The 72,089-nt window shown below is 44.3% G+C and overlaps 3 protein-coding genes across 4 annotated transcripts; all 3 read left to right on the top strand.

Annotated features, from left to right (window-relative positions):
* The first annotated feature begins 38,789 nt into the window (after nucleotides 1–38,789).
* LOC127347241 (uncharacterized) lies at nucleotides 38,790–39,899 on the top strand. The gene has a single exon (XM_051373451.2). The coding sequence runs from the start codon at nucleotides 38,832–38,834 to the stop codon at nucleotides 39,768–39,770; it is 939 nt and encodes a 312-aa protein (XP_051229411.2). The 5' UTR covers nucleotides 38,790–38,831; the 3' UTR covers nucleotides 39,771–39,899.
* Nucleotides 39,900–43,623: 3,724 nt separating this feature from the next.
* LOC127294051 (cysteine-rich receptor-like protein kinase 6) lies at nucleotides 43,624–45,977 on the top strand. 2 transcript variants are annotated; one of them, XM_051323799.2, is made up of 7 exons: nucleotides 43,624–43,833; nucleotides 43,990–44,158; nucleotides 44,266–44,527; nucleotides 44,803–45,025; nucleotides 45,125–45,272; nucleotides 45,379–45,576; nucleotides 45,752–45,977. In XM_051323799.2, exons 2-6 carry the CDS (start codon nucleotides 44,030–44,032, stop codon nucleotides 45,562–45,564), a joined length of 948 nt encoding a protein of 315 aa, XP_051179759.1. In that variant the 5' UTR covers nucleotides 43,624–43,833; nucleotides 43,990–44,029; the 3' UTR covers nucleotides 45,565–45,576; nucleotides 45,752–45,977. The 2 variants fall into 2 exon arrangements, with proteins under 2 accessions (XP_051179759.1, XP_051179758.1); XM_051323798.2 differs by having other exon boundaries at nucleotides 43,625–43,833; nucleotides 44,028–44,158.
* Nucleotides 45,978–49,482: 3,505 nt separating this feature from the next.
* On the top strand, nucleotides 49,483–56,610 carry LOC127294049 (disease resistance protein Pik-2). Its single transcript, XM_051323795.2, has 3 exons — nucleotides 49,483–50,688; nucleotides 53,370–54,026; nucleotides 54,552–56,610. Exons 1-3 carry the CDS (start codon nucleotides 49,627–49,629, stop codon nucleotides 56,346–56,348), a joined length of 3,516 nt encoding a protein of 1,171 aa, XP_051179755.1. The 5' UTR covers nucleotides 49,483–49,626; the 3' UTR covers nucleotides 56,349–56,610.
* The last annotated feature ends 15,479 nt before the right edge of the window (nucleotides 56,611–72,089 follow it).

Genomic DNA, 72,089 nt, shown 5'->3' with positions numbered 1-72,089 from the left:
TGGAGGCATGCCACAAGATGCAGGTTTATCAGATTTCCTGAAGAACAAGCTACAGAAGCTAGCAAGGTAGAATTCTTAGGCAAACCACATATTTAGTTAATCACATCATCATTCCTTGAGTAGAACCCTAGAATAATCCATTCCAAAATAAGAATTGGGAGTAGAAGATAAAAATTAAGAATAAGTTGCTCATGGTGATGCCATGACCATGCTTTGGGGAAATAGAAGAATAAGCCATAAGATAAACCCTATATTTAAGGTAGTGTGAGAAACCATTCATCCTTATAACCAAAGTTAACTATAAAAAGAACCATAAACATTTTAGTTACTCCAAATGATAAATTAAGGATAATAAAAGAAGTATATTGGTAAAAGATAAAACCAATTCTCAGATCCTTAATAACTAAAGGAGCACATGAAATATTAAGCAAGTATCCATTTTTATCATGCATTGGGGAGAGTAAACCTAGCCAATGCAATATGGTATCATCTCATATCTACAACCTAGAATTATATCTCAACTCTAGTTTGTGTATCACTTAAGTGATTATAACTAAGAAACCTAAACCATATTTGAGATCCAACCCATGTGACATTAGGTAAATAACATTTGAACTCTAATGGTTCATTAATTAAATCCTATGCTTCAATTAAAACATAAGAGCCACCTAATGCTAAGTCCTATAATTAAACCATATGTGTAGTGATCAACCCATTATCTTTGTAACAAGATAAACCATGATGGAAACAATAACTACTTAGATACTTTCAAATATAATGATAGTATTAACCTTAATAAGGGGGGTTATGATAGAAACTATAAAACCCTAATACAATTGAGCTCACATAAAAAAATCATGTGCAATTGACCAATTCCTCCAATATGAAGCCAAGTCCTAATAAATAACTTCCTAAACATTTGGAATAAGAATCATCAACTATAATTATCCAACAGGGGGTTATATTACAAATGAGAAAGAAAACTAAAATGAATACCTAAATTCTTGTCTAATTAAAAATTGCAACACGGCTCACATATATTCATGTTTATTCAAAAACAACACTGTAATACAATGATCCTTGTATTAGACCTCATGAAAACCAAATTGTTAAAAACCTGCAAAACAGACAAGAATTCAGATTTGAATTAAAACCAGAATTGAAAATAAGAAATAAAAATAGAAAAAGAAAAGGAGAGGAAAAGGACTTACCTGGACCTTACCTGGCCGTGTAGCCCACCAAACAGCCCAGCAGCCCGGCCCAAAGACCCATCGCGGCCCAGCTACCGTTTCGCGTGGATAAAGACGAGGAGACGTCGTCGTCTTCGTCTTCGTCACTGGACGCGCGGGAGCTCGCCACCGCGACGCCAACGCCATGTCCCGCGGTCGCCGCCGCTGTTGCTGACCGCCAGCACACGCCGGAGCACCTATAAAAGGCGTAGAGAACCTCCAATTTCCCTCTCTTCGCCCAATTCCTTCCCAAACCGAAACCCTAACGCGCTCGGACCCCGACTATCGCCGTCGATTGGGGAAGCCCCAGGCCTCGCCGTGCCCACCGTTGGGACCGCCGTCCTCGACATGGTCACCGTGCGCGAGGAATCGAGCTGACGCGCCTCCCATCGACCACGCCAGGTCGTCTTCTCCGACGCCGGCATCGAGCAATCCCGGCAACTGCGACCTCCTCTCGCCTCGCCACCAAGCTTATCGTGCTCCTGGTGAGCTACTGAACCTCGAGGAGTACTTGGCTCGTTTGATTGCATGCCGTAGCACCGCCGCGTCGTTAGCCCGTGAGCACTGCCGCCGCCCCTCGCCGCCGTGCATGCTCCGGTGACCTATTTGGAGCGGCGCCACCACCATCGTGTTCGCCTCGTTGTCCTTTTTCCGACGCACATCCATACGGCCCCGCGGGAACCCTGTATCGCCGGCGACGTCCACCACTGGCCGCCGGCAGAGCACATGGTTGCCACATCGGCACCACCTGGCAGCTGACATGGCTAAGGCCCACCAGTCAGTGTCTATGTGTAGACTAGCCCGGGTGTGTTTAACCATTTCATTTCAAATTCAAATTCCATTAATATCTGAAACTTTGCAAATTTGTAGGAAATTCATATGAACTTAGAAAAATGAAAATAAGATATCAGAATTCTTATAAAAGAAAATCCTATCCAATAAAAATATAATATGAAATTTTTATTTTAAACAAAAATCTAATTACTTAAATACCTATTAATTAAGTCTTTTCTTTTAATTAAAAATTCAATTAAAATTCAAAAAATTAAGAAAAGTTCTGAAATAAATAAAAACCAGTAAACAAATAAAGAAAACCTGAAAACTAAATTTTCTTTATTTGTTATTTTGTTAAATCTTTATTAGAAGGATTTAAACCCTAATTAATAATCACCTTAATTATTAATTCATTAAAAATAATATAATGACAAATTCAATATTATTTTTAACTCCAAGTTACTAATAACTTCAACTTTAAAATGAAGTTATTAAACAAATAATTACATGATAAATAGCAAAACCTAATTCCGTATTAAATGATAGTACAACCCTATCATTTCATGTGACACCTAAAGCCCTAACTCCATCAGGAACCCTAGTTCCATTATTACATGTGAACCATAAATTGCCTCTAAGACTAAAACCTAGGTTAGAACATGTGATCATGGTACCTTATTTCAAAGCATAGAATCCTAATAGCCACTAAATACTTGTCTTGGCCACATAAAATGTAGAAGACCTATCACTAATAAGATGGGTATCCCATGTGTTCATCCTCATCAGACCTAGATGATCAAATGGGGTTAACCAGATGTAAACCCTAGCTCCAACCCTCAGAGACATAAACCTTATTTATCCCTATTTAGCATCACACCATTGTGATGAACCTTAATAGCCACTATACCTACTATTTTACATTACATAACCCTATTCCACTAAACCCTTCTAGTGTGAGATAATTATTAAACATCCTATTTAGGAAACCACCATTCCTTACTTAGTGAATCCAATAACAAAAACTAGACAACCTCAACCCTAATTGATATACTTCTTATTACTTAAGAAGTATGTTCTTCAAAAGTTATTCTTTTGAAGTAAATAAAGAATCATCATCAACCCTGCTTATAAGAACCTATAAACCCTAGCTAGCAATCACCAGCAAGATGAATCAACCTTGATAGCAACCATAGATAATTAATTTCTTAAGTTGCTCATGCTTAAGTAAAGCCAATCAAGCCTAGTTGCTGATGAATCCAACTATGTTGTGATCCATCTTATACTTACCGAAACTACACGGAACCCGAGAATAAATTATAGCAGATCACAAACCCAATTGTCATACTTGTTCTTTATTAAAGAACATATTCTTCAAAAGTTATTCTTTTGAAGAATATAACAAGTAATCATTAACCATGCCATATAGTATTAAAATTGCCAACTGCTCTTTACTTACTATCCTACTACTAATCTTTGGTGTGTATAACTCTTACTTTACATTATACCACTTGCTTATGATTCTAAAGCAACACAAACCTGAATAAGAACCTTGTTTGTGAATCACTCTAAAAGTGCAACCCACCCTGAACTAATCATTACCACTCACTAATCCTAAATCATCGGGGTTAGGTCACGCTTAGAGCGATTGCATCTCATACTTATGCACTATTGCATCCTTGCCAATCTTTTAAACATCGTCCTTACCGGACGATGATGCTATTTCAGAATTTGGAGTTATTACGTATCGAAGACCTTGCCTGCATAATCTTGCAGTCAAGAAAGGCAAGTTCATCACTTGCTCATGTCATTTGAGTATTTCTATCAAATTACTTGCAAAGTATTATGGTTATCGCTATTGCATAAAAATCAAAACCACTACTTTCATAACTATGAATATGACTATGTGGTGGGCAATGGAACCATGGATTGTGTTGATATGGTGGAGGTTCCATTGCACGGGTTTATATCCATCTAGGATTAAACAACAAATGTCGCCAGTGATTCTTGTGCCGTAATACCCGTGTTAACCATAAGATCTGGAGTGGGACGGAGTAGTCAAAAGTGTTTCCACCTCTCGTTCATCAACGGATGCTCATTACCGGGTGCTCATGATCTTGCGAGACTTGATGCAGGGGTGGGAACCCGTAGAAGTCCCAACGGTAATGAGGTCTATGATGGGTTGCATCTGCCGGCGTAGGAATGTATGGTAGAGCCCTGCATTGACATCGTGGTCGGAGTCCACCCTGAAATATATGGGAATAATGGGGCCGGCGTGGACCCAGGGTCGGAGTATGCAACAAAGGGTGGGTGTTCGAGGTAGCGGAGGAACATGATTGGCTAGACCTTATACCGGGCCTCACACCATAGGAAGTGTGGACGAGCTCGCGGCTCGGTTGGCACCAAGGTTAAGATCTCTTATGGGTAAAGCAACACACCTCTGCAGAGTGTAAAGAACCGTGACCTGTCACTCCCTGTTCCGGGATATGGAGCTGAACGCGGCCGGAAAGGAGCTCCATGAAGTTCTAGTAAACCGGTGAAGGCTGACGGACATAGTTCTTCTGAATAAAAGCAACCTTTTGAAGAAATGGTTATGAAAACTTGCATTGGTATTAGACTTTCTGGTCTAATGCCGTAGCTAGTGCATTAAACACCTCTTTCCTATAATGAACTTGTTGAGTACGCTCGTACTCATCCCACTCTTAAATCCCCTGCTTAGATATGGAGGCATCGAAGGAGGATCTACAGTGCAACTCAAAGGCCGAGGAGTCAACAACTACTTCACGAGACAGGACCCTGTCAGAGGAGTCAGATACCACACCCAACAAGGAGAAACCTAGTTTAGCCATAGAAGGGAACTAGTTTCCTAAACCTAGCTCCTATTTAGCTAGAGTCTATTCTTAGCCTCTGTAGTTAGTGAAATACTCTACAAATAGAGTTCGTGATAAGACTAGACTACGAGTCGTTCTTCTGGAGTTTATTTACAGTTTTACCTCATTGTAAAGTAGGAGGCTGTGATGATCTTATGTAACAGAGTCGATGTTGTTATTCTATAGACATACCTTGGACCCGCATATGTTTCTGTTGTACCACTCTGAGCGATATAATACCCGTGGAATGGTGTTTCATTGGTGTTATATCAGACTTGCATACTACACCATGCAGTGGTATGCCGGGTCACCAGCTTGGTATCAGAGCAAATGCTTTGACCTTAGGATTAAAACCCTTTAAAGGAGACCTATAGGATTGGTAGTGTCTATAGAAAGTTGTCCTAGATAAACCAAATACTTCTTATGACTTGAGATGGATATTCACTTGAGAATAATCCTGACACACTTGAGTCAACCTTTCCTACCTATCTTTCCTAAGTAAAGATAGTTAGCTAATCCAAAACATGTAGTACACAATTAAGTCCATAAACAATAGATGGGTAGATCACAGTTGGTATACAATACATGGTAGTCCAAAGAGAGGATACAACCATAAGGAAGATATCCTATTGGAAGATGTGTACCAACACTTGTTATGATTAAATAAGAGTTATCCAGACCTGTAATAGGAGTAATAACAAGTGATTAAAATCAGTATATCAGGAAGATATCCTATTAGAAGGTGTAAACCAATACAAGTAATGGGTAAGTAAATTATCCAAACTTGTGAATCAACTGATAGTAAGTGATAAAAACAAGTGATATGAGGTAGTATAGACCATGATGAGTCAATCATGGAAAATAAGGAAGAGTGATAGGAATATATATGTCTACTTACATGGTAGAGTTGCTAATCATATATGATTCACCTGAGAATCATTATGTGAGGGAATAGAACATCATAAACATTTAGGAGGAGAATAATAAGAATCCAGTTGTTCAACAAAAGTGCAGGAATTGTGTTCCAAAACCATGGGAAGTGTGCCAAGCACATCATGACCATAGGTTTATGGTAAAAACACTTGGAAGTATAGGAGCTATATTTCCATAGTTAGGTGTTTAGAGTAGCAATGTTAGAACTAGACATATCATGTGAGATAGTCCTCAATAAAATAAAAGTTAAGTAGTACTTCCAAACAAAACTAGGTTAACCTTAACTATCCTAGACCACTTTGTTTCAAGTTTATCTCATTACAAATGTGCAATTAAGGTAAATGTTGAGACAAATAGTAGAAATCCACATATCCGTGCTAAGTATCACGATATAAACCTATCTTATGTGGTGTTATATACTACACATCAGAGCCTGATGTTTAGAGATGTCTTACTCAACTAGTATATTCAGGCCTACGATGATGTGTATTATATGCACAAAGCTGAATCTTCTTGGATTTTATTGGATTTTCATTGATTGACTAGATCCATACATGAAGTTTGACTTTGGTATGCAAATGCATGTTGCAATATCAAGTCTTACTTGGTGCTATAGATCTAGAGGGTAATGGTAAACATGTGAGGAAGTGACGAATTCTGAAGATCTTAAAGACATGTGGAAGGTCCATCAGAAGAAAGGAGTAAAGTTGTGGGAAGCAACCACAATATTCAGAAGGAAGTACCAATCCAAAACTCATGCTTTACCTCAACAGAGGAGTACTTTAGTACATGAGAAGCATGAAGGTGAGAAATTTGGTGATTATGGTGAAGCTGAAGCAGATCCATAGTCAACATAGAAGAGGGAATGCATGGGAAATCACTTCGAATACTATAATCATAGTATCAGCTAGTGGTTTTCTTGCAACAATAAAACCTCGAAGAAAGAAAGATGACCTATGAACCCATAGAAGATATAAGAAGACCATAGTTGATATCAGAAGACCACAATTGGTACAGGATCAATATTGCGAGATAAAGTAGAAGATGTCTCGTCCAGTTGATCAGAACCTATAATAAGATCCAGTTTTAGATAACAAATAGCTACAATTGGTATCAAGTAGTCCACCATTGGATTATTTGTATCAAGAAATTGTGAACGAATAAAACTTTGTTAGCTAAATAACACTAACCTATAATCATTTAGTCGAAGGATTCACATTGGAAGTCCACAATTGAGTGGATATACCACAAAGTACTTTGTGAGACTCTTAGAAAAGTACAACCCATAAGCTAGACCCAGACCAATATTCTAACCATAAGTCCAATGGTTGGAAGAAAAGGAGTTGAAGATTATAAGAAAACTCTAAGGGGTAGAGTAAATATTGAGTTGGATGTACAATAACTCAATACTTTGAGCATAATAGAAGAAGAAGGTCTGAACTGAGAGGAAGTTTGATCTTATTTTCATAAGATTGATGAACAATACTTTCAGAAGGAAGTCAGACTGTAAGCCGAGGTTCATACCTCGAGGAAATAAGAAGTGGACTATAACTTGAGAAAGTGAGTAATATTTACTCGAAGTATGGAAGCTCAAGTCAGCTAATGTTAATGAAGTTGGACGAAGAAAATACCATAGACCAAATACAGCTCAAGAAGGCCAAAGACCGAAGGACATTGATTAAACCAAAACTAAAGTCTGTGTGAAAGATTCCTTTCATGGAACCTAAAGAATCCAAAATAGTTCTAAGTATCAACTATAAACCATGATTGGATGGACTATATAAGTCTAATCCAATATTAGAAAAATAAACCATCACGACCAATTCCATAGTTAGTACCTTATTAAGCACCATTACTGCAATTTTGGTAGTAAGGGAAAACAAAGACCTATTTACCAATTAGGAGTATGTTGTTAAATTAGTCTTTAGTTGAGACTAGCAGTATCAGAATAAGTCCCAATCATTGAATCTTCAATGATAAAGGAAACAAGCTTATAGAGTTGAAAGACTATTTAAAGTTAGAAGCCATGGTTCAGAGGCAGGTATTATTAGATTCCAGAGAAAAAATCATAGAACTCGGAGTAAGAAACTAATGTTTAGAGACAAACCCTAATGGATTCAGGAAGAATCTGGACAAGGGATATATTCAATTATATCCAAAGTGAGATCACCACGGAGTTTGAGAAAAGAAGTAGTCTGCACAAGTCGGATCCACACTCCAAAACGTAAGAGAGTTCAAACTTCGAGGACGAAGTTTAGTTTAAGGGGTAGAGACTGTAATATCCCAGGTACTGGGGTTACAAAAATAGAGGAAACAGATGTGTGCATTGCATTCATGCATAGAAAATCTGGGGAATTTTCGCGCTTTAAAGTAAAACAGCCACGATCGAAGTTTCACTTGACCTTGGTGGAATTGAAGTAGCTCATCAAGTCAAGCGCTATAAACCTCAATGTGACTTTGTTAAAACCTTGTTTTGGGTAGAGATGATTTGATCTAAAGGGTTAGATCAAATGGAACTAAAATCAACACAACAACACTTTACCCAATGATCAATTGCTTGATCTTATAAAAGATCATAACATGGTATTCCTTGCCATAACATAAGAACATCTATTCAATTGGAAATCAAGTAACAATAAATGGAGAACCCATTCTTCACTTATCTTTTCCATGTCTTAAACTAACCCATGTTCTTACCATGAACCTCATGGTAATTCTTGAACTAAATTCTTGAACTTAACACCAACAAAAGTTATCATTAAACCCTAGAGATGGGAGGGGTATATAATCATTAAAGAGATAAGAAGCACACTCTAAATTATTAACACTCAAAAGTTAAGCAACTACCTTGAGGTACAATTGAATACACTTTAAAACTAAATACCAAATATAGCAAAACACAAGGACCTAAGTGCATAAAAGCCACACCTTCTGATTTCAATCATAACTTATTAAAAATGTGGAATATCACAAAACTAAATTCGTTTACATTACGAATTATAGTTCAAACTATTTGAATAAAATAAACTATGAGTATTTTGAAACTCATATGATCATGCCTTGGTGAAATCACACATCACCATTCAAAGTTGGGGTATAATCCTTATCTTTGAAATTTTGATCCCAATAATAATATAAATACAATCACATATGATATAGTGACTCAACCACAAGCATGAAATCATTCACAAGATATTTAGTAACAAAAGCCACTTGGCTATCCAAAAATAAATCACATGAGAGGATAATCTCAATGCCACATAGGATGAAAATATCTACATAGCTTGAATCCTAAACTATGCCACCTCATGCTTAAAGGATTGCTATGGATGAGAGCATGACAACCAAGCACCTTGCTCATCAAATGAAAGCAAGAGTCATTGTCGTTGCCTAATCGACGGTACCTCGGAGGAGGGATCCTCACGAGGGGGAGAAGAAGTAGGGGCCATAGGGCGGAGTGCACACGAGACGGTGGTACGCGAGTTACCCAGCTTCGGAACACCTGCACGATGACAGGGCCTACTGCTGCTTGTCTGGAATTATCTGGGCGCTTTCGCGGTGTTACAATGAGTTGTGGTTGTGCCTCTAGGGCTCCCGGGATCCGGCTTATAAAGGCGCACGGATCTAGGGTTTACATGGAGAGTCCTAGCCGGATTACAGATAGCCTAGCTACGGTACAATATCTTGCCGTGCACGTCACGGATCCGCCTTCCATACACGTCGTACTGGATCCGGGTTCCTCATGGGCCTCCCTGGATCCGGGTCACTCCTAGGTCGGTACGGATCCGCCATCGATCCTGATCTGGACTTCTTCTGCATGATCAACGACAATCGGGCCGCCCGATGGGCCACATGCCTCATCACCGTCTGTGGGCCACCCGGGCTTGCCGGATCTAGGCACTGTCGATGGTACACCCATGAAGTATACCCACAACAGTAGCCCCCAGAGTTCTCCGAGTTTCCCCTATGGTTTCCGACTTGCTGGTCCATCATGATCTCCGGCAAACGTTGGTAACGCGGAGAAACTTGAAGAGCTCCAACTTTGCATTTTCTTCTTTTTCCAACTTATAGCCGGAAAATGCTCCCATCCCGAGGGACTTCATCCATCGACGTTCCAAAGAACATTTCCGGGTTACTCCCTGCTTGAACGAAAGCCAATCTTATCTTCACAGAATCACCCGGAATCTTAAAAGACTCTAACGGTTTCGGAAATCCTTCATCTTCAGATCATGCTTAACAACGGAAGTTCCGTATTTCCCGCGCACAACTTCCTCATTTCCCGCGCTAAAGTTTCGCAGATGCAAATCTTCAACCGGAATTTTCGGGAGTGCATGGTTAAGTTACCTCCACGTCGTTTTACCGCATTTGACCTAAACACGTGTCATCCATCCAACGGCGCGACCGTTCAGTTTCCACCGTTGGATCCGGATCCCGAATCTCCGAGCGCGGCCTATAAATACCCCGCGGCCCGGTAAAAATTCATTCTTTCACCCCCTCTCACCACATCGTCTTCCTCCTCGCGCCGCGCCGCCCGCCAGATCTTGATTCCGGCGAACTTCGCCCCGGTGAACTTCGAGTGCCGCCGAACCAAGGCTTCCCTCGCTCCAAGATTCTCACGTTTGAACGGGAAACTTGCTCCGCCGCCGATTCGTGGTCACGCGGGCCGATTTCCTTCAAGTTCGGCGACCTCATCTTCCGCCGGAGCTCCGTCGCACCACCGCGCCATTAGCGGTAAGTACGCCGGACTTGTAGAAGACAACCTAGTGTAGAAGATAGGCTTAGTGATCCGGGTACTCAGACACTTTGTATGGGTGCAGCCGGAAGCATGCCACTCGAATCGTCACTTTGCACTGGTAGCTCTTCGAGTAGCCCGGATCCCAACCAAATAGAACCCATATGCCCGGATCCTATATCATTCCTGCCACCGTATGTTTCCGACATCAGACTAGCTCAACCTTTTTCCGCATCTTCCAAAGACCGCTCCAAGCCGGATCCCTACCCTCCAAGAGCTCCAAGAAGAACTCGAGGGACAAGCTCGGATGGCGGCAAAGGTGCGAGGCGGAAAACAAGAGGGAGTCCATGGCCCGGATCGGTGAAGGAGAACGAGGTCAATGGTGGCCTTGCGCAACCACCGACGTGGAGCTTAGAGAGCTCCGTAACGAGGGAATGATCTCCACACACTGGAGTTTCGTTCGTGACTCCGACGCCCCCAAGCCAGAAGCCGGAGAAGTTGTCATGACCAAGGCTTGGGTGGAACGCGGACTTTCACTCCCTTGTTCGGAATTTTTTCTCTCCATCCTCAACACCTACGGGCTCCAGCCCCACAACATTTGCCCCAATTCATACCTTCTCTTGTCCAACTTCGTGACTCTCTGCGAAGGACATCTTGGGATCCGGCCAGATGTCAAGTTGTGGCAATTCTTTTCCGAGTGAAGAAAGAAACTAAGGACAAAGCAATGGTGAACTGCGGAAGCATGACGTTTATGCTCCGCCCTAATCGTATGTATCCTCCCCACGATTCACACGAGTCCGTCCGGTACTGGAACGCCGGATGGTTCTACGAGAAGAATGCTCCTGTTCCGGATGTCCACGAAGGCCTTCCCCAGTTCGTCAACGAACCTCCGGAAGAACTTGCAAGCTGGAGCTTCGTCCCTCCACTCGCCCTGACTCCAACCTTGGAGAAAGCTGCGCGGAGAATCTCCTGGCTAGTCCACGACGGACTTACCGGAGCCCAGCTTACACTTAGCTGGTTTTCCCGGAGAATCCAGCCCCTTCGCTACAACGCGCGGTTGATGTGCTCTTACACCGGGGCGGATGATCTTCTCCGGGTTACCCGCCATGATCTTCCGGCTGACTCTCTGAAAAGAAGACTCAAGACGCTGGTGAAGATTCCGAGGGGCCAACAGGTCCCGGAACTGTTCAAGGATATCTACACGAACGATCAGTGTCCTCCGGTAAGCTTCGTTCTTTCCGTTGCTTCAAACTTCACAAGGATAACTCTAACTTCTGTTCATTTTCCTTCCAGCTCAATACTTTGGCGGAGGACAACTTCCGCACCATCATTCGCGTCCCCGTTACCAGCGACACGGCGGAGGAGGCTCCGGAAGACGACGAGGAGGAAGAGGACCAGGCACCCCGCAAGGCGGCCCCTCGACCTACAAAGCGTCCCCGCGCCAAGGCTCCCGGCTCTGAAGCCGGAGCTAGCGGCGAGGCCTCCGCCAAGAAGCCAAAGACGACGAAACCACCTCCGCTTGACTCAAGGAAGGCGGAGCGTGCGCGTCTACGGATGCTCTCGACGGCTGGCCAGGGCACACGCCCCATCATTCCCGGTGCCCCGTGAGTTTCCGAGCATGATGCGATTTTTACTTAGCGAAATTATTTCTTGTCTAAACCCTTTCACTTGTTTGCAGGAATCCGAAAACCGCTGCCACGCGGACCACCAGCCAGGAGCCCATCACGAAGTACATGAAGAAATCTCCGGCTGTTGGTCCCTCTACTCGATTCCACCCGAGCGCTTCCCACCCAACTCCTCAACCGTCGCCTCCTCAGGCTGACCCATCTCCCCCGCCTGTCGCAAACACTCCACCGGAGATAATTCCGGTTAGCAGCGGGCACCTGGAGGAAGAAGATCCCAAGGCCAAAAGCCCTGCCCAAGAAGAGGCGGAAACACAAGGCCAAGGAGATGCGGAAGTCACTTCCGAGAAGGCTGGAGAGGGCGCTGGCGACATAGTCGTTTTCCGAAGAACTTCGGAGATCCGGCGGACACCACTTCCACCCCAAGGCGTATGCCACCAAGTTTTTTAACAAGCTGACTGAGGCGGAGAAGTGGGAACTTGAACAAGACCTGCTCAACGCCATGCTGAACAACGCACAGGGAAGCCGGATTCCAGGACATCGGAGATCCAGGACTTCAAGAAAAACATTGGCCGATTCTGCGATCAACTTATCTCGCAAGCAAAAGGTACTCCCAGTAGCCCCCAAGCATGTAGGCGGAAACTCAAAAAGTAGTTAGCGCTTAAATGCTTAGAGAAAAATTACTTCCGGGAAAGTTTTTTAGAATGGACCAGTAGCCACCAAGCATTATGGCGGAAAAGTTCCGGCAATGATGCTTTAAAAGAAACCACTGCTACAGCGGAATTTTTACTCCTGCCTTGTTTAAATTTTACAGAACAGCAGGCGCTGCACTACGAGCTGCACAAGAACATTGCCCTGCAGCGCCGCGTTACTACGAGTCGGGCGGAAAATATCCGGACTCGAAGGATGAGAATGCAGAACTGGCTAAACAAGCAGCGGACGCCCAAGGTTGGTTTCCGCCTTCTTCGTTATTAACCAAATTCCGACTTCAAATTTGCTGTTAACGTATATTATTATAGGCGCATCCTCCTCCCTTGCAACAGCTTCGACTGAACTTGAGAACCTGCGCTCCTCGTACCAAGAATTGGAGACGAAGCTAAAGGAGGCGGAACTTAAGAGGGAGCAGGCCGAAAAGCAGCTGGCGGAGAAAAACTCTGAGCATATCAGGGAGAAGGGCGAGCTGGAGCTGAAAAAGAATGCTGACAGCGAGACCATCAGGAGGCAGCAAAAGGAGCTCAACGGACTCCGGAAATTTATGGAGACAGCGGAGCAGCACTGGGACTTGCTCAATGAGAACATCTTGGGTATGATATTGGAACCTTGTCAAGATATTTGCTCCGATTCTTTTTTACTTTGCGCTCAAATTGCGTGCTTATATCCTGATTATCTTTTTATGTAGAACCGCTTGGGTACCCGGAACAGCGCCGGAATTTGTTCCCACGAGACGATCTTCTGCAACTCGCGGGTGATGACTGCAAGGATCTCATCTCCGCCTCCCGCAAAATATGCCATAATTTGAACATCAAAAGGAGCCGCACTTGTGACGTGCGCAAGCTTATTGGTAAGATGGACGTTCTGCCGGAGCTGGTGATTGATCTACAAGCATCTTCAGCCCGAGGCGCAGCTGCAATGGCCTTGACCATGTGCCTAGCACATACTCCGGGTCTTGATCTTGATGAAGTGACCACGGGCGTTCCTCCGGATGCGGACGTCGGCGAGCTCCTGGATGCAGTGAGCGGCTACGACACCCGCATCGCGCGCAGGATCCGGCACGAGGAATTCTACGACAAGGTCGTCCTCGCTGCTGACGAGTCCAAAGAACCGGAACATTTGAATGATCTCGACGCCCAGGCTCGACCAGCGGAATCCGGAGCCGAGTTTACCTGGACCAGCTCCAAGGATGCGCCCCAAGAAGAACCCAAGACCAGCACTGCTGCTTCCGAAGAAAAGGAAAGTGAAGAAGACGTATCTTCTCCGGCCGAAGGCGCCAAGGAACAAGATCCAGAGGGCAAAACTTCTCCGGCTAAGGGGGAGTGAGAACTTTTATTCCTGCGGGAAAAGCAATGCATCATTTTGGCCCCAGCGAGGGTTTTGTAATAAGACTTTAAATTCTTAAGTAGCTAGGAACGAAACAATTATGCATGGGGCGGAAACACTTATCCTGCTATCCGTTAAATATTATGTGCATGTTTCGTTTTATGTCGGAAAGCAAGTGCTGACTTCGTTATTTTCCGGCTTGCTCGCTTGACCTTCCACGAGCCGGAAAACCTTAGCCGGAAACGCTCGCCAGCGGCGACGAAGCCCCAATGGCAGTCCGTCCATAACCGTGGAAACAAGCCCCCAGGCATAGGTGCCGGAAATCGCTACTAGGAATCCACGAGTTCGCAGCAGATAACAACTTTATCAGAAAACTTAAGCTTACGTCCTAAAGGACGATTTTGAAAATCACAACTTTCATACACGCCTAGGCGGAAAAATCCAGCTGCGGTTTTAGTTGGAAAAAACATACACGATCTAAAATGAACAAGTAAAGGAGGTAAAAGACTCAAAAGAGTGAACCGTAAGCTTTATTTCATTGATCATGTATAACTATTACAGAGTTTAGAACTCGGAAAATATATGCTAAGTGTAGAAAGGACGTAGCTGTGCGATATTCCAAGGGCGATCTGTTTCATCGTAGATGTCATCCGGATCCTCACGCTTGCGTTTCCGGTGCCAATTAGCAGGTCTATCCCTTAACTCGCGGAAATCGACAAGGTAGTACGACCCGTTATGAAGCACTTTGCTAACGACGAAGGGTCCTTCCCATGGAGATTGCAGCTTATGGTCTTTCACTGTCGAAGGCGGAGGACCAGGTCTCCTGCCATGAAGGAGCGTTTCCGAACTCGACGACCTGTGATAACGTCGGAGCTTTGTCGATAGATGGCAGATCTACGATCTGCTAAGTTCCGAGCTTCCTCGATCAGGTCCACAGATAGCTGTCTTGCCTCGTCGGTGTTTCTTCATTGTAGGCGGAAACTCGCGGTGAATCGTGGATGATGTCGGAGGGAAGTACGGCTTCGGATCCGTATACCAGGAAAAAGGGGTAAACCCTGTTGATCTGTTAGGGGTAGTTCGTAAACTCCACGGAACAGCCTCCAACTCATCAGCCCAAGCTCCGGCTGCTCGTCGCAGCGGTCCTTCAAGGCGTGGTTTAATTCCTGATAATATTAGGCCGTTAGCCCTTTCAACCTGACCATTGGACCGTGGATGAGCCACGGATGCGAGGTCCGATCGTATCCCCATTGTCTCACAATAATCCCTCAATTCTCCTTGAGCAAAGTTCGTGCCATTATCTCGTGATTATGCTTTGTGCGGGATGCCGAATCTCATCACGAGGCTGCAGACGAATTTTAGTGCCGTAGCACCGTCGGCTTTTCTCACCGGCTTAGCCTCGATCCATTTCTTGAACTTGTCAACAGCGACCAGGAGGTACTCAAAACCGCCGTGAGATGATTTTTTTAACTTACCAACCATATCAAGCCCCTGCACCGCAAATGGCCAGGTGATAGGTATGGTCTTCAGCTCTTGGGCTGGAGCGTTTGGTTGAGTAGCGTAGTACCGACAACCTCGGCAGGTCTTGACTATTTTATCAGCGTCTTCTTTAGGCTGTAAGCCAATAGAAACCTAACCGAAAAGCTTTTGCAACGAGTGATCCGGGAGCGGCGTGATGCCCGCAGTCCCTCGCGTGGATCTCTCGAGGATTTCAATGCCATCTTGATTGGAGACGCATTTAAGAAATACCCTGCCGCACTTCGTTTGTAGAGCTGTCCATCAACTATTGTGTAGGTTCGTGCTCGCTCGACGATACGTCGTGCGAGGACCTCGTCCTCCGGCAACTTCTGATCGATGAGGTAGTCCAGGAAAGGCTGGGTCCAGGCCGGAATGATAGCCATCACTTCCCTAGCCGGAGACACTGCCACCTCTCGGGTTTTCCGGTTAGCGCCCTTAATCGAGGGTATCCGGAGATGCTCCAGGAAAATGCCGGGCGGAATTGGTTTCTGCCGGATCCGAGCTTGGATAGCATGTCGGCCGGTGTGTTATCGTCTCTCCTGACGTACTTGCCGTTGTATCCGAGGAAGCTCTTGGCAATCTCGTCAACTTCGTCTCGTAGGCCGCCATGACGGAATTTACGGCGTTCCGGGTTCCGGCTACTTGTTGTGCCACCAGGTCGGAATCTCCACGACATATGATGTGCTTGATCCCTATTTCCTTAGCGATGCGCAGACCGTGTAGTAGAGCCTCATATTCCGCCATGTTCTTGGTAGCTTCGAAGTGGATCTCGGAGAACATCTGCAATTCTTCTCCGGTAGGGGACTTCGGGGTGACTCCGGCTCCCGAGCCTTGATGCTGCTTGGATCCGTCGAAGTGCATGACCCATGTTTACGGTTCCGGCTCCGGACTTGCATCCGGAGCTTGTCCAATCTGCAACGAAATCTGCCGTAACACGAGATTTTACCGCAGTCCTTGGCTTGTAAGCGATGTCGAAGGCGGATAATTCGATGCCCCATTTAGCCGTACGTCCTGTTGCGTCGGCGTTGTTGAGAATTGTTGACAGCGGAGCCTTGCTCACGATCACATCGGATGCTCTTGGAAATAATGCCTCAACTTCCGGCTGCCTAGGAACACGCCATAAGCTAGCTTCGAAAGTGAGGATATCTCTGTTTTGATTCCGTCGCACCTCGCTGATGTAGTAGACAGGTCTCGGACGTCATATTCATGACCTTCTTCCTTTCGCTCCACCACGATGACGAGGCCGACGACTTTGTTGGTAGCTGCCAGGTAAAGGAGCATTGGCTCGACTGCTGGAGCTGCCAAGATAGGAGGGGAAGTAAGTATTTCCTTCAACCCTCGAAGAGCTGCATCAGCTGCGTCGTCCCAGACAAACTTGTCTGTTTTCTTCAGCAGCTTGTACAGAGGTAGTGCCTTCTCGCCAAGACGGCTGACAAACCTACTGATTGCTGCAACACAGCCAGTTAGTCGTTGCACATCTTTGAGACAAGTTGGCCTTTTGATGCACATGATTGCCTTGATCTTTTCCGGGTTAACCTCAATGCCTCTGTGAGAGACTATGAAGCCAAGGAGTTTTCCTGGCACGCCAAAGACGCACTTTAGCGGATTCAACATCATCTTGTACCTGCGGAGGTTGTCGAAGGTTTCTGTGAGATCGCTGATCAAGTCGGATCCTTTCCGGGTCATGACCGCGATGTCGTCAACGTAAGCGTGCACGTTCCGGCCAATTTGGTCCTTCAGGCACCGCTGCATCGTACGTTGATAAGTAGCACCTGCGTTTTTCAAACCAAAAGGCATAGTAACATAGCAGTAAGTACCAAAGGGGGTAATGAATGAAGTCGCCTTTTGGTCGGATTCCTTCATCCGGATCTGATGATACCCGGAATACGCATCAAGAAAACACAGAAGTTCCGCCCCCGCCGTCGAATCAATGACTTGGTCAATGCGCGGCAAGGGGAACGGATCCTTCGGGCAATGTTTGTTCAAGCCAGAGTAATCGATGCACATTCTTAGTATTTCAGTGTTCTTTTTGGGTACAAGGACGGGATTCGCGACCCAATCGGTATGGATAACTTCTATTACAAAACCTGCTTCTAGTAACTTTGCTAGTTCCATTCCTATGGCGCGGCGCTTCTTATCTCCAAAGCGTCGCATAGCTTGCTTCACTGGTTTGGCCCCGGATTTATGTTGAGGTAGTGCTCGGCGAGTTCCCTAGGTACTCCTGGACATGTCGAAGGTTGCCATGCGAAGATATCCATGTTAGCGCGGAGGAACTCGACGAGCGCGCTTTCCTATTTGGGGTCCATGTTGGCTCCGACTGAAACCTGCTTGGAAGAGTCACCTGGGATGAGGTCATGCTTCTTGGTTTCTGTCGAAGGCTTGAAGGAGGTTTTCTGCTCGGAGATTTGCTTCTTGGTGGTCTGCATGTCAGTCGGATCCACCGCGGCTCTATAGCCTTTCAGCTCTTCTCCGGATATCACAGACTCTGCGAAGGCGGCTTCGCCTAACTCGCACTCATGAGCCTTTTTGTAGTCTCCTGTTACGGTAATCATACCTTTAGGAGCCGGAAGCTTGAGCTTGTTGTAGATGTAGCACGCTCTTGCGTGGAACTTGTGGTAGGTGGGCCTGCCGAAGATGACGTGGTAGGAGCTCTTGAAGGGCACAACTTCAAACGTGATCTTCTCTTCGCGGAAATTATGAACATCGCCAAAAGCCACGGGAAGTGTGATGCTGCCGAGGGAGTTCGCCTTCTTACCCGGAACCACGCCATGAAACTCAGTGGTGCTGTGTTTGAGCTGTTCCTTGGTGAGGTTCATCCGCTCTAGAGTCTCCAGGTACATGATGTTCAGGCTAGCTCCACCATCCATGAGGCACTTGGAGAAGTCATACCCATCGATGCGGGGACTTACAACCAAGGCGTAGCATTCCTTCGGCACAATTGCGGGATGATCCTTCCGATCAAATGTGCACGGGATTTCCGACCACCGACGTCTTGCGGCACAGCCGGAACTATGGCGTTCAGGATCCGGGTAGCTGACTTGGAGGCGCGTACTGTTGGGGTTCCGAGGAAAGTGTGGTAGGCCCCCACGCTCTTTTTGTCGAATGGGTTGGATTTTCCTGCGGATCCTGCCTTGGGATCCGGCGAGTTATCATCCTCATCCATCGCCTCGGAACTATCATCCTCTTTGTCCTTATTCTTGCCCTTGCCACCTTTGCCGCGAGGGCGGTGCTTCCGGGCGCGCTTGTATCCGGCTTCCGGGTCGTTCTTTAGATCATTGACCCACTTGCGATTGCGGTTGGTATGGGTGGACTTCCACCGTAACCGGATCCGGATGGGCTAGGCGGGGCATGTCTCTGTACTCCTCATAGGTTTGCGGTGCGCGGGATCCGGCAGCAGTGACCTCGGAGGTATGCTGCTGACCCCTGCCGGCTCCGCCTCCGCGTCCGCGTCCTCTTCCGCCTCCTGGACCTCCGCGTTGAAACGCCATGGCGACCATCTCGGATCCGCCACTCTTCTGGTCATCAGGGTTCTTGCGCTTATGGCTGCTGCTGCCGCCGTTGTCACGGTTCTTCTTTTGTTGGTGCAGGGGGATTGCTGTGGCTGCGAGATCACCGCTGCGTCGTCGTCGGCGGCAGTGTGATCGCTAGCGATGGTGATCATGTCATCCAACGTCAGTTGATTTGCATTGACCATGCAGGTTAGCTTGTGTCGCAGCAATCCTCCTCGCTGCAAGCCCCCAATGAAGGCGTGCATTGCCGTGCGGTTGTCAACGTTCTCGCACTCGTTTCTGCATGCCAACCATCGGGTAAGGAAATTCCTTGATGTTTCGCCCTTCTTCTGGATGCAAGCCTGTAGGTCGCTTGTTGTGGCAGGTCTCTTGTAGGTGCCCCTGAAGTGTTTCTCAAAAGCGTTCTTCAGGTCGAACCAGCAAAAGATGGAGTTCTTCTCGAGGTCGCCGAGCGTATCCGGGCTGGACCTACAAGGTACAACTGGAGCATGCGGCAGGCGATGTTAGGGGTTCCTCCGGCGAAGGTTACAGCATTGTAGTAATCCTCAATCCAGGTATCCGGCCTTTCGGTGCCATCATAATGCTTCAGATTTCCGGGTAGCTTGAGGTTCATCCTTGGCTTTGGTTCCTCTCGAATCATCCTGCCAAAGCACTTCGGGCCAATGTAGTCGGTTCTGTACTCGTTAAGGCGGTCCCGCGCGTCGCGCGAGCCGTGGCGAGGAGACTTTGAGCGAGAGCGAGATCTCCGGCCATTGCCTCCGCCTCCACCTCCGCCGCCACCGCTAGGTGGTGGGGAGGGAGACCTGCGAGGTGGGCGGTCTGACTTCTTGCTTCCGCCATCTGAATCTCCTCGGCCTTCCTGGTGCTGACTCCGGCTCCTGTGGCTGCCTTCGCCTTGGCGCTGGCTGCCCTGGTCGTTCCGGCGAGGCTCCGGGTCACGGCTCCGACGAGGCTCTGGGTCCCGGCTCCGACGAGGTTCTGGATCGCGGTTCCGGCGAGGCTCTGGACCGCGGTCTTCATTCCGACTCCTCCTGGGCTCGGGCTCATGAACATTGTTCTGATTCCGGCGAGGTTCCGGCGAGCGCTCCCTGTTTCTGTTTCTTGGCGGCACGTTGTCGCGGATAACAAGCGCACCATGCCCTACGGGCCTGGTGTTTCCGGCTGGACTACGGCGGCGAGGGGGTCGCGGGTAACCGTTGGGTGGAGGTGAGGGGTTGCGGTATTTGTCTCTTCCGGAGTACATCGCGTCCTTTCCCTTCCTTGGATCCGACGGAGGCGTCTGTGACGGAACGGGGATCGGATTTGGGTGCTCCCTGGCCCTTCTTCTGCGCTCCGACGATCCGGTGTGCGATTCATCGTCCTTCTGCGCGGTAGATACACAGTTATCCGGATTGGATTCCAACCTGCGCGAAGTATCTGCCTTGTTCTGCTGCTGCATTGCTGAAGCGACAAGTGTGCGGAGATAGTTGATGTCAACTTCTTCGTCCTTCTTCTTCAGCAATTCCGCAGCTTTCTGCATGTTGTCCTTTGGAGTTTCCAGGTGGTGATCTCGGGCGTGTTGAAGGGTATTCTGCGAGGCGGAATTGCTTCTCTAACAATTCGATCGGCCTCCGCTCGCGCATAGGTCATCTTTACCTCCCACTCAGCCCTCATGCTCTTGACCTGCTCGAGTGTGGCAGCAATCTCGCGGTCCTGTCTCTCGAAGTTTTCCGTCCAGGCTGCATGATCTGCCCTTCCTATCCTTAACGCAGCTTCGGTATCGGCGAGCCTCTTGGCTGTGGCCAGCATTTCCTTTCTGGCGGTCTCTAGGGCCTCCAGATCTGCGGCGTCGCCCGGGGTTAAAGGTGTGTTAAGAACTGCTCGCGCGGCCACCTCCTCTGCTGACAAGATTTCCTCCGAGGGAGAATCCCTTTGGGGTCGCACTCGAGACATTGGAGATCCTTGATGGGATGGTTGGGGGTCAGATTGGCTGACTTGGTCTCCGGATCCAGTTTGTCCCAGCGCTGTTACCGTTGCGAGAACCTGTTTGGGCTGGGCGGAGTCGACTTCAGGCTGATCGCCGTATCCGTACTCCCTTATCTTGCGAACGAAGTCATCAGATTCCGTGGACGGGGTGTCGCCGGAAATTGGGCTCAGATTGCCCAAAATCGACTCTTCAACCGGAGCTTCGTTTTCTCCGACAAGCTGAGCCTGATCCGGATCTGCGCCGCTTTCCGGTGCCTCTACCTGCTCAGGACCAGCTCCTTCTTCTTGAGGGGCGGTTCCGGCGGTATGGGCCAAGAAGTGTACGAAGTGGCACCTCTGCTTTTCTAACACAGGAAACCCAGCGGATCTCGCATTGGTCTTCCACCTTTGTTTCCTGCTCGGGGGCGGATTGGGTGGGCTTTGAAATTTCCAGATCCGAGGCGGAATCTTCCTTGGGAAGCTCCTGCATCTCAGATCGGATCTTCGCGACAGCGTCCAGCTCTGCGGCGGTCGCGTCTGCGTTACTTACCAGTGGGTTTCCGTCGGAATCGACGGTTTCCCCGATGAAGATGTGAATGCCGCCAATTGGGACGATGGAGAGCTTGACGGGGTTTGTCCTAGCCGGAATCCAGCACTCATCCGGAGGGACGATCGGCAGATTTCCGGCGTAAAGGACGCGCCCCACAGCGATGGTGTCGTCGTAGCTTCCCATGGCGGAACCCTCCCGGTTCCGGCCTCCAGACGCCACAGGCCCCACGGTGGGCGCCAACTGTCGTTGCCTAATCGACGGTACCTCGGAGGAGGGATCCTCACGAGGGGGAGAAGAAGTAGGGGCCATAGGGCGGAGTGCACACGAGACGGTGGTACGCGAGTTACCCAGCTTCGGAACACCTGCACGATGACAGGGCCTACTGCTGCTTGTCTGGAATTATCTGGGCGCTTTCGCGGTGTTACAATGAGTTGTGGTTGTGCCTCTAGGGCTCCCGGGATCCGGCTTATAAAGGCGCACGGATCTAGGGTTTACATGGAGATTCCTAGCCGGATTACAGATAGCCTAGCTACGGTACAATATCTTGCCGTGCACGTCACGGATCCGCCTTCCATACACGTCGTACTGGATCCGGGTTCCTCATGGGCCTCCCTGGATCCGGGTCACTCCTAGGTCGGTACGGATCCGGCCATCGATCCTGGTCTGGACTTCTTCCTGCATGATCAACAGCAACTGGGCCGCCCGATGGGCCACATGCCTCATCACCGTCTGTGGGCCACCCGGGCTTGCCGGATCTAGGCACTGTCGATGGTACACCCATGAAGTATACCCACAACAGTCATCCACCCATGTGTCATGTTACTAGAGCATGCCCAAGCCTATAAAAGGAGCCTCACACTTCATCCATTTCATCATCTTGCACCTTGATGCAAGAATACCAACACATTGAGCCACTCCATAAAATAGTTAGGATCAAGATGAAGCAGCTAGGAGGTGGAGGCATGCCACAAGATGCAGGTTTATCAGATTTCCTGAAGAACAAGCTACAGAAGCTAGCAAGGTAGAATTCTTAGGCAAACCACATATTTAGTTAATCACATCATCATTCCTTGAGTAGAACCCTAGAATAATCCATTCCAAAATAAGAATTGGGAGTAGAAGATAAAAATTAAGAATAAGTTGCTCATGGTGATGCCATGACCATGCTTTGGGGAAATAGAAGAATAAGCCATAAGATAAACCCTATATTTAAGGTAGTGTGAGAAACCATTCATCCTTATAACCAAAGTTAACTATAAAAAGAACCATAAACATTTTAGTTACTCCAAATGATAAATTAAGGATAATAAAAGAAGTATATTGGTAAAAGATAAAACCAATTCTCAGATCCTTAATAACTAAAGGAGCACATGAAATATTAAGCAAGTATCCATTTTTATCATGCATTGGGGAGAGTAAACCTAGCCAATGCAATATGGTATCATCTCATATCTACAACCTAGAATTATATCTCAACTCTAGTTTGTGTATCACTTAAGTGATTATAACTAAGAAACCTAAACCATATTTGAGATCCAACCCATGTGACATTAGGTAAATAACATTTGAACTCTAATGGTTCATTAATTAAATCCTATGCTTCAATTAAAACATAAGAGCCACCTAATGCTAAGTCCTATAATTAAACCATATGTGTAGTGATCAACCCATTATCTTTGTAACAAGATAAACCATGATGGAAACAATAACTACTTAGATACTTTCAAATATAATGATAGTATTAACCTTAATAAGGGGGGTTATGATAGAAACTATAAAACCCTAATACAATTGAGCTCACATAAAAAAATCATGTGCAATTGACCAATTCCTCCAATATGAAGCCAAGTCCTAATAAATAACTTCCTAAACATTTGGAATAAGAATCATCAACTATAATTATCCAACAGGGGGTTATATTACAAATGAGAAAGAAAACTAAAATGAATACCTAAATTCTTGTCTAATTAAAAATTGCAACACGGCTCACATATATTCATGTTTATTCAAAAACAACACTGTAATACAATGATCCTTGTATTAGACCTCATGAAAACCAAATTGTTAAAAACCTGCAAAACAGACAAGAATTCAGATTTGAATTAAAACCAGAATTGAAAACAAGAAATAAAAACAGAAAAAGAAAAGGAGAGGAAAAAGACTTACCTGGACCTTACCTGGCCGTGTAGCCCACCAAACAGCCCAGCAGCCCCAGCCCAGCACAGCCCATCGCGGCCCAGCTACCGTTTCGCGTGGATAAAGACGAGGAGACGTCGTCGTCTTCATCTTCGTCACTGGACGCGCGGGAGCTCGCCACCGCGACGCCAACGCCACGTCCCGCGGTCGCCGCCGCTGTTGCTGACCGCCAGCACACGCCGGAGCACCTATAAAAGGCGTAGAGAACCTCCAATTTCCCTCTCTTCGCCCAATTCCTTCCCAAACCGAAACCCTAACGCGCTCGGACCCCGACTATCGCCGTCGATTGGGGAAGCCCCAGGCCTCGCCGTGCCCACCGTTGGGACCGCCGTCCTCGACATGGTCACCGTGCGCGAGGAATCGAGCTGACGCGCCTCCCATCGACCGCGCCAGGTCGTCTTCTCCGACGCCGGCATCGAGCAATCCCGGCAACTGCGACCTCCTCTCGCCTCGCCACCAAGCTCATCGTGCTCCTGGTGAGCTACTGAACCTCGAGGAGTACTTGGCTCGTTTGATTGCATGCCGTAGCACCGCCGCGTCGTTAGCCCGTGAGCACTGCCGCCGCCCCTCGCCGCCGTGCATGCTCCGGTGACCTATTTGGAGCGGCGCCACCACCATCGTGTTCGCCTCGTTGTCCTTTTTCCGACGCACATCCATACGGCCCCGCGGGAACCCTGTATCGCCGGCGACGTCCACCACTGGCCGCCGGCAGAGCACATGGTTGCCACATCGGCACCACCTGGCAGCTGACATGGCTAAGGCCCACCAGTCAGTGTCTATGTGTAGACTAGCCCGGGTGTGTTTAACCATTTCATTTCAAATTCAAATTCCATTAATATCTGAAACTTTGCAAATTTGTAGGAAATTCATATGAACTTAGAAAAATGAAAATAAGATATCAGAATTCTTATAAAAGAAAATCCTATCCAATAAAAATATAATATGAAATTTTTATTTTAAACAAAAATCTAATTACTTAAATACCTATTAATTAAGTCTTTTCTTTTAATTAAAAATTCAATTAAAATTCAAAAAATTAAGAAAAGTTCTGAAATAAATAAAAACCAGTAAACAAATAAAGAAAACCTGAAAACTAAATTTTCTTTATTTGTTATTTTGTTAAATCTTTATTAGAAGGATTTAAACCCTAATTAATAATCACCTTAATTATTAATTCATTAAAAATAATATAATGACAAATTCAATATTATTTTTAACTCCAAGTTACTAATAACTTCAACTTTAAAATGAAGTTATTAAACAAATAATTACATGATAAATAGCAAAACCTAATTCCGTATTAAATGATAGTACAACCCTATCATTTCATGTGACACCTAAAGCCCTAACTCCATCAGGAACCCTAGTTCCATTATTACATGTGAACCATAAATTGCCTCTAAGACTAAAACCTAGGTTAGAACATGTGATCATGGTACCTTATTTCAAAGCATAGAATCCTAATAGCCACTAAATACTTGTCTTGGCCACATAAAATGTAGAAGACCTATCACTAATAAGATGGGTATCCCATGTGTTCATCCTCATCGAGACCTAGATGATCAAATGGGGTTAACCAGATGTAAACCCTAGCTCCAACCCTCAGAGACATAAACCTTATTTATCCCTATTTAGCATCACACCATTGTGATGAACCTTAATAGCCACTATACCTACTATTTTACATTACATAACCCTATTCCACTAAACCCTTCTAGTGTGAGATAATTATTAAACATCCTATTTAGGAAACCACCATTCCTTACTTAGTGAATCCAATAACAAAAACTAGACAACCTCAACCCTAATTGATATACTTCTTATTACTTAAGAAGTATGTTCTTCAAAAGTTATTCTTTTGAAGTAAATAAAGAATCATCATCAACCCTGCTTATAAGAACCTATAAACCCTAGCTAGCAATCACCAGCAAGATGAATCAACCTTGATAGCAACCATAGATAATTAATTTCTTAAGTTGCTCATGCTTAAGTAAAGCCAATCAAGCCTAGTTGCTGATGAATCCAACTATGTTGTGATCCATCTTATACTTACCCAGAAACTACCTGGAACCAGAATAAATTATAGCAGATCACAAACCCAATTGTCATACTTGTTCTTTATTAAAGAACATATTCTTCAAAAGTTATTCTTTTGAAGAATATAACAAGTAATCATTAACCATGCCATATAGTATTAAAATTGCCAACTGCTCTTTACTTACTATCCTACTACTAATCTTTGGTGTGTATAACTCTTACTTTACATTATACCACTTGCTTATGATTCTAAAGCAACACAAACCTGAATAAGAACCTTGTTTGTGAATCACTCTAAAAGTGCAACCCACCCTAAACTAATCATTACCACTCACTAATCCTAAATCATCGGGGTTAGGTCACGCTTAGAGCGATTGCATCTCATACTTATGCACTATTGCATCCTTGCCAATCTTTTAAACATCGTCCTTACCGGACGATGATGCTATTTCAGAATTTGGAGTTATTGCGTATCGAAGACCTTGCCTGCATAATCTTGCAGTCAAGAAAGGCAAGTTCATCACTTGCTCATGTCATTTGAGTATTTCTATCAAATTACTTGCAAAGTATTATGGTTATCGCTATTGCATAAAAATCAAAACCACTACTTTCATAACTATGAATATGACTATGTGGTGGGCAATGGAACCATGGATTGTGTTGATATGGTGGAGGTTCCATTGCACGGGTTTATATCCATCTAGGATTAAACAACAAATGTCGCCAGTGATTCTTGTGCCGTAATACCCGTGTTAACCATAAGATCTGGAGTGGGACGGAGTAGTCAAAAGTGTTTCCACCTCTCGTTCATCAACGGATGCTCATTACCGGGTGCTCATGATCTTGCGAGACTTGATGCAGGGGTGGGAACCCGTAGAAGTCCCAACGGTAATGAGGTCTATGATGGGTTGCATCTGCCGGCGTAGGAATGTATGGTAGAGCCCTGCATTGACGTCGTGGTCGGAGTCCACCCTGAAATATATGGGAATAATGGGGCCGGCGTGGACCCAGGGTCGGAGTATGCAACAAAGGGTGGGTGTTCGAGGTAGCGGAGGAACACGATTGGCTAGACCTTATACCGGGCCTCACACCATAGGAAGTGTGGACGAGCTCGCGGCTCGGTTGGCACCAAGGTTAAGATCTCTTATGGGTAAAGCAACACACCTCTGCAGAGTGTAAAGAACCGTGACCTGTCACTCCCTGTTCCGGGATATGGAACTGCGAACGCGGCCGGAAAGGAGCTCCATGAAGTTCTAGTAAACCGGTGAAGGCTGACGGACATAGTTCTTCTGAATAAAAGCAACCTTTTGAAGAAATGGTTATGAAAACTTGCATTGGTATTAGACTTTCTGGTCTAATGCCGTAGCTAGTGCATTAAACACCTCTTTACTATAATGAACTTGTTGAGTACGCTCGTACTCATCCCACTCTTAAATCCCCTGCTTAGATATGGAGGCATCGAAGGAGGATCTACAGTGCAACTCAAAGGCCGAGGAGTCAACAACTACTTCACGAGACAGGACCCTGTCAGAGGAGTCAGATACCACACCCAACAAGGAGAAACCTAGTTTAGCCATAGAAGGGAACTAGTTTCCTAAACCTAGCTCCTATTTAGCTAGAGTCTATTCTTAGCCTCTGTAGTTAGTGAAATACTCTACAAATAGAGTTCGTGATAAGACTAGACTACGAGTCGTTCTTCTGGAGTTTATTTACAGTTTTACCTCATTGTAAAGTAGGAGGCTGTGATGATCTTATGTAACAGAGTCGATGTTGTTATTCTATAGACATACCTTGGACCCGCATATGTTTCTGTTGTACCACTCTGAGCGATATAATACCCGTGGAACGGTGTTTCATTGGTGTTATATCAGACTTGCATACTACACCATGCAGTGGTATGCCGGGTCACCACAGAACCCCAAGAGGAAGGTATGATGCGCACAACAGCAAGTTTTCCCTCAGAAAGAAACCAAGGTTTATCGAACCAGGAGGAGCCAAGAAGCACGTTGAAGGTTGATGGCGGCGGGATGTAGTGCGGCGCAACACCAGGGATTCCGGCGCCAACGTGGAACCTGCACAACACAACCAAAGTACTTTGCCCCAACGAAACAGTGAGGTTGTCAATCTCACCGGCTTGCTGTAACAAAGGATTAACCGTATTGTGTGGAAGATGATTGTTTGCAGAAAACAGTAGAACAAGTATTGCAGTAGATTGTATTTCAGTAAAGAGAATTGGACCGGGGTCCACAGTTCACTAGAGGTGTCTCTCCCATAAGACAAACAGCATGTTGGGTGAACAAATTACAGTTGGGCAATTGACAAATAAAGAGGGCATGACCATGCACATACATATCATGATGAGTATAGTGAGATTTAATTGGGCATTACGACAAAGTACATAGACCGCCATCCAACTGCATCTATGCCTAAAAAGTCCACCTTCAAAGTTATCATCCGAACCCCTCCGGTATTAAGTTGCAAAGCAACAGACAATTGCATTAAGTATGGTGCGTAATGTAATCAACAACTACATCCTTAGACATAGCATCAATGTTTTATCCCTAGTGGCAACAGCACAACACAACCTTAGAACTTTCTCACATCGTCCTGTGTCAATGCGAGTCATGAACCCACTATCGAGCATAAGTACTCCCTCTTGGAGTTACAAGCATCTACTTGGCCAGAGCATCTACTAGTAACGGAAAGCATGCAAGATCATAAACAACACATAGATATAACTTTGATAATCAACATAACAAGTATTCTCTATTCATCGGATCCCAACAAACGCAACATATAGAATTACAGATAGATGATCTTGATCATGTTAGGCAGCTCACAAGATCCGACAATGATAGCACAATGGGGAGAAGACAACCATCTAGCTACTGGTATGGACCCATAGTCCAGGGGTAGACTACTCACACATCACACCGGAGGCGACCATGGCGGCGTAGAGTCCTCCGGGAGATGATTCCCCTCTCCGGCAGGGTGCCGGAGGCGATCTCCTGGATCCCCCGAGATGGGATCGGCGTTGGCGGCGTCTCTGGAAGGTTTTCCGTATCGTGGCTCTCGGTACTGGGGGTTTCGTCACGGAGGCTTTAAGTAGGCGGAAGGGTAAGTCAAGAGGCGGCACGGGGGGCCCAAACCATAGGCCGGCGCGGCCAGGGGTGGGGCCACGCCGCCCTAGGGTTTGGCCACCCCGTGGCCCCTCTTCGTTTCATCTTCGGACTTCTGGAAGCTTCGTGGAAAAATAGGCCCCTGGGCGTTGATTTCGTCCAATTCCGAGAATATTTCCTTACTAGGATTTCTGAAACCAAAAAGCAGAAAACTTGACAGCGGCACTTCGGCATCTTGTTAATAGGTTAGTTCCAGAAAATGCACGAATATGACATAAAGTGTGCATAAAACATGTAGATAACATCAATAATGTGGCATGGAACATAAGAAATTATCGATACGTCGGAGACGTATCAGACTCCGACAGGGGGACCCAACTTCCCCACAGCTCTTCGTGATCACGATGGAAGTCCTGACCTTGTGCATCGTGAGAGCCTCGGAGGAAGGATTGCTTACGCCATTGGTGGGATGTGCTCCTAAGCAACGGGTGTCGATTTATGCTGATGATGTAGCGATCTTCCTCAAGCCCCAGGTACAGGAGCTGGTGACGGTTAGAGAGGTGTTGAGGGTTTTTGGTGAGGCCTCAGGCTTACGAGTCAATTACAGCAAGACAGAGGCGGTGATTATTCGAGGCGATGTGGAGGACAGCATGACCGTCAAGCATCTGTTACATTGCGCGATCGGAACCTTCCCTTGCAGATATCTTGGGCTGCAACTAACAACTGGGCAACTCAGAAAAGTCCACTGGCAGCCGATCCTCGATCAGATTGTGCATGCTCTTCCGGCATGGCAGCGGGGCATGCTTGCTAGAGCTGGCAGGTTGATCTTGATTAAAGCGGTGGTGTCGGTGAGGCCGATCCATCAGCTCCTCGTCATGGATGCCCCAGTTTGGTTACTTGAGGAAATCGATCGGTGGATGAGGGCTTTTTTCTGGGATGGGAAGGACAAAGTCGATGGCGGTCAGTGCCTGGTGGCATGGCAACAAATCTGCAAGCCATACGTATTTGGCGGTTTAGGAGTCAAAAATCTCAGCCTACAGGGGCTGGCCTTGCGAGTGCGCTGGGAGTGGTTACGGCGAACCGACGAGCAACGTCCATGGCAGGGGTTACCAGTCATGAAGGATACCCAAGCCGCGGAGGTGTTTAACAGCTTGGTGCAAATCTCTGTCGGGGACGGATCCAAGGTCCTGTTCTGGACAGACAGGTGGTTGGCAGGGCGAGCAATTGGCGACTTTGCGCCGACTGTGATGGCCTCGGTGAACAGCCAAAGGCGGAACCGAAGAAGTGTCAAAGAGGCGCTGTTGAATCACACCTGGATCAATGATGTAGGGACGGGCTTAGGCCTCCAGGGCTGCCTGGAGTGTCTGTTGGTTCTGGCGATGATTGGATCGGTAACCATGGCAGAAGGTGGCCCTGATACTTTCAGATGGCCGTGGTCAGGAGATGGACTGTACTCGGCGCAATCGACCTACAAGATGTTGTGCCAGGGCGACGTGAGGTTCTCTGGGGCTGTCTGTGTTTGGAAGAGCTGGGCTCCGCTCAAGTGCAAAATTTTCGCATGGATGGCCTGGCAAGGTAGGTTGTGGACTTCGGACAGGCGCATGAGACATGGGCTCCAGCCATCCACGTCGGCCTGTTACACTTGTCTTCAGGAGGAGGATACGGTGAAGCATATCATGGCGGAGTGTGTTTTCTCAAGGCAGGTGTGGCACCAATGCTTTCTGGCATTCGGGTTGGGGGTGGATGCTCCGCTGATGAATGAAGAATGGACAGAGTGGTGGCTTCGAGCCCGGAGGAGATTCAGAAGGAAGGAGAGGAGAACGTTTGACTCTTTGGTGATCCTTATCTGCTGGCGTCTGTGGAAGCAACGTAATGCTTGCTAGGGCTTTTGCTAATGTTAGGGGTCAATTCTCTGTTGTTGGTTTGGTAGAACAAGTGCTAGCTAAGTGGGATCTCTGGACCAAGGCGGGTCTAGGTGGGTGTAATGCTTTTGCGAGAGTAGTCCATTAGGGTTTGGTGTGGGTGGGTGTGGTGTGTGACAACCGTTGTTTGCAACGGTATGTCAGTCTTGTAAAACTTGTTTCTGCCTTCTATAAAAATATGGTACGCAATTGCGTACTCTCGAAAAAAAAAATCGAAATGTCCAATGCATCAGATGGTGTTGAAGTATATGTGCAAGTGAAATCCAATGAAGCAACCAACAAAGAAGTAGACTCATAAAATTATTTAGTATGTGCGGGTTGTAGTTCCAAATCTCGTTCACGTTCTCTGATCGAATCGTTTACGCTGCATGGCATGGGTTCCACATGTCATGTTGTATGAACAATAAATTAACCGGTCAAAACGGAATCATTCATATTTCATTTTAGTGCAATCCTGTCCTAAAGTGCTCGCTCGGATTAACGACTGCTAGCTAGGGGTATCCCTTTGTGTGTCCGATTATCTAATCCTGGATTACCTCCAAGCCGGTCAATGGTAGTTACTACTCCGTGTGAAACATCCATGTCCAATCCCTCTTTGCTGCCGATGTCAGAATGTAGAAGGACAAGTCCACGAGGTCTGTCACGTACTTTGCAAAGAAATTTAGCTGTCTGCGGGTGTTCCTATAAGGGCGGCCGGGCCTGAAAATGCACATCCAGTGAGGTGATGCATAGTGATTGGGTTCGTCCACCGCGACGCAAACATAGCCTAAATATGCGTCAGGTTTGCGTCTCCGCGGATGCTGCGGTCGTCCGTCCGGCCCTCGCACGGGCCCGCCTGCCAGGAGCACAGCTGCTTCGTCTTCGGCGGCATTACTTACGGGCGGCGCGCTGTAGCCTTTCCAGGGCCACGTTAATGGCGTGCCTCGGCTTCCGCGAGCGTGCGCAGCTGGGCGGCGTCGCAGTGGTAGGACATTGAAGGCGAGATGCCGTCCGAGCGTCTTAAAGGGACGCTGCCGGCGCCCATTTCCCCGACCACACCATTGCCAGAGCCCACACTATCCACCCACCGACACCATGGGGAAGAAATGCTGGCCGTTCCGCAATACCAAGAACGACCACGAGGCTAGCGGCTCGAGGTCCGGCAAGAAGCCACGGATCGGGCGGTACGTCCGCATCGAGTTCGCGCGCCGCCTTTCGTAGGAAAACCGGCCGGTGCCATGGCCGTACGCAAACCAGCCTGGAGGAGGCTGGTACCTCAACTCCAGGCGCGTGCCGGTACCCCCAGTGCCGCGCGAGGGCCGAGAGTGCCGGGACGAGGTGCGCCGCCGCCGAGCGATCTTGCCGCCGGATCTCCAAGATCCGGCGTACGCGCTCAACTCCTACAACTGGATCTCGTTCGGAACATGGGAGTTCGACGCGCGCCGCCGCGCTGGCTACCTCGGGGACCTCGAGTACTTCGACCGCGAGATCGCCGCGGAAGAAGAGGAGAACGACCAGGAGGACGCGACGATCACGAGGACGAGGACGAGTAGGTGGAGTGCGCAGAGTACGACCACGACGACGGCGGGCTGGCGTGGGATTCGGAGACCCAGCCGCCGGACATTACCGAGGAGGAGGTCATTGCCATGGCACTGGCCAACAGAGAGCTCGACGAGCTCAACGACCTCGCTTTGTGGGACGGGCTCGCAATCCAGCTCCGCGAGTCCGCGCTGCTGCAGGGTAGGTCGGCGACTCCTCCGGCCACGCCGACGCGTTCGAGCGACCGTGCTCCGGCTGCTGCTCCGGCCTAGGATCCCTGGCCACCTTCACCACAGCCTCCTGCACAGGCGACGGCCTGGCCACAGTTGCCGCAGCCTGCCCTACCTCCTCCACCGCCGGCGTACCAGCTTCCATGGCCGACGCCGAAGTTCATCAACCTCGTCAGCGACGACGACCAGTAGGCATTACCTAGGTTTAGTACGCCTTTATGGCCTTTTTATGTTTTTTTATCTTTACTATTATATGTGAGTTGGTACGTCGTCAAAAATGTTTAATGTCAAAGATTAGAGACATCTTGACCGTCCAATTTTACTAAACATCTCCTGGTTGATATCTAGCCATTGGTGCGGTATACCATCCTTAAAATTGTCTAAACGCCGATCACTTTTCAAAATCAATCCAAGGAGAAGTAAAACCATCCTATCAGATAAGGAAGTAAATAGAGATGGCCACAATTACGGGATGGCTAGGATCAAGGAATCGCCACAATCGCCACAATTAATTAGGAGAGATTTATGTAAGGAAAGCATGAGATTTATGACCAATCAGGAAATCAATTAATTGTGATTCCCTCCGTCCTCTAGACCCCCCCCCCCCCCCTCTCTCTCTCGTACGCCTCCACCCCTATCATTTTATCTCCCTTTTCGATATACAATCGCACTGCTGATGCCTCTGCCATCCACCTCCTGGCAATGCCAACCCTCCCACCTTCGGCCGGACTTATGGATCTCATGCGTCTCTCCTTCGCTTCCCCTTCTCCTTGTGACCGCAAAGCATACGCACCTGCTGGCCGGCCTCCTTGCTCGCGGTCGCTCCCGTGGCGGCACCCGCGACGACGAACCTCCAAGGGCAGGGGAAAATGAGCAAAGACAAGGTTACGCGGTGGAGCTCAAGGCCTGGCCCTGGTGGCTGACGGGGATGACCAAGGCAGCATGGCGGTGGCGCTCGGCGACAGCCGCGTCTGGTGGGATGGGCATGGCAGGGAGGAGCTCGATCCACTCGGCTACAGGGCAGGCAACCATGTCAGCAGAGCTGCATGGGTGTCAGTGCTGAAGATTTACATCGTGTTCATGTACAAGATGCTCACGATCTGGTTTCTCAATGGCTCCCACACATACAATGGAATCATAGATGCATTATGATACACAAGTATGTACAAATTATAATCAGGTTCTTGTAGAAGGCCTCCACATCAGCGTGCAAGCATGGCCTCTTATGTTTCTCTTATATATGAATTTGTAATCTACTTCTCTCCAATGTGCAGTTTCTCAAGTTCATTAGTCGTGTGGTTAGTGCCTGGTATTTTATTAAGATTTACGATTTGACTCATGTACTTAGTTTCTCTGATATAAGGAAGGTTACTGATTTTCGTCTGGTCCGCAGGACAGATAAGGAGTTGAATAACATACAGTGACGAGCAACCTAAAGACGTTCGTCGATGTGTTCATTACAGTATGCTAAGTACATTATCGTTGGACCCGTGCTTGTTTCTTATCATTAATGCATGTAATAATCACTTCTTCAACATGGTTCATTGCTCAAACTTTTAGAACATATGTCTTCTTATATTGACCAGTATTTAATTCAAAAACTGAAAAGTGAAGGTGAGATATGGACACGAATATTCTTCTGTCAAGAAATAATGCTCCTTTTGTTCCATTTCAGTCAATGTATTGCTTGTGATCAGTAGACAGATGTCGCTGCTCACAATTTGAAGAAAAGAGGAAAAGGAAATAACATATCATACCAACCCCTCTGAATATTTTTTCGATAAAGGTCGTTTTATTACTCGAGTTTAAGCAATACACCCGACCTCTGCATAACTGGGATGCACATAGCCGTTCAAGTTTGCACACAGTGATAAAACAAAAGTTCAAAAATATATATGATTTGAAACGAAAACAAAAGCCTAGGCGTTTGGAGGTAGGATTCTTCGATTATGCAACCACCCATGTTGGGTAATAAAATCCTTGGCCGTTTTCTCCAACCGTGTAGACACCTCCATAAAGAGATCGCGATCCTCCAAGCGCTGAAGTGACGACCATAAACGGAGCAAAGCTGTAGACCTGTAGATGACCTGCATAAGAGACAAATTTTTGTTATCAAAAACCTTGTCATTTCAGGTATCATCTGAATATGTATCACCATGGTTCTTGTGCTTTTGTTGATTCCACTCCTCTTATCTTTAGGTAAGAATATGCCTTCATCTAAAAATATTTATTCAATGTTCAGACATGGGTTAGTATTTCATTTATGGTGAAAAGTATTGCTGGTTGTTACATATCTTCAACAGAGGTGAATGAAAAAAGAGTCTACCAATGGGGGTTACAAAGAAGGCATAGTGAAAAAGATATTACAAGTCAAGGGTTCTATGGGCTCAAGACATTGTGAATGACCTAATCCAGTCTACAATGGTACTCCCTCTATTTCAAGTCATGTGCTAATAAATTGGAAGCCCCGTGTTGCAGGCACTATTAAGATGAACATTAACATATCATTTTATCCCTCAGTGAACTTGGGGTTTTAGGGATGGTCCTCCGGAATTCTGAGCGAGCTATCATGGCTAGCTCCGCGCCCCATGAAATTATGCGAGAAACCAGAGAATTTCTGCAAAGCTCTTGAACTCCAATGAGAACTGGGAGCACTTTAGATCGATGGTGATGACATTTGTTTTAGAGCTCAACCAACAGTTTACAATTAGTTTCGACCTCAATGTAATGTACTCTTCAGTTTGCTGCATATATGATGCCTTCAGGAGTGACATTGCTTCTCAATATATTGTACTCTTCAGTTTATTGCATACCTGATGCTTTCAAGGAGTTACATTGCTTCTAGAACAGGTTTAACTCTCTCCTTGTTTTGGTTTCCTTATGTTTTCATTGGGTTTCATATGTAGCCTACCGAACAAGAGGAGAGGCAGCTTAGTTGCAACTTTTACTCTTGTAATACTGATGATACTCAATATATTGAATGAATATAGCTCCTTTCCCCTCGTGAAAAATAGGAGGAAAAGAGTAGGGGAGCGTACACATTTATTTTCATATTCATCTAAACATGTATCGATTCTCGGTTTTAGTTAAACCAAGTTTACTCATAGGCTAATGAAAGGCCCGTAGTTGTTCATTGGCAGCTATGTTCAGTTAAAACAAGTTTACTCATAGGCTAATGAAACACCCGTAGTGGTTCTACTTTTAGCTATTTGGAGTTTGTTCTTGACTATTTTCAGAATATGAATTGGAAACGGAGTAAAATTTAATTATTTTATTTCATCCAATTTGAACTACCAATTTGCTTTTGGGAAGCTCTTGTTTCAATCGAATGGCACATCTGAGAACGTACTTCTTGGTTCTGTGTGAGTCAAATTGTCCGCAATGTTGCCATCTATATTTTGTTTTGGGGAAAACTCTCACTTGAAACCTTAACCTAATATGTCATATAACAACTTTGAGGCTCTAGAAAATCCTATGATCAAACCTTCAAGTACTCATTAAAGTGTTTTAGAACTTGTTTTGTTTGTCTCAAAATTTAAATGGCATTTAGATATTGAGTCAATTATCCGACCACATAGATTATTTTTTCCATTTCTGATGGAGTAGATCATTACCTATCCATGATTCCCAGATGATTGCATGTGATGTCCATGACAATTCTTTTCACTGAATTCTTGATCATGCTTACTTTCTTGTTGCAGTGCATGCTAAACAAATCCTCTTACTGCCATCATTTATATGTTGATCATTGACTGGTTGCCTTATTGTTATATCAATGGAATCAGAGGAATTCCGAGGGTTTTAGTACAATGGTCGAATAGATACATCAGTGGTCCAACAAATTTGAAATGGAATTTGTTGGTTCAATTTAGTAGTTTCGCTTGTTCGTTCCATATATGAATTTTCTTGTGTCTTGTGTTTCTTGTAGCCAACGTTTTAAAAAAATTATGGTAATATATATAAAAATAGGGGCACTATATGTATACTATTCGCAAAAAAGGGCACTATATGTATTTACAAGCAAAAGGTCTAAATTCATAAGGGACGCGCATGGAAAGGCTCGTAGGTCAATCCATGTATGTCCTGCTCATCAACACAGGCTACACAAGAACGAGTATTGAATTTTCACGTGCATTATTTTAAATGTTCCAATGCGAAAGACATTTAAAAAGTGTAGGTGAGAGAAAAGAAATCTTAGAGATGTGAGTTGATAGTTATGGGGAGCAAGTATATGTAAGGCCTTAATGGTTGCAACGCGGTCATAATGCATATACAATGTTCACAATTTTATAATTCTTCTCATCATTTAGTTTAGTACAAACAAGAATTATGAAAATGAGTGCGTAATTGTAACTGCTTTCATCAATGTAGGAGGTCTAAATTTGTCGGACCGTTGCAACGCACGGGCATTTAACTAGTTAATGTAATCTATGACTTTATGATGGGAAAAAAAATTATGCGTCGTTCCGCTGGAGCCACCCCGCCGCAGACGGACGCGCAACGATTTCGACTGAAAAAAATTATGCGTCACCCCGTTGGAGATGGGCTTCTACGGACGTCCGCCGATCACACGTGGACGCGTTCTATCTAGTGTAGAGTGGAGGCAATGGGACAAGGGGGTGGAGGGCTTCAAGGAACTGGGCGCAGATTGCCGGCGAGGAGCGGGGCACCGGCCCAACGGTGGCGAACGGCGTGGCGGCGTGCGCCGTGCCCTATCGAGAGAGAGGGAGTAGTGGAGGTACTTTGTTCGTGTTTCTCATTTTTTTTGTAGGAGAGACAGGATTAGCAGGCTCCACGGACGTTGTCCGTGAGTCCATGGAAAATACGCGGCCCATCCGCGACTCCGTTTGTCCATTTTAATGGACACGGACATAAGGAGTCCACGGACATCCGTGTCCTTTGCATCCTGATGCCGATGCGACTGCCGTGATGCGAGCAACTCGAATCCCATGCCTGCTGTACCGATCCGGCCCAAGTCTCAGCACTAGCCCAAGTCTCAGTATGTAGTGGCCGGGCCATCTGGTCCGAGCCCGACGCCGCCTGAAGCACGACAGGCCCGTGCCGTGCTGCCCGACCCGGCGTCTGAGCAACTCCTCGTGGGAGCTCCTATTGCCCGCTTTAAGCGGGAGCGAGCCTCCCTCCCGCCTGAAGCAGCATGTTTATGGGCCTCCCTGCTGCGGCCCAATAAAAGGTAGTCTCTCTTTTTTCGGTTCTTTTTTGTTTTTTCTATTTTCTGTTTTTTTGTTTGTAAGGCATTTTAAATCTGAAGTTTTAGAAAACTGAACATTTTAAATTATTTTAAAATTCAACATTTTTAAAACTGAACATTTTTTGGAATTGAACAAATTTCAAAGTGAACATTTATTAAAACTGAACTTTTTCAAACTCTAAATAAAATTTCATTTTGAAAAAGTTTCAAACATAAACAAATTGAGAAATTGAGAAAAAAACTAAAATTAAAATATGAACGAATTTCAAAATTTCAAAATCTGAACAAATTTCCAATCTGAACAATTTTTGGAAATCTGAACAAATTTCCAATCTGAACAATTTTTGGAATTTTGAACAAATTTCAAATCTAAACAAATTTGGAAATTTGAACAAATTTTAAATCTGAACAGATTTCAAAAAAGTTGGAAATTGAAAAAAATCATAAATTCAAAACGCTCAAATAAACTGAACAGAAAAGTGTTGAAAAACCTGAAAATCGAAAGAAATGAAAAAAAGCAAAAAACCAGAACCTGAAGGGGAAGGGGAAGAAAAGCTGTCCGTTACATGGGCCCGGCCCAGAACTGCTTTCCCTAAGCGGCGACCCAGGTTTCCGCCGCAATGAGCGGAGAATAGGGGTGCTCCCTCCTCGTCGGCGGCGACTAGTTGCAGATTTCATCCGTCATGTTGCAGTGTTAAGCCGATCGGATTGGAAGTGAATTTCAGAAACACAAGGATCCCAATGAAGATGTGTTCCCCCAAGATTCGAAGATTTGTCCATCTAATCGTGGACGACCTCAAATCCGGGGCTGGTGGCTACTACTCCCTGCGGAACATAGATGTCCAGCCCCTCTTTGCGGCCGGTGCCGCCGCCAGCAGCCGCACCAAGATGCGAGCCACTCGGCCACCTCGCCAGGCCGCCTCGTTCGAATTCGCCAAAAAGGAGAATCACATGGAGTTCTTCCTCTTGGGCAGCAGGATCGTCGGCGTGAACAAGAACCGGCACACGGTCATCTACGACACCTCGACGAATGCCTTCCGAGCGGGGCCCGATCTAAGGCACGGAAAGTTCATCCAGCCTGCCTGGGCGGCGGTACGAGGCAGGCTCTACCTCGCCGACGTGGTTCCCCTCGGTCACGGCGAGCCGTGCTTCGAGTCCCTGCGTTTCGACGACGGCGCGCTCCAGGACTGGGTCTGGGACCTGCTCCCCTCGCCGCCCTTCTTCGACGGCACGCCGTGCGGCATTGGGAATATCATACGCAGCTACGCGGCCGGGGACGGCGACACCATATGGCTATCGACCCTGAAGGGCACCTACACCTTCGACGCCGGCATGGCCACATGGCGCAAGGAAGGCGACTGGGCGCTGCCGTTCGACGGCCGAGCGCAGTACGTGCCCGACTACGGCCTCTACTTCGGGTTCACCACCAAGAGGCCGAGCAGGCTGTGCTCCGCCGAGCTGGTCGCCGGCGCCAGGGCCCCTCAGCCGCCGGCGCACCGCGACGTGTGGTGCGACGTCGATGGGTACACGGGCACGGTGGACGATGAGTGGCCCGATGTCGATCTCGATGCGTACGGCGCCGGCGACGGGTGGCGTCTCGCCCGCTCTTACCTTACCTGTCTCGGCGGCGGCAGGTTCTGTGTAACGAGGTTCTACGATACGACCCATGATCAGGAGGAGGATTTTGGCGGTTCCTGCAACGTCGCCGTCATCACCGCCGTGGAAGCGAGGCTTGATGATCCTAGCACGGGGGGCCTGCGGATGGTCAAAGGGGCTTCCAGGTGCTACAAGTTCTCCGACCACACATCGTATGGCTGGGCACTGTGAGTTATATAGCTCACCGCGCCTCGATCTGTCATCGTGTACTCCTCCTGTTGAATGCATATTAGGTCCACATGTGTAAACTTTTCAGGCTACTTGTGTGTTCCGGTATGTCAGTAGAATTTGGTATTTTAAGATTTTATAGCAGGATGAAGCGCATCCACATTTTTGTTTACCATTTTTATCGAAAACTAAGAAGCCTCTGCCCGTGTGTGCTGACTTGCACCACTTTTTCCACAGTTTAGATCGAGTGATATTTCATATTGATAAATGATACAGGTTTATCAAGATTGTCTCCTTTTCCATATTATAGCTTGATTGGAATTTCAGATTCATAAAATGTGTATCTCATACAGCGTGGATCTGACCATTCGCCCTCTTAGTCTTGTGCTTCTTCTGAAACCGAGGCAAAAACATAAGACAACTTGCGAGTTATGAATCTTATTAGATGAATAACTGAACAAGTGGCCCCAAGTCTAAGCCAAAGCCAAGTGAGGCAGATCTATATGGAGCACAGAGCTGAAGTACCGAAGACACATTCTTGTAGGTACGCCACCTCTCTTGTCAACGATCCTCTTCATTCAGGTCAGTTACAGACTTGATCTTGTTCCTGTCGTACATATGCTTAAGGCCTTGTTTACTTCTAGGGTATTTATGGGGATGGGAGGGTATTATTTCGTATCCCGGAAAATCCCCACTAGTCCGTTTACTTCTTCGGTTTTGAACGACATAATCCCGAGATATCCCCTCCCATCCCCTTTCATCCCCACATTTTTTGCCTAAATCAAAAACTCTACATCATACTAGTGTATTTTTGGGGAAGGGTATTTGAGGGGATTGGGTGAACACCAAATCCCCTCCCATCCCCATACCTATTGGGAAGAAAAATACGAGAGAAGTAAACAAGGCCTAAGTGTATATATTTTGCGATCCTTTCTGTAATTTCATATGGATAATAAAATTTCCACTGAATAATTCATGTAGCTACATATCAGGTTGCAACTTTCAAGAGCGATGCAAGGTAAACTACCACTTCAGTTTAGGACATTACCAGCAATTTCTCTACCGAACAAGGACTTGGTAGAGGTGGTTTCTCTGTCGTTTATAAGGTGATAACTTCGATTAAGCTCTGATCATTATATTTTATGAATTTTAAATACATGTATTAAATTAAAACTAGTACACAATTTAAGAAGAGCATATAAACAGGGAGTGCTTCCGTTTGGGGATGTGATAGCAGTGAAAAGGCTTAACGCAATGACGGGAACACATGATGAACAGTTTGAGGCTGAGGCGATGGAAGAGAAATTGCTTTGTTATGAGTATCTCCCTAAGGGAAGCCTAGCAAAGTTTCTATCTGGTAGTTTGATAAAATGCAAACACAAAATTCAGCTTTGCCTATTTTTTCTTTTTGAGTGAAACTAAATTATTGGAACTGACTTATCCAATGTTTGCATACAAAGAGTAAGAGAACTTATTTATTTATGCAGGAGAATCTAGTGAACTTCGCTGGCGCCACTATTTTGGAATAATTGAAGGGATCTGTAGTGGTTTATATTACCTGCATGAGGATTGGGGAAGCACTCCTATTATTCACCTGAATTTGAAGCCTAGCAACATACTATTGGATGAAAAAATGTTGCCAAAAATAGCAGACTTCGGTTTTTCAAGGCTATTTGGTGAAGAACAAACAAAAATTTGGATCAATGTATGCTCAATGCATGTACTTCCATAGTTTCTTCTTTAGGAAAGCATGCATTTGTTTGGTTTCGTTTCTATGCACTGCAACTGTTTCGTGTATTTTACCTAGTCTTTCATGCATCAATGTTAAAAGTCATGTGTGATTTTTATGCAGAGGATACATTGCTCCAAATACTATCATACGGGTGACATATCAGTCAAGTCAGATATGTATAGTTTGGATATTTTAATCTTCGAGATTGTCACTGGAATGGGAAACCACCCTGTTCGTACTGACTTATCAGCCTATCGCTTCATTTTTTGTTAAGGAAGCCTGTAAGACTATTACATACACTTCTTTTCGCTTGTGCAGATATGTGGTAATTGGTCAGATTTATGTCTCCATAATCTAATTCCAGCTCTTTGTTTCAACGGTGCAGATACGTGCTAATTGGTCAGAAATGTCTCAAATAGCATCAAAATTCCCGTTACAAGAAACTTGTAGACTCCAACAAGTGAAACAATGCATGAAAATATGGCTGAATTGTGTGCGAACTGACCCAAATAAAAGACCAACCACCAGTCAAGTTATCTGTATGCTTGGAGAATGCTCTATTGCTTCATCTGCAATACTGAACACATTTCCCGCCAATTCATCATTTTCTTGCAAATCAAATATTTCAACAGAATTGCAGGTAAGAACCTTCAACAACATTAGTACCCTATATTTCACTTTAATACTGAATATATAACACTGAGACTTCCTGTGTCTTGGCTACTTTGGTGAATCCTGGAAATGTTCCTTCGTACAACCTACAGGCTAGGTACTACCTTGTACCCAAGGGATGTCCAGTATGATGTTATATGTACAATACAAGTTCAACATTCTACTCAAATAACGCGGACTTATTTTCCCAATTGTAGGTGGTTAGTTCAAAGGGCGGATGATGATTTGTGGAAGCCATTTCCTGATCCTGTAAATGAGCACAGAAGGAAGCTCATTGTTCAAGTGGTCACAACATCCATGATCCTAGATGGATCCACTTTGATTGCTATCAGGATGCTATTATAGATGTTTTGGTTGAAGCGGAAACGTTTGAGGAGGCTTTTACCGTAATCAAGAAGTTCATGTTAAATGTGCACGGCATTTAGGTTCCCTTGAATAACATCCACTAGCCACCCTTTCTACTGGGTTCGGCCTAGGAGGGCCGGATGAAGAGTTGGGCTGCGCCGGCTGAAAAACTAATTTGGGGGCCGTGGCTGGGCGCGATTTTTGGCGCCGGCTCTCCAGGCCTTTAGGGGGACGAGTGGAGATGGGTAAACACCCGAAGACCATAAAATTTTGAACTATTTAGCTCCGCATTAGGTCTGTCTTCTAGACCAGGTGGTCAATATCGAGGCCGAATTTCTCATCAACGGCAAGGAAAAAGCCCCCCCCCCCCCCCCCCCCCACCCACCCCCACACACACAGATCCAAACAGGCCATGAAACAATTTCCATATATTATGACGTGGCATTTTCATTTAAAAAAGGACAAGTGCCCAAGTGGGCTGTCAAGAAAAAAAAAGGTATAAGAGACAAGTGGGCTGTCAAGAACAAAAGGTAGAAGAGGCAAGGGGGAAGTTTTTGATTGTGAGCATGGTGGCCATTATTATAGATTAAGGACCGCTTGGTTTCAAGTCTTGGTCGTTTATTGGCAATGACATATGTACTTGTGCCATCTGCAGCCAGCTTAATACTACTAGAGAGCATCTTACAAAGGGGTACATATGTTACACAAGCGGTTAATCGGGGCAGCTGCAAAAGTGTCCTCTGAGACAATGCACGGTGATTTGAGTAGATAAGAGTTTTGTGGTAGAGATCCTTGGTAACTGTGTCTTCTGTCCTAATCCAAAGCAAGGTGCAAGCACGATGCTCAGGAGGTAAATCTTCTCCGTTCTGCCTTGACCGTTTAGTCGGACTTGGTTTTGGCACTCAATCTCAACGGCTATTTCATCTGCACTTCAGTTTTAATACAGTAGTATTGTATTCCACGACATTTTTTCCCCTAGAACCGCGTAATAATAATGGAGACGCGCTAACTTGGAAAATATCTCTCGTTCACGCGGACTCGCCATCGAGGAAAGGCAGTGTGTGAAATATTTAAAGCAGTGGTGATACAGAAAAGGTTCGGCGAGCATCCCTATTGGTTAGAGTGAAGTCAACTCATTCTGGTCTCCACGAGACCACGACCTATATCCAGATCTAACTGGGTTGCTCTATATACATCCCACCCAGCTGCGGCTAGCAAGGAAACCATTCCTCTCAGTAGCTCATCCCCGATTCGTTCAATCACTCTGCTCTCCACAACTGCTACAGGATCCCGCAAGCGTTCCATCTTCTCCAGCTGGTTAGTGCTTTTAATTTGGAAGCTGATTGTTTTCAGATGTCCTTGCTTCCAGCAACCATGCTAATGACTTGCTTTCCAAAAGATCCTTGTATGCTTAGCCTTGTGCATTTAGATCTGTCTTTGCTCTAGTATAAGATAAATTTTTGTAATCTGTAGCCTGTAGAAGCTCTCACCAAATCTTCTTAAACCATCAGAAATGGCCAACAAGCCGTCCGTTCTGAGCACATTACCGAAGGAACTGCCGCTGGACTTTCTGAAGACTAGCACCGACCAGTTCTCAGAGGACCGTATTCTAGGTGTAGGAGCATTCGGAACAGTTTATCTGGTATGTTTGATGCCTGTACACCGTCTGCCCTTGTTCGAAGTTTGTGAAACAGATGCCAGTATTTGCTGAAAACATGTTTCTGAGAAAGTATCTGTGCGGTTGAACAGGGGATTATGCCAGATGGCCAAAAGATTACCGTAAAGAAACTCGTAGAGAACTCGCCACTTGGACGCGACAAAGTCTTTTCCAACGAGGTTACAAATATTATGGCTCTCCACCATAAAAATGTAGTGAAGATGGTTGGATTCTGCCATGAAGGCCAAAAGAAAGTGGTGCTGAACAATGGAAGATATATTGTGGCAGATATTGTTGAAAGTTTACTCTGCTACGAGTATTTATCTCAGGGAAGCCTTCAAAAGAATCTTTTTGGTATGTATTTCTATCCAATTGTTTTACAAACATAATTTAAGATTCTTAAAATGTTTACACCATATATTTGCGTTTGGACACCGCTGTAACTTTTCAACGCTAGACAACTATAAGAAACATCCGTACCATTCCGTATTATCAAAAGGAGAGGTTGTTATTTGACTGAATTTTACCGTCTCTCAACACATTTGGTCATATTGGCATCCTGAGAAAATAGTACTACTGGAAGTCATTATCTCAGTGTACTTACATAATTCAATGTTTCACCTTTTCAGAAGTAGACATTAAAATGGATTGGGACACACGCTTCAAAATAATTAAGGGGATCTGCGATGGTCTAGCCTTCGTGCATAGCATTAATGTTGTCCATATGGACCTTAAACCTGAGAGTATATTGCTGGATGACAAGATGGTACCGAAGATTGCGGATTTTGGTCTCTCGAGGCTCTTCGGCCAAGAACAGACACGGATGAACACACAAAATGTTGTGGGATCATAGTAAGCCAAACACCAACCGCCATAGCATTTTGTTCCTTAATAATCAAGTGAACTGCATTTTAATCTCTCCAGTAATACTCACTGAACTCTTATTGTCAGTGGATACATAGCTCCGGAGTATCTATACAGAGGTGAAATCTCCAAAAGTTCAGACATATATAGCTTAGGTCTATTAATCTTGGAGACCACCACAGGACAGAAGAATTGTCCCAGCAACGAACCGTCTGCGGTGCAATTTATAAAAAGTGTAAGAGAATTATTACTTAACTATTTGACGACTGATATTTGTAGATGCTTATATTACAATTGGTTAATATTATCTCGAAGGATCACATTTCTGATTCTGCATGTAGGTACGTGAAAATTGGACACCAGAGCACATAGTGTTCCAGTTCTCACGTTCTGATGGGGATTGCCTCCAGCAAGTAAAAAGGTGCATCGAAATTGGACTAGAGTGTGTGGAGATCGATCGGCAGAAGAGACCTACCATAGAAAATATTCTTGACAGGCTCAACGGACTATGTTCAAGTACAAGCTGAATGTGCTACGCGGTATGAAATTATCTGGTCACACGGTGTCTCTCTGTTGTGATGATTTAGCTTTATTAGAATGCAAGAGGAAAACTGTTATTCTCTCCAATGTATCACTGTTATTAATTTTCATAACTACTTAGTTTATGCTACCTTTCATCTGGTGCTAACATACCCTATATATATGAAATTTCAGATCTGCAGTCTACAGGGAGCATTAAACCTGGGTCTTTTTAGGAGTGGATGCGGTAGAAGGAAGAGCATGCTCTGTTAATACTACAATGACTTTATTTCTGAAATTTATTCGTTATGATGTAATGTGGTAAAATTGTATTTCGTACGGCTCAAATACAATGTTGTTGTTTCTTCAATGTCAGTACTCAGTACAATTGTTCAAAGTAACATTTTATTTTTCCTGGCTAGATGAGAGTTTGTTTGGTTCCTAGCAAACATATCCATTTAATTTACGGCATGCTTAAGTTAGCCATGCCTGACTAAGATAAGCTTTCTGATAACTACTTCTCATACTCCATAGACATGAGAAATGTTTACCTCTTTCTAGCCGTGATGTCAATCCAAAATCAAGTTGACAATGGCCGTCTTTAAATGGAAGCGGGAACAGTGGTCTATACCATTAGGAGTTCGACCTGTTATTTAAGGAAGGATTACCGTTCGTACCCTGGCACTCCAAGAAAAAGGATACGGGTACCAAAAATTTCTAACATTAGTTTGGACTTTCTGTCCCCCAATGTATGGTGCCTTTGTTTATCTTTTGATTTTTAGGAGAAATTATTCCTTATCTTCTGGCCTCTTTATCTAAATGAAAAATATAATAGCACTTTATTTATGGAGGTAGCGTTTTGGTTCATAGCAGCAAATGCTCCCATTATACAAAATAATTAAAAAAATGTCAAAAAATTCTGATTTTTTTTATGTACATCGTGACATTCTATGTTAGTGCACAAGTTTTCGTGGAGAAAGAACATTTTATGTGGCGTGTACAAAAAAGATTAAAAAAATGTCCTGTGCGTAGTCGTGTTATAGCATCAAAATTTGTTTTTTTTACAGGAGCCACAACTTTTTGTAGTTCTTTTTAAAACTTGTGTACGAGCATAAAATGTGTAGTTGTACAAGAAATTTTTTAGTTTAGAATTTGCTGACACTTCGAAATGTAGATTCACATAACGGGAGCAAATGCTGCTATAAGCCAAAGTGAATATTCCTTTATTATACCGTTGCAGTCTCTCTGGATGAAACTGCACGATTGCGTGTCATTCCCAATGGGGGAGCTTATCTCCCATTCTCTCTTCTCTCCTATCATGCACCACATCCTCGTCTCATGATGGGAGCATGCCCCTTCCTTGAAATCCCTCCCTGGCGGAACGTTTGTATTTGGAAGGAAAATAATAATAATGTCAAAGTTTCCCCATGCCCATGTGTTGGAAAAAATGCCTAATCTATGTTGGTTATTGGTAGGTATGGTCAGTATCATAAGTAGTATCATGCACATCATGTTAATTTTTTTTAATGTGGTATAATAATAAATGAAGAGATAGAGGAGATAGTAGTATCGTAATGTGAAAATAGTACTCCAAGAAAAAGAATATGTCGTCTTTATGAGATACAAATGTCAAACCTAGCGTTTCAACTCTGGTGGGATGGAGATACAACCATCCTCCTAACTACCCCTTAATTATAACCATGGGACTTACTCATAATAATATTGTTGAGAAAACACACTTTCTACTGTGCAAGCATCATCAAGTTTAAAAGTTACTAAGAAAATGGAATTTCTTAGATGTTCTTTTTTTGACTAAAGAAGAACACTTCGTTTAGGAAGTGGTCCCTTTAATGAAATATTCTTGTCTGCCTTGTTGATCATCCCAACTAGATGACTACTAATTGATCTGTCATTTACTATTACTCCCTCCATTTCTAAATATAAGATGTATAATTTTTGGCACGGAAATTAAAAAACACACGTGTAGAAAAAAATATGCAAGGTTTTTGACGGGATTAATCTTGGACAATTGACATGATAAAATAGAGGAGTAGATAAGGAAACACAAGCAATTTCCCCAAAAAAATATCCACAAAGGTTGTCCAATGCAATATACGAAATAAAGGATTTTGGAGCCTTTTCTCAAAAAACTATAAGCCTTATATGTAGGAACGGAGGGAGTATAAGTATGCCATGTTGTATTTTTGTTGTAATTTATATGCATTAAGGATGTGGTTTTATTGTTTTAGTGGTAGGTTGTTCCACTTATTGTCGTTGGCCTTGTCGATTACCTCAATGATCATGATGTCTACCATTCATCCAATTTTTCGTAAGTATATATACATGAATTAAAGTTTGCTATAAAGTTAGTTCTTCAACATTTGACTAATGAAAATAAATCTTTGCTTTATTGTTTGTGTATGTGACAAGTGTTCACAGCTACTACCTCTGTTTCATAGAATAAAGCCTATTTTTTTTAAAAAAATGTCAAGCTAAGTAAAATAAAATCTAACCAAACTTTTAGAAATAAAAATAGTCAAAAAGCACGATATTTTGTAGATATTATATAAAATTATATTTCATGATGGATCTAACGGTGTTAAGATTAGATTGTACATATTAACAATTTTTTCCTAAAAACTAAATCAAATTTTAAGTAGTTTGACTTTTCAAAAAAAATAAGCCTTATTTTTTAAAACCGGGAGTAGTAATATCCTTGTACCGTGAAGCTGAATCGCGTCTCAATGGTCTTTTAGGCAGCCAATAAGAGAAGAGTATAAATGCACAAGCTTGATTAACTCTTAGATTTTGAATAGCAGTAATGAGATGCTCATTAAAAAAATGGGAAACTTAGGCCACCATGACCAATGACACACCCCTCGACTATCCAACTGTTGCCTCATCACGCGGACTGATATAGAGGAAGACACTGATGACAATATGATGAAACTCAACAACAAGACCAAAAAATAGCCGTTTTGGAGAAAACCCAAAAAAAAAACTAGCTTGAAAATGCCAAAATTATACTCTATACATCACCTCCCTCCTTTTCAGCAAAAGGGCAATACATTAATATCGAGAAGATATCAAAGTAAACCGGTCTACAACAACTCGCTATTACTAACATGTCGAAACATCGAGAATGCGCACATCCAAGTTATTAAAAGAAAGAACAAGCAAAATATTGATGTAGACCGCTGACGATAACCACTACACTAGACAACACACGATTTGCAAAAAAAGATTCTTTGAATGAGCAGGTCATCTTCGTTTGTTGCTAGAATTAGTCATAAAAGATGCGAAAAGAGAAGCTCAGAGAACCTCCTTCTACGCATGTTCAAAAAAAATAGAAACTCCTTCAATGCCTTCCACAAGGTAGCACATCGAAACAGAGCGATTTTACCACCGGCAACGGTACCTACCGGTGTTACATACCATTCAGTTCCTGCTTTGAGATTGGTGAGCCTTTTGATATTTATCTAATATAAAACTAATAATTAAAACATAAGTGAAACTTTTATAAAATAAAAGTGATACATGAAAACTATTGTTAAACATTGTGACAAAAAGTGAAACTGATGACGCTGCTAACGTCACTCCAGTTTATTTCACAAAAATATTCGTGTTTCAGTTATATTTCAATTATGTTTTAGTTTTATTTCAGAATTTTATGAAAGAATTGTTCACCAAATGAGTGATATCACTGCTGGCATTACTACTGTAGATGCATTTGCCTTTAAAAACAAGTTTTCGGTAGCGCATCGTCATTGTCATGTTCAACCAACTAAGGTAACGGTTTTCACCATGAACTAAAAACTCCATACATCATCCACCTCTTAGTTCCTCTTTAAAACAAAGAAAAATCATAGGAATTCTGGAGGGTAGAAAGGTAGATTCCCTGTCCGTCTGGAAGGATTAGACGACTCCGAGTCAACGCATTACACAGCTCCAGCAAGTCTTCTTTCATAAAATCAATCACCAAAACTTTGCTGTTGGTAGCTGCTGTAGTAGTGTTCCCCATAAGAATCCCATCCCAACAAGCTAAGCAAGCAGCGACCGAGTCAGCAGCAATGGCGGACCTCGCGGTCGGCCTGGCCAAATCGGTGGTGGAGGGGGCGCTGACCAAGGCGCAGTCGGCCATCGAGGAGGACTCCAGGCTCCGGCAGAGCGCGCAGCGGGACCTGGTGTTCATCACCGGCGAGTTCCAAATGATGCAGTCCTTTCTGAAGCTCGCCGACGACGAGCGCGCGCGGAACATCGTGGTGCGGACCTGGGTGCGGCAGATCCGGGAGCTCGCCTACGACGTGGAGGACTGCATCGAGTTCGTCCTCCACCTCGACAAGAAGTCCCAGTGGTGGCGCCGCATGCTCCCGCCCTTCATCGCGGCGGCCACGCAGCCGCTCGACGAGGCCATCGCCGAGATACGGCAGCTCAAGGCCCGGGTCGAGGATGTGAGCTCCAGGAACGCGCGGTACAGCCTCATCAGCGACTCCGGCTCCAAGCCCGCCGTCGTGCAGCAGCAGCCACCCGCGGCGGCGCGCGCCGCCATGGGAGCCGCGGCGTTCAGCATGCTCGTCGAGGCCACGGATATCGCCAAACGGCAGCATGGGGATCTCACCCAGCTCATCACCAAGAAAGACGACGGTCTCCAGGTAATCTCCGTGTGGGGGACGGGCGGCGATCTCGGCACGCTATCCATCATCAGGAAGGCGTACGAGGATCCAGAAATTTGCCAAAACTTCAGCTGCCGTGCCTGGGTGAAGCTCACGCATCCTTTCAGCCCCCTGGAGTTCATCCGGAGCTTGAAGGTTCAGTTCTATGCAAACTCTTGCAAAGAACCAGGATCGAGCAACCGTGTAGGAGTACTGAAGATGATGGAGGCCACTCAAGACGATCTGGAAACATTCATGAAGGATCTCGACAGCAAGAAGTACATCATCGTCTTAGAAGATGTGTCCACCATTGTAGATTGGGATGCTGTCAGAATGTTTATTCCCGGCAGTAAGAAAGGCAGCTGTATCATTGTGTCAACACAACAATCCGAAATAGCAAGCGTCTGCGTGGGATATCCCTACCAAGTGTTGGAGCTGAAGCAGTTCTCCAACGAGCACTCGGTTTATGCCTTCAGAGAGGTAAAGCCTAGAACATCCTCATTTACATACAGCAAAATTACTTGCGCAAATTCTCTTTTAGTCATCATCTTAGATATTAATGACTACAATTACCAATACACACATTTACCCATGGGCATTCATCTTCTAACTAAGTGCAAATGGACTTTCACTTGGGGGCACAAACTTTCCAAAGAAAATTAAATGCAAATTAAACTTCCAACATCAAAATTCAACTTTCAAATTGGTAATGGAGGCTCTCGACTCCTCGAAATAGGCTTTGGCCCTTCTTTAGAAATAAAGCAACCACATCAATACAAGGTTCAAGAACAACGAAAACCCAAAAAAGTCTGCTGGGGCAACAACATCACAGACATGTCCAAGCTAAAAGTCTGTTGGGGCAACTCAGTGGCTGGACTACGTAGATAGATGGCGTGCCGCTGTTATTGGATCCTCCAGCATGCCGTCCAGCCAGTCCTTGTCCCGCTGCCTACTGAGCGGGTACCAATGCTGCAAAAACGCCAAGAATTTGAATACAGAGTCAGAGCCTGTCTCAGAAAGATACGCTCAATCACCATCTTGTTGTTGATAGTCCAAAAGGTCCAATTCATATCAGCAAACACTAACCAGAAGAGGTGCCTCCTCCTACCGGTACGGTTTGCGTTTAACTCCAAGAACTCGCCTAGGTCTAGTGCCTGCCACTCAGCCCCAGCGCCTCGAGGACAAAGCTCCATAGGAACTGGGCCGCAAGACAGGAGAACATAATGTGGGTCGTTGACTCTGGAACCGCACACAACGGGCACAGGCCGTTCCTGGGCCCGTGTCGCACAAATATCTTAATCTTCAGAGGTAGCGGAGCTTTCCAGAGTGGGGAGGTCAAAGTAAGAGAGAGCCCTCTAAATAGGGAGGGCCCTGTATGCTGACCTAACAGTGAAGGACCCCAATGCGGACACAATATCAATATCATGGAGTCTGCAAGGCGATCCTAGGCCAAGGCCTCACCCGGTGTAAGGACCCATCGGAATGGGAGCATCCACATAGCTTGTGCTGTGACAGCCACCAATAACATCAGGTCCGAGCATATCCCAAATAGGTCCGGGAAGTCCGTCCTAAGAGGACGCCCATCATGCCACGGATCAAGCCAAAACAGGGTACCCTATGGAGAGGGTAATCCCTGTCCTGACCTCATGCTTGATATCCTGGAGGTTCTCCAAAACAGAGATCCCTCCCTACGCTCACACGCCAGGAGCGGGTGGTCTTGTAGGTATTTGGCTTTAACAAGCTTAAGGCAAAGGCCCCCGGCCCCTATTGTCCTTAAGGATCCACCAGGTCCATTTCAGCATCAAGGCCACATTCATGTGCCAAGATACATATGTCCCCAAGGTCTTTGGGGGCGCACACATCAGACCACCTTCACCATGTGGTATTTTTGTTGGCCGGTTCGGTCCTGCCATAAGAAGCATAATAACTCCTTATTGAAGTTGTCATGCACTCCCTCTGGGAGGATATACATCCCCATGGTGTACATGGAGTGGCGAGATAGGCAAGAGTCGATGAGCACCGTCTTGCTAACTTTAGAAGTAAGCCTTCCGCACCACGCCTCAGCCTTCAACATAACTCGCCCAACCAAGGGGTCTAGGTCCTGGACAAGGATCCTAGAGTCTCTAACCGGCATCCCCAGATAGTTCATAGGGAAGGCTGACAATCTGTAATTTAGGTTGTCAGTGATACGATGTTGCTCCTTGGGGCTATACCCCATGATCACAACCTCGCTCTTACAGAAGTTGATTTTGAGTCCCGACATGGCCTCAAAGCAAAGGAGAAGGAACTTGACATTGATAATTTCAAGTTCCGATTCCTCCACAATGATCATGGTGTCACCCGCGTATTGGAAGTGGGTAATACCGCCCCCAGGGATAAGGTGCCCTACCACACCAGAAATATGGCCGGAGATCTTAGTCCTCTCTAGGATATCCGCAAGGGCATCCACCGCAGCATTAAATAGGATGGGTGATTGATCCACTTGTCTCACCCCACACGCCGGCCTAAAATAGGGACCGACTTCCCTGTTAGTATTAATGGCGGTGCTCCCACTCATGGCTACATGCATGATCCAACCAGTCATCCCGCCGTCGACTCCACGTCGTTGGAGGACCTATATTAAAAATGTCCAATCCAAACAGTCGTAGGCCTTCTGGAAATCCAACTTCAAGAAGACACCCTTATGGTCTCGACTCTTAACCTCATGAATGGGAAACTAACAACTTTCCATAGCATAGAAGGAAAACTAACAATGGCCTACGACACTGTCTTACAACAACTTTCCATAGCATAGAATGGAAAAACTATGGCTCACCTGCAGGTGAAAGAAGGTACTGTGCACAACGAGTTACCTGCACTTCTCACTGGTGGAAGAGGATGTGGAATCGATTCCATCGACATCTCTTTGTTCTCCTTCCATATGTTTTTAGTGATTTGCTTACCAGCATATATTTCCTTTAGATTCCTTGTTGTTTTTTCATTAATCAACCAAAGCTACTGAAATTTTCACTTCTTCATTTCAGAAATGAAACTACCAAAAGTAGATCGGTTACACTTTCATGTCTTTTATTTCTTGTTATGTACTTAAACTTGATTTCGGTGATGTTATTTGGTAATGCCTGCTTGTTCTCATCAGTTTGACTTCGGTTTCTTATTATCAGGGATCTCAAGGTGATAGAGAGAAAGCTGAGGAGATACCACCAGAGAACGGAGTGAGCCCTGCCACAATTCTCACCTCTAAAACAAATGCAGCCAACAACTGGAAGATGAAGTATCCCATAATTGGACGCGAATCAGAAATGAATGAGCTTCGCCAGTATACAACCTTTGCACGTTTTAACTCTCTTCAAGTTATATCTGTCTGGGGAATAGATGGCGTTGGGAAATCAGCTCTTGTGAGAAACTTGTTCTGCGACAGAATTCTTACCGAGGGACTATTTGGGAAGTATGGTTGGGTGGATGTATCGCATCCGTTCAATTTAAGGGACTTTGCTCGGAGCTTACTTTTGGATTTTCATTCTGACTCATTTCAAACCAAGGAGACTATTAATCATGGAGCAATAAGTTTCAAAAACCCCATTCAAGAGTGTCGTGATCTCTTGGAACAACACTATTGCCTTGTCGTCATTGACGATTTGCAGTCCAAGGATGAATGGGACTTGATAAAAACTTCATTATTGTCTAGATCCTCTAAAAGTGTTATCATCGCAATTTCAACCGAAGCAAGCATCGCCACATGTTGCGCGGATAATGAAGAACTTGTGTTTAATGTCAAAGGTCTTCAAGCTGATGCAGCCTTTGATCTCTTCCACCAGGAGGTGTGTTTACTCATAAGAAACTTCTCTCTGTTTTAGGACCTTATCTTTAGTTTCCAGTATCATGTTCTTACAATCATAACTCGTCATTGTTTTTTCCCCTTTGCTTATGAGATGAAGACATACTAACATAAAACTGAGTATTATCTTAGATATCTAGTTTGGGAAATTTATCGCTTTTGAAGTCGGTTGTAGACTGTTTTGGAGACATTGACATTGCTGTTAAAATATTGCATAAATGTTTTCCAGTTTTGTTCAGTTTCGTAATGTTACATGTCTTTGGTAGCATACTATTCCGTCTTCCCCTTTCTATACCCCTTACTTTTTATTATTATTTATGTATAATTTAGGCATGTCTAATGAATATTCCCATTTGCTTTCACATTATTCTCTTGAATTGATGCATGGATATATACCATGTTTGTGTCTTCCCCTCACTACATATTTTGCGAGTAAAACATCAAAATCCAATGTAATTGGTCTTTACCATAGTAACAACGGTTATTTCTCAAATTGATTGAACAACAGGCAGATAGGAAGAACCCATTATCCAATTTGAAGGATCTCAAAGAAAAACCGAAGCTAATTGACCTTATTCTCAAGTGTGGTGGACTTCCAAAAGTAATAATTGCAATAGCTGGTGTATTGGCTAAGAAGACAGTCACATTAATGCATACCGTGAGTTCTACCCATGGTAGATTCATGCACACGTTGGAGACCAATCCAGAGTACGACAGTCTACGTGGGCTATTCGGTTGGATGTATTCCTACTTCCGCAGTTGCCCGGATTCCCTCAAACCGTGCATCTTTTACATGTCACTTTTCCCCAGAGATCAGAGCGTTCGGCGGAGACGCGTGGTGAGGCGGTGGGTTGCAGAGGGCTACTGTCGGGACACTGAAGACAAATCGGCAGAGCAAAATGGGGAGGTGTTCTTCTCCAATCTCCTCGATCTGAGCATAATCCAGCAACCACCACAGCTAGTCACCACCACCACATTGGGTGACACAAGGATGATCTCATGCCGTGTCAATGGCTTCATCCGTGAATACATTGTCTCACGGCGGATGGAGGAGAACCTTGTCTTTGAGCTGGAGGGCAGCTGCATTGTGACCACCCAACGGACCGGTCGCCACCTCATCATAAGGGATAGCTGGGACAGGGACAAGATTGTGTTTGAGAGCATGGACTTCTCGAGGCTACGATCATTGACTGTGTTTGGGAATTGGAAACAATTCTTCGTCTCCGAAAGCATGAAGCTTCTTCGGGTGCTTGATCTAGAGGATGCATCTGGCGTAGAGGATGCTGATCTCGAGCAGATGCTGAAGCAACTACATCGTCTCAAGTTCATGTCACTGCGTGGATGTAGTGAGATCCACCGTTTGCCAAGTTCATTTGCTCATCTGCAGCAACTCCAGACTCTCGATATCAGGGGCACCTCTATTGGGAAGCTGCCAAGGAGCATCACCAGGCTGCAAAAGTTGCAGTACATCCGTGCCGGCACATCCGTTCAGGCAGAGCAATCATCAACATCATGTATTTCAGTAACCAAATTTTGCGGACCTTGCCACCAAGTTGGTGTTATTGTGCCCGGAGGGATTGACAAACTGACAGCGTTGCACACGTTTGGTGTTGTCAATATTGGAGCATCAGGTGGGAATGTAATCCTAAAAGAGCTCAAAGATCTGACCCAGTTGCGCAAGCTTGGAGTGTCCGGCATCAACAGGAGAAACAGCAAGAAGTTTTTCTCTGCAATCTCAGGTCATGTCCATTTGGAATCCTTGTCAGTGCAGCTGGACAAGGACAGTCGAGGTTGTTTGGCTGGCATATTGCTACCTTTGAAGACATTGCAGAGTCTCAAACTGCATGGGCCTGTCGAGAAGTTGCCAGTTTTAGAGATCAACCAGGATAGCAAGCTGACAAAATTGGATTTGGAGATGACCCTATTGACAGAGACTGAAATAGAGCTCATTCACAGTCTACCCAAATTATGCACTCTTCGTATCAAGCAGCTCCAAAATAGCAAGCTTGCTTTTTGTGTCAAAAAGAATGGCCTTGAGTTGCCCACTTACGAAAAGGTCAAGGTCCTCGAGATTGCTTTCAGCTCCAACTTAGATGTTACTTTTGGAGCAAACACAATGAGAAGTCTTGAGCTGCTGAAGGCTCACTGCTGCAATGGGTCTTCGGTGAAGTTCTCCGGCCTGGAGAATCTATCTCAACTGAAGGAAGTCTTGCTGAAGGGTTGCTGTGACGACAAGCTGAAGGAAGAGCTGCGGATCCAACTCAACGGTCATCCAAAGAAACCGACTCTGAAGCTGGAGGCATAACCACGTTCGTCCTGATGGTCATGGATACTGATCTCTGAATGGACATTGTCTCTGTTCATTTTTCTTACTTTTTTTTCTCACTCTTTTTTCGATCCTGAGTTCAACTTAGCATGTACAGCAACGGAGGACGTATCCTATGCACCTGTCTATTTGGTGAAACCTGTGCACCAACCTACAAAATACATGCAAATATACTGTAAAAAATATGTTTATGGAGGTTGATATATCATAGATCTACAATGCCACAAAATTTCGATTTCAAGATCCACGCACATATCACGAAAAAAGACTAATCATGTTTAAATAGTACTTATTTCTAGTTGGGCTATGAATTCAGTACATTAATATCACATGAGCTAAATTTGTTATTTTTATTTTTCAAGATCTGTCTAAGTTTCGATCAAGTTTTCTTTCGTAGCATTGCAGATATATGTTGTGTCTACGTGCTAAATTATTTTCATTTTTTTTCTGCAACTTTTTTAATGTACTTTATATGTTGGGTGCATAAGTTTCACCAAATGGACGGGTGCGACCGTTGAGCTTTATAATCTGTCAGAAAAGTACATTAGTTGTGAGTATGATTGTTTTGCATCGTCAGGAGAAGAAGTAAAAACAATACATACCTGATTTATCTTCCAAGTAACAAAGGGATTTAACTGGGGATATTGGCGTGGTGGGTCTGTGGATGTAGATGGAGATGGTGGGTGTACGCTCTGGACGTGGTGGAATCTGATGAAACCAGCTCCGCTCGCTGTAGAGAGAGAGGCGGCCAGGGGAAAAGTGGTGGTTTGGCCGGCCAGATCCGCCGGTCCGGCATCCATCTTGGCCTGGGGAAACGGGAGGATCCCGGATCTGTTCTTGGATATCAGGATGTGTGTCGTACTCTGAATTTTTTGGGGTGACTGAAACACCCATACTCATAGGTTGCCAGAATTAGAACCCTAACTAGAGATGACCGTTGGGACAGCGTCTAGCGACACGGGTGGCGATCTCGCCACCCCAACGCCGGCAAGGGCGCCGACGGCAAGTGAGGGGGTTTGCTCACCGGAGTGGCTCAACGGGAGTCGCTTTTGGATGTTGCAGTGACGACGAGGACGAGGGAGATGAAGAAGGGAGTTCGTTGGCCGGAGACAGTTCCAAATCGGTAAAGTACTTCTGTCGCACACCGTCGCCGGTAAGTGATACAGATCTCGTCGAGGACACGGCGGAGCTGACGCAGAGACATCTCAAGAGGATCAAACGCCGGGATGGCCAGCGTCTAGCGGCCAGAGCGGCGATGCTGCTCTCGATGTCGGAAGTTAAGATCTCGCTTCTTTCTCTGCCGATGGGCAAGAACATTGGTACGACCAAGTTCAGATCAATGCCGGTGCTAGAACCTTCCGTTTTCTTGGATGATAATACTGTGGGTTGGACTGTCGTTCGCCGGAGACGTTGGTCGCCGGCGATCGATGTGAATACATAAGATCCGAGAAAACAGGCAATTTCAAAAAACCATGCCGTGGGCCTGTTGAGGTTGCGGGCTGGTGTAAACAACAATCTGAATTTTCCTGGTCCAAATCTCGCACGGCAGGGAGAATCCTTTTCCTCTCGATCGAACGGCGATCGGGGTCCCAGACTGGTAAAGGTTGGAAACGCCGTCGCTGGACGTGCCTTTCGCAATCTGTTAGGGTTAGCCTGGAAAAAGTGTGAGACCGGTGCGCCTGTTGTGTCGTGGCGGCGTCTCGACAGCTCCATGAATGGCGATGGCGGCCAGGGGGGTTTCAACCCGGGGCGTGGCGGATTCAACACTGGGCGTGGAGGCTACGGCAATGGTCGTGGTGGCTTCAACACAGGGCGCAGCGGATACGGCAATAATCGGAGCGTCCATGCTGCACGAGGCCGTCATAATCACGGTGGTGTGCGTGGCGGCCATGGCTTCGGTGCAGGCCGGGGTTTCCAAGGTAACTTTGGCAGTAATGGATTTTGAGGGGGTCGAAATTACGTTCATGGCGAGTCTAGTGGCACGGCGGGCATGGGTTCTCGTCACCATGATGAGAATTGGGGAGGTACAAATGCAAATTTTCAGAGAAGTGTAAACTTCAACAACAATAATAGAGTTGGTTATGGTGGAAATCAGCAGCGATGGAATACGGGGCGTGTGGGGGTTTTCAGAATCGCCCTCGTGCTAATGGGATGGGTGCAACATAAAGGAATGGCATTGACGCTGATCTCTTGCAGCAGACGGTGCAGGCGGTTGTTGCGGCGGTGACGGCTGCTACAAAAATTACTGAACCACCGGCAGTGACGGTACCACATGTTGTTGTTGTTGCTGATGACATGGGTGCGGCTACGGGTCAGCAGGTGGGGATGCCGGTTGCGGCACCAAATGCTAGTTCTCAACAACCAACAGTGATAAGTCAGGGGACTCATGATACTCAAGGAGCTGGAGCAAAAGGAAAAGATAATGAGGGACATGGTCCTCTAAAGAAAAAGAAGGAGGATAAAGCGGGATGTTTTCGTTGTAAGAAACCTGGACACTATATTGATGATTGTCCTACACCCTTCTGTGATCTATGTGAGTCTATCCATCATGCAACCCTAGCTTGTCACCTTTTGAATGCTTCAAAGCCCCCACCAACTATTCATGGATATGCAAATAAGGCACTTATGTTCTTTGAACTTCCATGTGGTGCTTTTAAGACCAAAGCTGAAAATCCAAAGTTGGCCAAAGTAACTGTTGATGGAGATGCCATGACTATACCCGAAATAATTGAACAGCTAAAGAAGATTGTACCATCTGAGATGTTTAATTGGGAAATGTTCCATTTCAGAGATAATGTATTCAGAGTTAAACTCCCAAGTAAGCAGGAAGTTCAGAGATTGAAGAATTTTGGTACTTATATATGCGCACAGACAGAGAATCTTGCTTGACTTTTGACCTCTGGTCATCTTTGGAGGAGCCACTGTATATGTTAGCAGAAGTATGAGTTCGTGTTTCAGGTTTGCCATCGGATATTAGGTCAGATACCTATCCTTATGGGGAGTAGGAACTCTTTTGGAAAGACCCTGGATGTTGATATGGCATATACTCGTAATAACAAGATGCTTAAGACCAAGATTGGATGTTTAGATCGTAGTCTTATTCATGCAGATAGTGATGTTTTCATTAGAAAAGGGTTTTAAGTTACGTTTTGAAGTGGAGACAACTCAAGGTTCCCAAGAAGTGAATATGGTAGAAGCAAATAATGGTAACGATGGGAATGATGATGCACATCATGGAGAAGAAAATAATGGTGGTGGTAATGCTATGGATATGGATCCCAAAGGATTGGATGAAGGCAATACATCAAATAACAATGGTCAAGAGGGTTCATATGAGAATAATGGGGTGGATGAGATGCAAGTGCAATCTAATCATATTGATGCGATTTAGATTGGGACTATGAATGTGCAAATTACCCCTACAGGTATCCTCCCATATGCCAAAAATTCGGGTAAAAAAGACCTATTTTTTTAGCCTATATCTCATGTTCAAAATCTGGTACTAAATGAAATTTTTTGCACTGATTTTAATGTAGATGGCATGCCCAGCTTATCCACCTCGGGATTGCCCCAGGTCGGAGGCGTGGCAGCTGCTGCAGCGTTGCCATTGGCTGACAGCCAGCTGTGGGCTGTGCAGTCTGTGTCGCGGCATGATACGTCTCCAACGTATCTATAATTTCTTATGTTCCATGCTAGTTTTATGACAATACCTACATGTTTTGTTCACACTTTATATCGTTTTGATGCATTTTCCGGAACTAACCTATTAACGAGATGCCGAAGTGCCAGTTCTGTTTTCTGCTATTTTTGGTTTCAGAAATCCTACAAAGGAAATATTCTCGGAATTGGACGAAATCAACGCCCAGTATCTTATTTTTCCCGGAAGCTTCCAGAGCACCGAAGAGGGACCAGAGGGGAGCCAAGGGGCCCCACCCCACAAGGCGGCGCGGCCAAGGGGGGGCGCCCCCCTGGCCCCACCAGGACTCCTCCGAGGCTGCCCTTCCGCCTATATAAAGCCTCCGTCGCGAAAACCCTAAAGGAATAAGCCACCGGACGAGAAAAGTTACGCAGCCGCCGCCATCGCGAAGCCAAGTTCGGGGGACAGAAGTCTCTGTTCCGGCACGCCACCGGGACGGGGAATTGCCCCCGGAAGGCACCTCCATCGACATCACCGCCATCTCCATCGACGCTGCTGTCTCCTATGATGAGGAGGGAGTAGTTCTCCATCGAGGCTGAGGGCTCTACCGGTAGATATGTGGTTCATCTCTCTCCCCCATGATGTGATCTATATGAATGTGTAGATGTTACTCTTGTCTATTATGCTCTAGAGGTTACTTAAATACGAATTCCGTATGTTGTGGAGCTTGTTAACTCCGGCTTGAGGGAGCTCTTGTAGCCCTACATAATGAATGGTGTTTGTCATCCAACAAGAGAGTGTTTTAGAGTAATACTTATGTGTTCATCTATGTGATCGTGAGCTTTGCAATCTAGATGTCTTATGTTATTCAAGTGGATTTTACTTATGTGATCTCCGGAGACTCCTTGTCCCACGTGTGTAAAGGTGACAGTGTGTGCACCGTGTGGGTCTCTTAGGCTATATTTCACAGAATACTTGTTCACTGGGTTATGATTTGAGTTGGATGTCTCTATGAAATTGTGGTGTGTTAGTACCTCCTATGAATGCTCACAGTGACAGCGTGGGGTGTTCATTAGTACTTGGGAATACATCTTTAAGGTTTGCTTTGCAGCCCTACACGGTGAATTAGTGTTCGTTATCCCGCCAGAGAGTAATTCGGAATATCATAGTGAAGTGCTTATTTATATTCAATTATGATTGCAATGTTGAGAGTGTCCACTAGTGAAAGTAGGATCCCTAGGTCTTGTTTCCGAATAGAAAAGTTACACCACAGAGAATTGCCTCCCACGCCAGCAAGCTATTTTCTGGCACCGTTTTCAAAAAGTTCTGCTACATGTTTACTTGCTGCCATATTTATTTCAGATTGTTATTACCACTCATATTAATCTATATCACTTGTATTTCACTATCTCTTCGCCGAACTAGTGCACCTATACATCTGACAAGTGTATTAGGTGTGTTGGGGACACAAGAGACTTCTTGTATCTTAATTGCAGGGTTGCTTGAGAGGAATATCTCTGACCTCTACCTCCCTGCGTTCGATAAACCTTGGGTAGTTCACTTAAGGGAAACTTGCTACTGTTCTACAAACCTCTGCTCTTGGAGGCCCAACACTGTCTACAGGAATAGAAGCGTGCGTAGACATCAAGCTATTTTCTGGCGCCGTTGTCGGGGAGGTAAGGTAAAAGGTATTCACATCCTCCGACTACTAAGCTATTTCCTAGCACTGTTGCCGGTGTGTGAGTGCTCGAAGATATTTCCTTTAGATCCTGCAATTATATCTTTTTGTTTCTTGTTTTCACTAGTTAGGCTTAATGGAAAACAACAACAAAATGAGAGATCTTTATGAACTTTATCTTGAATTAGGACATGATGTGTTTGAAGAGAGAATTAAAAAACCCATGGAACTTTATATGCATGCTAATGGGAATGTTATTAGTATGAATGCTTTGAACACCATTGTTGCTAATGCTATGGAAAATTCTAAGCTTGGGGAAGCTGGTTTTGATGAGCATGATATTTTTAGTCCCCCAAGCATGGAGGAGAAAATTTTCTTTGATGATACTTTGCCTCCCATTTATGATGATTATAATGATAGTGGTATTTTGGTGCCACCTACTATGGAGGATAAAGGTTATTATTATTATACCATGCCTGCAATTTATGATGATTACAATGATGGTTATGGTAGTTTTACTCCCACTATTACTAATAAAATTGATTATGCTTATGTGGAGAGTAATAATTTTATGCATGTAGCTCATGATAAGAATGTTTCATGTGATAGTTATATTGTTGAGTTTGTTCATGATGCTACTAAAAGTTATTATGAGAGAGGGAAACATGGTTATATGCATCTTAATAATATTAAGTTTCCCCTCTTTATGTTGAAAATTTTGAAGTTGCACTTTCTTTGTCTTTCTATGATAGTAGCTTCATGCTTCAATAACTTGTTTATTTACAATATTCCTATGCATAGGAAGTGGGTTAGACTTAAAAGTGTTTCTTATTTGCTCTTGATGCTCTCTTTTACTTCAACTCTTATTTCTTGCGCGAGAATCATTAAAATCACTGAGCCCATCTTAATTGCTATAAAGAAAGCACTTCTTGGGAGATAACCCATGTTTTATTTTGCTACTGTTTTGTTGTGTCTTGGAAGTTGTTACTACTGTAGCAACCTCTCCTTATCTTTATTTTATTGCATTGTTGTGCCAAGTAAAGCCTTTGATAGTAAGGTTGATACTAGATTTGGATTACTGCGCAGAAACAGATTTCTTACTGTCACGAAATTAAGCAGCCCCGTCTGTAGGTAACTCAGAAAAATCTGTCAATTTACGTGCGTGATCCTCAGATATGTACGCAACTTTCATTCAATTTGAGCTTTTTCATCTGAGAAAGTTAAGTGCCCCAGAAAAATTCGTCTTTACGGACTGTTCTGTTTTGACAGATTCTGCCTTTTATTTCGCATTGCCTCTTTTGCTATGTTGAATGGATTTCTTTGTTCCATTAACTTCCAGTAGCTTTGTGCAATGTCCAGAAGTGTTAAGAATGATTATGTCACCTCTGAATATGTGAATTTTTGATTATGCACTAACCCTCTAATGAGTTTGTTTTGAGTTTGGTGTGGAGGAAGTTTTCAAGGATCAAGAGAGGAGGATGATATAATGTGATCAAGAAGATTGAAAAGTCTAAGCTTGGGGATGCCCCCGTGGTTCATCCCTGCATATTTCAAGAAGACTCAAGCATCTAAGCTTGGGGATGCCCAAGGCATCCCCTTCTTCATCGACAACTTATCAGTTCACTTCTAGTGAAACTATATTTTTATTCAGTCACATCTTATGTGCTTTACTTGGAGCGTCTGTTTGCTTTTATTTTTGTTTTTGTTTGAATAAACTCGGATCCTAGAATTCTTTGTATGGGAGAGAGACACGCTTCGCTGTTTCATATGAACACTGGTGTTCTTAGCTTTACTTTTAATGTTCATGGCGAAGGTTGAAACTGCTTCGTTCATTGTTATTTGGTTGGAAACAGAAAATGCTTCATGTGGTAATTGGTATATTGTCTTGAATAATTTGATACTTGGCAATTGTTGTGCTCAAATAGATCATGTTTAAGCTCTTGCATCATGTACTTTGCACCTATTAATGAAGAACTACCATAGAGCTTGTTGAAATTTGGTTTGCATGATTGGTCTCTCTAAGTCTAGATATTTTCTGGTGAGGTATTTGAACAACAAGGAAGACAGTGTAGAGTCTTATAATGCTTGCAATATGTTCTTATGTAAGTTTTGCTGTACCGGTTCATACTTGTGTTTGCTTCAAACAACCTTGCTAGCCAAAGCCTTGTACTGAGAGGGAATACTTCTCGTGCATCCAAATACTTGAGCCCAAACCTATGCCATTTGTGTCCACCATACCTACCTACTATGTGGTAATTCTCTGCCATTCCAAAGTAAATTACTTGAGTGCTACCTTTAAAATTTCATTCCTTGTCTTTGCAATATATAGCTCATGGGAAAATAGCCTTAAAAACTATTGTGGTAAAGAATATGTAGCTTATGTATCTTATTTCTTATAAGTTGCTTGTTGAGCGATAACCATGTTTCTGGGGACGCCATCAACTTTTACCTTTGTTAAATATCATGTGAGTTGCTATGCATGTTCGTCTTGTCTCAAGTAAGGGCGATTTTCATGATCAAATGGTTTGAGTATGCATATTGTTAGAGACGAACATTGGGCCGCTAACTAAAGCCATGAATCATGGTGGAAGTTTCAGTTTGGACATCAATCCTCAATCTCGTATGAGAATATTATCTGTTGTTGAATGCTTACGCATTAAACAGGAGTCCATTATCTGTTTTCTATGTTGTCCCGGTATGGATGTCCTTGTTGAGATCTATCAAAAACGAGAAATCAAATGCGATCTATCTCCTTGGACCTTTGTACAGGTGGCATAGAGGTACCCCTTTATGACACTTGGTTGAAACATATGTTATGCAATGATAATCCATGTTAATCCAAGCTAATTAGGACAAGGTGCGAGCACTATAGGTATTCTATGCATGAGGCTTGCAACTTATAGGATGTCTTATGCATAATACATATGAATTATTACTACCGTTGACAAAATTGTTTCTATGTTTTCAAAATAAAAGCTCTAGCACAAAAATAGTAATCCATGCTTCCCTCTGCGAAGGGCCATTCTTTTACTTTATGTTGAGTCAGTTTACCCACTTCTTTCTATCTTAGAAGCAAACACTTGTGTCAACTGTGCATTGATTCTTACATACTTGCTTATTTGCATTCATCATATTACTTTATGTTGACAACTATCCATGAGATATACATGTTACAAGTTGAAAGCAACTGCTGAAACTTAATCATCCTTCGTGTTGCTTCAATGATTTTACTTTGAATCTATTGCTTTATGAGTTAACTCTTATGCAAGACTTGTTGATGCTTGTCTTGAAAGTACTATTCATGAAAAGTCTTTGCTATATGATTCAGTTGTTTAGTCATTATCTTTACCATTGCTTTGAATCACTTCATTCATCTCATATGCTTTACAATAGTATTGATCAAGATCATGTTGGCAGCATGTCGCTTAAGAAATTATCCTCGTTATCGTTTACCTACTCGAGGGCGAGTAGGAACTAAGCTTGGGGATGCTTGATACGTCTCCAACGTATCTATAATTTGTTATGTTCCATGCTAGTTTTATGACAATACCTACATGTTTTGTTCACACTTTATATCATTTTGATGCATTTTCCGGAACTAACCTATTAACGAGATGCCGAAGTGCCAGTTCCTGTTTTCTGCTGTTTTTGGTTTCAGAAATCCTACAAAGGAAATATTCTCGGAATTGGACGAAATCAACGCCCAGTATCTTATTTTTCCCGGAAGCTTCCAGAGCACCGAAGAGGGGCCAGAGGGGAGCCAGGGGGCCCCACCCCACAAGGCGGCGCGGCCAAGGGGGGGGGGGGCGCCTGATGCTGTCCAGGACTGGCGCGCAGTTGGCGTGGGAGGTTTAATGGCGGTTGACGGGCTTGGTGGAGTGTCTTGATTCGTCCCCGGCAACGGCGCCAGAAAATAGCTTGATGTCTACGTTCCCCCTCCTTTCCTGTAGACAGTGTTGGGCCTCCAAGAGCAGAGGTTTGTAGAACAGCAGCAAGTTTTCCCTTAAGTGGATCACCCAAGGTTTATCGAACTCAGGGAGGAAGAGGTCAAAGATATCCCTCTCATGCAACCCTGCAACCACAAAGCAAGAAGTCTCTTGTGTCCCCAACACACCTAATAGGTGCACTAGTTCGGCGAAGAGATAGTGAAATACAGGTGGTATGAATATATATGAGCAGTAGCAACGGTGCGTAAAATAGCTTGTTGGCGTGTAGTTGATGGTGGTAGTATTGCAGCGTAGTAACGCAGTAAAAAACGATGAAACAAGCAGTAGTAACTCAGCAGTATTTAGGAACAAGGCCTAGGGATTACACTTTCACTAGTGGACACTCTCAACATTGATCACATAACAGAACAGATAAATGCATACTCTACACTTTTGTTGGATGATGAACGCATTGCGTAGGATTACACGAACCCTCAATGCCGGAGTTAACAAGCTCCACAATTAGATGTTCATATTTAAGTAACCTTATAGTGTAAGATAGATCAAAAGACTAAACCAAGTACTAACATAGCATGCACACTGTCACCTTCATGCATATGTAGGAGGAATAGATCACATCAATATTATCATAGCAATAGTTAACTTCGCAATCTACAAGAGATCATGATCATAGCATAAACCAAGTACTAACACGGTGCACACACTGTCACCTTTACACACGTGCAGGAGGAATAGAACTACTTTAATAACTTTGCTAGAGTAGCACATAGATAGTAGTGATACAAACTCATATGAATCTCAATCATGTAAGGCAGCTCATGAGATCATTGTATTGAGGTACATAGGAGAGAGATGAACCACATAGCTACCGGTACAGCCCCGAGCCTCGATGGAGAACTACTCCCTCCTCATGGGAGCAGCAGCGGTGATGAAGATGGCGGTGGAGATGGCAGCGGTGTCGATGGAGAAGCCTTCCGGGGGCACTTCCCCGCTCCGGCAGCGTGCCGGAACAGAGATTCCTGTCCCCCAGATCTTGGCCTCGCGATGGCGGTGGCTCTGGAAGGTTTCTGTGGTTTTCGTCGAACGTACTGCGTTTTTAGGTCGAAAGGGATTTTATAGGCGAAGAGGCGGCGCAGGGGGGTCGAAGGGGTGCCCACACCATAGGGTGGCGCGGGCCCCCCCTGGCCGCACCGCCATGTGGTGTGGTGGCCCCCTGGCCCCTCTCCGACTCTTCTTCGGTGTTCTGGAGCCTTCCGGGAAAAATAGGAGGTTTGGCGTTGATTTCGTCCAATTCCGAGAATATTGCCCGAACAGCCTTTCTGGAACCAAAAACAACAGAAAACAGGAACTGGCACTGTGGCATCTCGTTAATAGGTTAGTTCCGGAAAATGCACGAATATGACATAAAGTGTGCATAAAACATGTAGATAACATCAATAATGTGGTATGGAACATAAGAAATTATCGATACGTTGGAGACGTATCAGCATCCCCAAGCTTAGTTCTGCTCGTCCCGAGCAGGTAAAACGATAACACAGATAATTTCTGGAGTGACATGCCATCATAACCTTGATCATACTATTTGTAAAGCATATGTAGTGAATGCAGCGATCAAAACAATGTATATGACATGAGTAAACAAGTGAATCATAAAGCAAAGACTTTTCATGAATAGTACTTCAAGACAAGCATCAATAAGTCTTGCATAAGAGTTAACTCATAAAGCAATAATTCATAGTAAAAGCATTGAAGCAACACAAAGGAAGATTAAGTTTCAGCGGTTGCTTTCAACTTGTAACATGTATATCTCATGGATAATTGTCAACATAGAGTAATATAATAAGTGCAATATGCAAGTATGTAGGAATCAATGCACAGTTCACACAAGTGTTTGCTTCTTGAGGTGGAGAGAAATAGGTGAACTGACTCAACAATAAAAGTAAAAGAATGGTCCTTCAAAGAGGAAAGCATCGATTGCTATATTTGTGCTAGAGCTTCTATTTTGAAAACATAAAGAGAGCATAAAAATAAAGTTTTGAGAGGTGTATGTTGTTGTCAACGAATGGTAGCGGGTACTCTAACCCCCTTGCCAGACAAACCTTCAAAGAGCGGCTCCCATTTTATTTTATTTTGGGTGGCACTCCTTCCAACCTTTCTTTCACAAACCATGGCTAACCGAATCCTCGGGTGCCTGCCAACAATCTCATACCATGAAGGAGTGCCTTTTTATTTTAGTTTTATTATGATGACACTCCTCCCAACCTTTGCTTACACAAGCCATGGCTAACCGAATCCTTCGGGTGCCGTCCAACAATCACATACCATGGAGGAGTGTCTATTTTTATTAATTAATTTGGGACTGGGAATCCCATTGCCAGCTCTTTTTGCAAAATTATTGGATAAGCGGATGAAGCCACGAGTCCATTGGTGAAAGTTGCCCAACAAGATTGAAAGATAAACACCACATACTTCCTCATGAGCTATAAAACATTGACACAAATCAGAGGTGATAAATTTTGAATTGTTTAAAGGTAGCACTCAAGCAATTTACTTTGGAATGGCGGAGAAATACCATGTAGTGGGTAGGTATGGTGGACACAAATGGCATAGTGGTTGGCTCAAGTATTTTGGATGCATGAGAAGTATTCCCTCTCGATACAAGGTTTAGGCTAGCAAGGCTTATTTGAAACAAACACAAGGATGAACTAGTACAGCAAAACTCACATAAAAGACATATTACAAGCATTATAAGACTATACATCGTCTTCCTTGTTGTTCAAACTCAATACTAGAAATTATCTAGACCTTAGAGAAACCAAATATGCAAACCAAATTTTAGCATGCTCTATGTATTTCTTCATTAATGGGTGCAAAGTATATGATGCAAGAGCTTAAACATGAGCACAACAATTGCCAAGTATCACATTACCCAAGACATTATAGCAATTACTACATGTATTATTTTCAATTCCAACCATATAACAATTTATCGAAGAAGAAACTTCGCCATGAATACTAAAAGCTAAGAACACATGTGTTCATATGCAACAGCGGAGCATCTCTCTCTCCCACACAAGCATGATGTAATCCAATTTATTCAAACACAAACAAAAATAAAAGCATACAGACGCTCCAAGTAAAGCACATAAGATGTGACCGAATAAAAATATAGTTTCAAGAGAAGGAACCTGATAATTTGTCGATGAAGAAGGGGATGCCTTGGGCATCCCCAAGCTTAGATGCTTGAGTCTTCTTGATATATGCAGGGGTGAACCACCGGGGCATCCCCAAGCTTAGAGCTTTCACTCTTCTTGATCATAGTATATCATCCTCCTCTCTTGACCCTCGAAAACTTCCTTCACACCAAACTTCTCATAAACTTCATTAGAGGGGTTAGTACATAATCAAAAACTCACATGTTCAGAGGTGACACAATCATTCTTAACACTTCTGGACATTGCATAAAGCTACTGGACATTAATGGATCAAAGAAATCCATCCCACATAGCAAAAGAGGCAATGCGAAATAAAAGGCAGAATCTGTCAAAACAGAACAGTCCGTAAAGACGAATTTCTAATAAATACTTCCGTTGCTCAGATCAGAAAACTCAAAACTAATGAAAGTTGCGTACATATCTGAGGAACACGCACGTAAATTGGCATATTTTTCTGATTTTTCTACAGAGAAAACAGCCCAGATTCGTGACAGATAGAAATCTGTTTCTGCGCAGAAATCCAAATCTAGTATCAACCTTCGATTAGAGGCTTCACTTGGCACAACAAAACACAAAACTAAGATAAGGAGAGGTTGCTACAGTAGTAAACAACTTCCAAGACACAAATATAAAACAAAGTACTGTAGCAAAATAACACATGGGTTATCTCCCAAGAAGTTCTTTCTTTATAGCCATTAAGATGGGCTCAGCAGTTTTAATGATGCACTCGCAAGAAATAGTATTTGAAGCAAAAGAGAGCTTCAAGAGGCAAATTCAAAACACATTTAAGCCTAACATGCTTCCTATGCAGAGGAATCTTGTACACAAATGAATTCATGAAGAACAAAGTGACAAGCATAAGAGGATAAAACACGAGTAACTTCAAGATTCTCAACATAAAGAGGGGAAACTTAATATTATTAAGATGCATATAACCATATTTCCCTCTCTCATAATAAATTTTAGTAGCATCGTTGATGAAATCCACAATATACCCATCACTTAAAACATTCTTATCATGGTTCATATGCATAGAAGTATCATTAATTTTGGCATAAGAAGAGTTATTCTCATTAATAGCAATTGGAGCAAAATTATTATCAAGAATTTGAACATGGTAAACAAGTTGCATATTAAAAGAATTGTTTTTGGTAATCCAATCATGACTATGACAAGTTTCATAAGGATAGTTATTACCTATATCATAGCATTCTTTATAATAATCATCAAAGATTGGAGGCACAGTGTCATCATAAGAAATAGGATAGTTATCTTTCACAGTCGGTTTATCTATGACCATACCATCATTGTTATTAGAAGGAGATGTATCAAACACATAATGATCAGTAGCAAAAGGATTTTCAAACACCTCTTCCCCAAGCTTAGAGCTTTCTATATCATTATGGGAGGAAGCATGGATAGTACTGACACTATGGCAATTATTATCATCATTTTCAGAATTAGTTTCCCAGAGATTTGCAATATCAAAAGTAGTGTGCTCATTCAAATCATGATTGCTAATGTATGTAAAGGGCATAGGAAGATCATCATATTCAGATTCATTGTCACAATAATCATTAGGAGCAACATACTTACGGTTACTTAGCGTTATCTCATTCACGCGGGGATACGCCGTTACCTCTTTCTTTTTATTCTTCTTCCTCTTCTTCTTCTTCGTTCCCTTCTTCTTCTTCTTCTTCTCTTCCTTTTCCTCATTTCCTTCTTTAGGAGGAAGAGGCTTGAAGGGTAGCTTGTCCGCATAACCTGATTTACTTTCAGAAACAATAGAAGAAACTTGGAAGGATTCCTCCTTTTCATTAATCAGTTCGAAACACATGGCTGTCCTATCATATTTTGGTAAGGTGTCATCTTCTAAAATATTTTGTATGTAAGTATTTGTATGGCTATTATCAATGCAATAAGAAAAACACCCATGCAGGACATCATCAATATCAAGATCACTCATATGCAACAAAGAGATTTTTCTCGACAGTTCTTCACACCCCAAAAATAAAGTAAGTTCATCATGCTGATTAGGAGTAATTTCATCATCACAATACAAATTTGCAGCACTCATTGGGTTCAAATTATCATTGGAGGAGCATTGAAAATTAAAATGACCCACTTCATGGCAAACTTCACAAATAAAAGGATAGAGTGCACAAACTTTCTTACCAAGATCATCTAGAGCCTTAAACCACTTTCTAGTTTTTTCATTAATATGATGGATGCAATATTCATTTTTGACTTGATTAATTCCACAAGGTCTATGTATTCCACAAAAATTAACATGCTTATAGGAAATAGCATCCTTAGGAGTTTGAGCATGCTTATTGCAATAATTAACAACAATTTCATTCTTCATGCAAGCCTCTTTAAAAGGTTCATGATACTTATCAAAATTATCTTTAGGCAATTCAAAATGAGAAGCAAAGGCTTTATAAAGATTTGCAGCAACTTGAGAGTCAAGACCATAAGTAGCACTCATATTTCGAAATTTATCGGTATCCATAAAAGCTTCAATGCATTCATAATCATAATTTATACCTGACTCTTTACCTTTGTCGTTCTCCCATCCTTCAGTGTTGTCCTCAATCCGATCAAGAAGATCCCACCTAGCTTCAACCTCCTTGCTTGTGAAAGATCCCTCCGAACACGCGTCCAGATAGTCCTTGTGTTGTCCTGAAAGCCTCGCATAAAAATTATTAACAATAACATTACGGGGGAGCTCATGAATGGGACATTTGAGCATTAGTGATTTCAATCTCCCCCGCGCTTGAGAAATACTCTCTCCATCACGAGGATAAAAGTTATAAATATAATTCCTATCAATATGCACTTCATGAGGAGGATAAAATTTAGAATAAAAGAGAGATGCAATTTCCTCCCAACCAAGAGAATGTCTATTCTCCAACAATTTATACCAATGCGCCGCTTTACCGGGCAATGAAACAGAGAATAGCTTCTTCCTCACTTCATCCATAGAGATACCTGCACACTTGAATAACCCGCATAATTCGTGCAAAAACAGTAAATGATCTCTAGGATGGACAGTTCCATCCCCTTTATAGTGGTTGTCCATAACACGTTCAATAATTTTCATAGGTATTTTATACGGAATACTTTCAGCAGGTGGAATTAAAATATCAGAAGCATCATTAGAATCATCGCATATGGGAGATAAAGCATTATCAGAGCAAAATATTTCTTCCAAAGCTGAGGAGCAAAAAAGATTATCTTTAT

Source organism: Lolium perenne, chromosome 4, assembly GCF_019359855.2.
Source record: "Lolium perenne isolate Kyuss_39 chromosome 4, Kyuss_2.0, whole genome shotgun sequence".
Lineage (NCBI taxonomy): Eukaryota > Viridiplantae > Streptophyta > Magnoliopsida > Poales > Poaceae > Lolium > Lolium perenne.
This window is presented reverse-complemented; position numbering and strand designations above follow the sequence as displayed.

Coding starts and splice junctions, on each gene's coding strand:
- LOC127347241 (XM_051373451.2), top strand. CDS start 38,832: ATGCGAGCCACTCGGCCACCTCGCCAGGCCGCCTCGTTCGAATTCGCC.
- LOC127294051 (XM_051323799.2), top strand. CDS start 44,030: ATGGCCAACAAGCCGTCCGTTCTGAGCACATTACCGAAGGAACTGCCG. Junction 45,026..45,124: donor CAAAATGTTGTGGGATCATA/GTAAGCCAAACA, acceptor TCTTATTGTCAG/TGGATACATAGCTCCGGAGT. Junction 45,273..45,378: donor CGGTGCAATTTATAAAAAGT/GTAAGAGAATTA, acceptor TTCTGCATGTAG/GTACGTGAAAATTGGACACC.
- LOC127294049 (XM_051323795.2), top strand. CDS start 49,627: ATGGCGGACCTCGCGGTCGGCCTGGCCAAATCGGTGGTGGAGGGGGCG. Junction 50,689..53,369: donor CGGTTTATGCCTTCAGAGAG/GTAAAGCCTAGA, acceptor TCTTATTATCAG/GGATCTCAAGGTGATAGAGA. Junction 54,027..54,551: donor TTGATCTCTTCCACCAGGAG/GTGTGTTTACTC, acceptor ATTGAACAACAG/GCAGATAGGAAGAACCCATT.